Raw genomic sequence first — 72,089 nt, forward strand, 5'->3', positions numbered from 1 at the left:
AAGTTAAATTATGTAAATACCGCTAGCTTAAAAATAATCACCAACTACAAACACCTCCCGCTCCACACTCCTTCACGGCACTTCAACCTCCACCGCTATACATTGCCTCTTCCAACTCGTACAAACTGGACAGTCGCCAAGGCCAAACAATCCCCAAAAGGTACAACTTCTAGCTTTTACACCCAATAGATGCATCTTCTGTCTTTTCTCTCCCTCCTCTATTTAATTATATCAAACACTCACCCAACGCCATCTCCCATTACACTTCCAACTTCTGGAGAAAACGAAGAGGCATCCCCTGTTTCAACTTCTACGACCAACATATTGCCTTTGTTTCTCACACCATCATGTGCACTTTGTTAATCGATTGACCTATATGCGCTGATTTTTCAGTCCAGCATTGTTCCTCCTCCTAGAAAACACACTTAGATATTGGAGTTGTGCATACCGTTAACAGTTGTAAGTTCCAACCACTTCATTTTATGTTCATGTGTATCGACAAATTACATTTGTTTCCACACCTAAATTACAGCCGTTCAAGATACGCAGCCCTTCAAATATCTAAAACTCTTTAAATTAATAGTCGAACTGATGGTAATGTTGCACTTCGCAATCCACCTCACTTCTACTTTTTTCTTATTAGTTTGTTTCCAAAAATTTAACTAGATTGCATCCATTATCTTTCTGAAACAATCCCCACCTGAACTGTTGCCTTGAAAATAGCATGGACAGGGCTCTCATTAAATTCATGTATTCCCCTTGATTCAACAAAAAATTACGGATTGTTATTTTGTGCGATGGAGTTCTGGAAGCACCTAACCATTTTTCATCCCCTATATATCGTTCTACTATCCTTAAGTTTTCATAAATGCTAGCTTTTGCCACTTCTTTACGGACTGTTATTTTGTGCGGTGGAGTTATGGAGGTATTGCTTGCCATGAACATATGACACACTGAAGGTGAAACTTTAACAATCAGAAAGCTATTATTTAGTCATTTGCTATTCTTGTCTTTGATATTTTATTAGATGCATTAACTTGGATAGCATGATTTCTTAACCAATAAGTTATTGTCAATTGCATTCTTTACACCAAATTACTAGAAATGGTTACGTATATATGATTGCAGTTGACTGAAGATCATGTTTATGGTCTCATGATTTAAGCTATCTGAATGTTACTGTCTTGTTCATATATCTGTTGATTTTTGTATGCCTTATAATTTGTAGAATTATACAGCTTCCTTGGAAATAATTTTCTCAATGACAATTCCTCATTGAACTTCAACTTCACCGAAAACTTTTAAGGTTTGCACTACTACCTTAAAAGTGGAAACCAATTAAGTTAAAAGTTAAATAACTTTTTTCCCCTTCTCATTAAATTTAAAAAATGTATTAACAATTAGAAAAACAACATTTTCCAAGTTCTTTGATAGATAAATCATTAGGTAAAAGCAAAAGAACAGAATATGTTACATTAGACCTTTCCTCTTAGTTGGTAATTAATTTGTTGTTTTAGCAAGTTGTATATATATTATATAACTTCTTCCCATAGCTTAAATTTGAGTCCATACTTGGTGACTTAACTATAGATTTACACATTGTTTTTTGTGACAGATTCTTGGCGCCACGTACAGCTATCACACTCAGTTGCTCTACTTCCTAAGTTGTTTCCATTTGTGACAATCTTGAATTGCACGCTGCATTATGAACTTGATCTAGCCTCAAATCCTTATGAACTTGAACCCATACAGGTAGATCCGACTATTCTTGCTCTTTGAACTTATAAATGACCTTTTTCATAATCATATTAAGACATATAAATTAAGCTATATTTTATTGCTTTTATGTTGTAGCTTTCTATGATCCCTCTTCTGCATTGCCATACATGGCGAATCATTTCACATTACTATCTTTAAAAAACGTTTAAAATTGAGACCGACAAATTAGTTTTGTTCTAAAAAACACCTTTTGTCTATGGTGATTATGACAATGAGATTAAAAATAGCAAAAATAATTTTTATACTTCAAACACAAATTCATTTTGGGCTTTTCTATCATCTCCAACTCTGATATGTCATTCACTTTTCGAAAACAAACCGACCACACGAAGTTATCAAATATGTCGTCTTCTGATTCTCCGATCGACAGTCTCAAATTCGATTTAGCAATATTATCATATCCTTGGATGAAACTTTATTAAAATTATGAAAAAGAAGATAAATAGAAAAAATAGAAGAAAAAAAAATGGAGGAGTGATGAGAAGAAGGTAATGTGCTCCTCAATTTCATATCAATGGAGAAAAAGGTACTGTCAAAGAAAAGGAAAAGAATAGACCAAAGAAAAGAAATGAAAAAACGAGAAAGGAAAAAATAATAATAACTTTTTTTATAAAAAAATAATATAATATTACGTGGAAGGGCGCATGAAGATCACTTTTTAATACAAATATGGTTGTTAGTTTTTGAGGGAGTATGTAATGACTCTGAAGGTCATTTTTGGATTTTTTTGTAAAAAGACTATTGTATCCCTCTCGGTAGTTTTTCCGAATCATATTTGATTAATATCTGATGTCGGTTCCGTAGTTTTCTTGAAAAGTTGAAATTTTTTGATGAACTTTGAATTTTAGAGGTTTAGAATGACGCAAAAGTAGCATTTGAGGTCATTCGGAGTTTCCAATATCGGAATGGAATTCTATATATTTCATCAGTTTTGGAACGTTGAAATTGGTCTAAGAGAGTTGATGGAATCGAATTTGGCATCATATCGTGGATTTGAGGGACTGAGTTGGAAATAGTTGAGTTTTTGGCCATAGATTTGACTTTGGTCAATATTTGAGGATCGGATGTTTGAAATTGAATTTCGACGACTCCATTAGATTCGAAGGGTGATTTTAGGCCTAGAGAGAGTTCCTGTGTAATTTTCGAAAGCTCCCAGGGAGTTTTGATCTTTTGAGGCATAATGTTGGTCTAGTTGCGACTTTTTGGTTTCTGGGTCAAGGAGGCCTTGAAATCGAATTCTGATGGTTCTGTTGAGTCCAAAATGTCCAGTATGGTGAGGATGCATATATGATTTGTGTATACGGGATTCCGAACGAATTCCGAGGGTCATTCGGAGACTTAAGTAACATTGTTGTCATCTGGTGCCTAAGAGTCCTTCTTCGCGTTCGCGAAGGCTTGTCCGAGTTCGCGGAGGGATAGTTATCCCTCTTCTGCATTCGCGGAGCTTATGCCGCGTTCGCGGAGGGACGTTTGGTTAACCTCCGCGTTCATGGAGTTAGTGATCCGCGTTCGCGGAGAGCAAATGACCCCTGAACAGTGACAAAGTCGGGGTCTAGCCTATTTTTACCATTTTTGATGATTTTGGAGCTTGGGGAGGCGATTTTCAAAGGATATTTTGTAGGAAAACTTTAGGGTAAGTGATTCTAACCTCTAATCTTGATTACCCATTGATTATTTGATAGTCTTAGCATGAAATTGAGGTTTTTAAATTGGAGAGGTTGGGGTTTTCAAGAACTTGAATTAGTTTAAATATTTTGATGATTGTGAGCTCGTTTTAAGTCCAAATCCACTTTCGTTTTCACTAGTAAACTCCAAATACTTTGAGGATGTTGTTTATGTAAGAATTTCTAAAAAAAATTGCTTGTTCCAAAATTGGATTTTTCGGATATTTCGAGTCAATTTTGGCTCGATTTTCAAAAATATGATATGGATATCGTTGGTTCCGTATTTTGATTGAAAACTTGAATTTGTATAGATTGTGGTGAATTAGAGTGCATTCAGAAGTGAAAAACTCACGTGGAGTGACCAATCGTGTATTAGCTAAGGCAAGTGAACTCTTAAAACCCTGTGAATCTCTTAAAATTTTTGAATATCCCGTTGTATTTGTGTTGGGGCGTAATGGAGATGAGTTTACGAGTTTAATTGTGATATGAACTAATCTAAAATGAAACGATGGGGTTAATAAAAGACTATGTGTGATATTGTTGAGTAATGAAACTTGCATGTCGTAATCTAGCTATCTATGTGTATTTGATGAAATACTTGATAATCTAATTGTGATTATGGTTTGTCTGAATTAATTATTCCTCATTACTTGTGTGAGCGTGCTATTGCATTATTTCTGAAATACTATGATGAGAGGTATATGATTGTGCGACCGAGGTCATTTCCGATTAGAGATGTGGTATTGTCGAGGTCAATTTCGACGAAATTATATTATCGAGGTCATTTCCGATGAGAGATTGATAGGCCGAGGTCGTTTCCGGTGAGATTATATTACCGAGGTCATTTTTGGTCGGAGATTATGAGGCCGATGTCATTTCCGGTTAGAGTTTATCATGTCGAGGTCTTTGCCGGCAATTGCACACATGTATGATCATTGAGTGTGAATATACATATTTTGCATATCTGTGTTGACAGTTTGATGCTTGTTTGTGACTTGTGAGTAGTTGTACGATACATCTCGTGATATTGAGTTGTGATCTATATCTTATTGAATTGTACAGTATGATGTATGCATTAGCTCTATACATTATTAATACCTTGTTTGATAAAAGTTTTCAACCTACTCTATTTGATATGATGTTATGCATAAGAGTAAATACATTAAATTCCTCCTAAACATGACAGCAAAACACGGGCGTTTAAATATCCCCTTAACAACTTTGAAGTGAATTAAATATCACCTTGAGATTATAACACCACTCTCACACGACACATCATAGTAATGTAAGCACCACATCATCTCCATAAGCACCACGTCATTAATTTTTATTTCTTTTTTTATTTATTAACCATTTTTTTCTTAAACATTTTTTAATTAATTAGTTTTTTAAAATTAATTAATTAAAAAATACATTTTCAGGAATCAAAATTTAAAATATGTTTCATTTTCATTAATTTTAGTTTATTAATTTTAAATGTTTTTAATTAGTGGGCAGCCTCCCCCATCCCCCCTTCTCTTTCTTTTTTCTTGTTTTTCACCATTCAATCTTTAGCTTTTTTTTGTTCTTCACCCACCATTCAACAATTTTTTTAAAAAATAACTTTAGAAAAGAAAATTCACTACAATATTCACATGAACTCTCTCCACAAATCTGCCCTTTCGAAGAATGAAATTTTTTGGAAGCCAATATTTTTTTGACTACTCAAATAAAGATGAAGGTTAAAAAGTTGATAGATTCATATTTTTTGCACCACAAAATAATAGAAAATCAAAGTGGGTCACTCAAAATTCAAGAAAGCTTATATTTGTGAAATCAACGCCAATAATATAGAGTGAAATCAACGTCAATAATATTGTATTAGTGTTGAATATTACAAATTATTAAAGGACTAGTAGAATGAAGATAGTTAATAGATGTGGATGAATATGGAGGAAAATGTGCTTCAATGGAGAGAAGAAAATATTTTTTTTGAAAAAAAGGGACCCACAAATTTTATTTATCTCTTATTAAGAAAATTTACATATTTTTTTGAAGTGTTAATATATTAAGAAAAAATATTTAAAATGGTAGTTATATATTGCCTAATAAAAAAAGGTCACGTATATGATTTTCTAAATTCAACTTTTTTTTCTTTTTTCATGCGCTTTTAGGAAAATGATCACATTCTCTCTGCCACGTCATCTCATAGGGGGCATTTAAATCATTTTAAAATTGGTGAGGGGGTATTTAAACGCATGTATATTTAAAGTGTTAAAGTAAGTTTTGTTACCAAGTTTAAAAGGGATTTGATGTATTTACTCTACGCATAACTAATATATGAAAAATCATGACATTAGTAATATAAGAGATTTTAATGCATGCATTAGTATGAATAAATACACAATTGTCCCTTAAAACGTTTTCCACTCTTTTCCATTATAATTGTGAAGGTATTTTTGTAAGTAAATAATTTTTAAAATAAAATATGCAATACATATTATTTTTAATACACCAAACCAACAACACTATATAAAATAATCTCAACATAACTCATACACATATTCAACATTATTCGTATACACTCTACCGAAGAATCCTTTGTTTGTTTTGTGCGAATTCCTTTACTATAATTAGGGGTGTGCATTGGTTGGTTCGATTTTATGTATTATCTGTTCGGTTTATCGATTTTAAATTTTTAAATACACTGAACCAATAAAAAAATCAATAAGATATTTTTTATTGGTTTTTGATTTATCGATTTTTGGTTTTAACGATTTTGTTTCGATTTAACCAATAAGAAGATGTTCATAAAGTAATTATATGACTTCTACAACAATTTGGCGCGACAAGACAATAATGTAACTTTACGGTATGCTCATAAAATAGAAATAATGATAACAAGCATGAATCATTAATCCGATAAAGTATTAATATTAATATTTAATATTTATGTAGGGGTAAAATAGTAAATTATTATTGTCTTAATGGGTTATCAATTTACCAATATTGAAAAAACAATATCAAACCAATAACACAATAATTTTATTAGCTCAATAGCATTTTTTTATTCGAATTAGTGATCGGCTCGATTTTTGGCACCCCTAACTATAAGCTTCATAAGTATATCTTACACACTTGTACTGTTTTCTTTCTATTTTTATTGGTTACTGAATTTGGACTTTATTTATGTTTGCAATGCTTTACTTAATTCATATTCTTGAGTTTTTAAAACAAAGAAATGATTCCCCTAAATGAGTTGTGAGTTGTGACACATTATTTACTGATGTGATAATGTAAATTATATCTTATGCAAGACAAAATGATAAATAAGAATATCTAAAGAAAAATATACTTAAAGACAAGCATAACAATGCATATATCATCATTTATCACTATATAATAATTTCAATATTATTATTTACTTCATATTCAAATATTTTTAACTGCAATATAACTAGTTGGTCTCGAATAATACTGGTAAAATGGATAAACTATTCAAATATTAATTATTCAATTTGTCCATTTAAAAATGGCTTGGATAACTGATTTGTTTAATCCGAATAGAATAGGCATAATACATAAATATGACCCTAAATTTGGCTTCAATTGATAATTATGATCTCTAACTTTACTTATTCACAAATATGCCCTTTAACTATTTAAAACTTAAATAAATAGACACATTCATCCTACATGACAATTTTGTGTCCGTGTATTATGCAACATAGGATACATGTGGCTACTTGTTCAATTTTATGCAAGTTTAAATGTCTACTTGTATACACCTAAAGTTGAGGGTATAAATATAAAATGAGATCGAATTAAATAATATATTTATATATTATACCAATAGAAATATGAACCAATCTACATAATCAGGGGCAGATTTAGAGGATAGTGAAGGGATTTACTCAAACCCCTTGATCAACAAAAAATTACACGGTATTTTTTTAATGCATAAATATAAATTTTGAACCTCTTAATCATAAGATTAGAGGTTAGGATGCATCTACTTATTCGAGTGTATTTCACACAAATTATCATGTAGAATGAATGCGTCTATTTATTCATCTTTATATACGTTTAAATGTCTATTTATACACACTAAAAATTAAAATTTATAAAATACCAATTAAAATTAAATTAAAAAATACGCTTATATATTATGCCTTTTGTTTTAACTTGATTGATTGATCTTTAGAACTAAGAAATAAAGTTAAATTGATTAATATGATTAATGAAATTGTGTCATTTGACGATTTCGAATAAACACAAGTAAGTGGAAGTGGAGGAATCTTTTCTTTTTTTTCCCAATTCTTTCTTGAACCATCCATGGTTAGATTTTATTGTCATTATTTTTATTCTTATTCTTATTTTTATTCTTCTTTCCGTATAAAGATGTTACTTCTCGATTTCTGATGTTTATTTGTCAATTAGTTCGATTAGTCAAACACAAATTATTATTATTCAAAAATATTTTTGTGAAAATCACTTCTAATAAAAAAAACTCTTTTCTAAAATTAAGAAATTACTCCCTTTGTCTTTTTTTAGTTGTCATGTTAAGATTTTGCACAACCCTTAAGAAAACATTAATTAGCAGCATTATTCGGCTAATATACTTTTTATTAATTCTTTAATCTTTATCTATTTACTTGTCTCTTAATTCTAGAATAATTAATGTTAAGGGCAAAATTGAAAAAATAATAATTAATTCTCTCTTGATTATTTAAATTAACAACTATTTTGGAATGATTATTTTTAATATATATGACAACTAATATCGAACAGATGGGGTATAAAAATTTGGTCATACTCTAGATTATATTGATTTTAAGCCTTCTTGTGGATTTAAGTTAAAAGAAAAAAAATAAAATGAGGAAAATAAAGAATCTTCTATCTATTGAATTGCACGTGTGGCTATACTTGATGAAGTTGAGTGGCATTTACTTTAATGAAATCACCAAAAGTTGACTATTATTTGGTTGCTTAGGTTTCCATTTATGTGAATGGACAAACAATAATGACCACTTCTTCCCACTTTCTTTTCAACTCCCGCATTTTATATTACTTGATCCTTATTAGCGTGACATATTTTTTATATATAGTCCTAAACTAATCTTATTAATGATATTTAAGTGAAATTTCGAGGGAGTACATGTTCAAATAATAATACATTTGCATAGAATATTAACAAAGTGAGCTCAAAGCGTTAGGTATATTTAGAACACATAATTAAGTATTTGAGTATAAGTTTTACAAAATAAAGTCTCACACCTGACTCTCAGAATATTTTGCAAGTATCCAAAAAAAAAAAAAATTATGTCTTCCACGATGAAATATAATAAATAAATTGAAATTGAAATAATCAGTCATCCTTTTTATCAATTTTATTCTTGTTTTCGTAAAAGAGATTTAAAAAAATTTAAATTAAAATAAATAATTATTTCGATGAAATCATTAAATTAATATAAGGGAATCAAATCACATGATATATACTTCTTTTTATGTCAGCAGGACACTAGTAGTTCAATATATAGTTAAGAACCACCAAATTCTCTTGACCTAATTAGTAGTACTAAAAGTTTAAAAGGTAAAGAAAATATAAATTTAGAGGTGGCACACAATATCTCTGTCCACTTTCATCTGCTGACCTACACCACTCTTAGTTTTTGATCATGTCAATTAGTGCGGAATCAGAATTTTTATATAAAAAAATTATATTTAAAAAATAAATATATAATTTTTTTTAAAGAGATTCATTACCTATTTCATATACATAAAGATCAATTTATTCTTATACATATAATGCAATTTTTCGTTAAAATATACATAAATAAATAAATAAAAAGTCCTGCTCCCTAACTCCAATCCTGACTGGTTTACTCTAAAATTTAGATATTATAAATTTTGAATTGAAAAATTCAATTTGAATAGTATAATTTATATATATATTTACTTTTTGAGGATATATTATGAATTCTATTTTAAAACATTGAATTCTATTAAATTCGTAACTTCATAATTATATTTGTCACTGTGTAAGCCATTACTTGGGCACACTTGTCCAATTCTTTACCCTCCAAAATGCATCACTAATTTTGCCTTGGTGGACCAATTGGACATGGCCCATGTGGCTATGATATTGGTTATGCATATGATTAAAATTCAATAATTTTAATTTAAAATTTATATTTATTTTAAATATTATTGAATATATATTTATTAATTTGAAATTAATAACTTAAAAATATTAAAATCTAAAAATTATAAGTTTTAAATGTTGAATTCGCCCTTACTTACCTACAATATTATTCTTTTGAATATATTGTACCGTGTAATTTTGAATTCGCCCTTACTTACCTACAATATTATTCTTTTGAATATATTGTACTGTGTAATTTTTCACATCTAAAGTGCACAAATAGTATTGGACAATTTTGAACATGACTTTATTCTGAAAAGCCTATTAGATAATGTATCAGAATAAAAGGTTTGGATAGGTAAGATAGTGAAGTTTTGAATGATTCCATCTTCTTGTGGTTTGTATTGTATTTTTCATTAAAAAAAAGAGAGAGAGAAGTATAAAAGCATCTCCCAGCATCTTTGAATTTGGTATGAATTATTGATTTTGTCTTTAAACTATTAATAGGCTTAAAAATACTTCTTAACTTAACGAATTAATCTTAAATACACCCCTCCTATTTCATACACAAAAATGTGTCATTCACGCGCTACACGTGATTTTTTTTTACTGATATGGCATATATATATAATTAAAAAATAAAAATAAAGGGATTTTGTTATTTCTTTAATTAAAAAGATAAATTAACATAAAGAAACAAAAGAAAGGGTTTTGTTATTCTAAAGTTCAGCAACGAGTCTTTCAGTTTCCACCTCTCTTCCCCAACGAAGCTTTTCTTCAATTTAACCCTTCGATTTTCATGGAAATCAAAGGGTTTTAACCTAGAAAATGTTGGTTAAAGTACTGGTAATCATATGCTTTGTTATTTCTTTTTTTTTTGTTAGGGTTTTGTTCGCATTTTTTACTGATTAAATTTCGATTTGAAATTTTTTATGGCTTTGTTTGCATTCAAATTTTGATCATCTTGTTAAGCATCATCTTCAAGGTTAGTATCTTCTTAGATTTGGATTTGCTAGAGTTTCGATTTGAGTTTGCTAGGGGTTCGCTTTGAGTTTGCTCGAGCATTCAACTATAAGAAATGGAATGACGGAACATTAGTGACTAAATTTAATATATAAAATAAATCCGATAAAAAAAACTAATTCATACCTTATAGTTTTTACAATCCCAAAATCTTCTTTCGGGATTGTCATCCGATCATGCAATTCTTAATGTTGCCGGAAGTCCACATTGACAAAAAAAGTCATGAACATAATAGGAGGAGAAAGAATATTATAGTTATGAAATCAAGCTATTAAAAAAGAGAATGAAAATAAAATTGGATCTTGTTTGGAGGTCTGTGTTAATAGAGGAGAAGTTAAATAGGAAGAAGAAGGGTAGTAGCCGTTGGAAATTAAAAATTGAAGGGAAAAAAATAAGGCTAATGTGCCTTTTTTTTACCCTTTCACTCGCTTAAATAAATTGTAGGCACTTGCTATGCCATGTGACATGAGAGAGGTGTATTTAAGCTTTGTTCATCAAGTTGAGGAGTGTTTTTAAGCTTATCAATAATTCAAGAACGAAATCAATAATTCGCACCAAGTTCTGAAGTGTTTTGGATACTTTCTCTGACACTATTTTCTTTACTATAGTCCCTTTTAAGAGGACTATAATATTTTTATATTTTATATAATGAAAAGGTTACATAGCTAGGGATATAAATGTTAAAATATGTTTAAGATTCTGTAAAAGTTTTAACATTTTACTAGTATACTAAAAAAAAGAAGGGGAGCCTTGGAGTAACTGGTAAAGTTGTTGCCATGTGACCAGGAGGTCATGGGTTCAAGCCTTGGAAACAGCCTCTGGCAGAAATGCAAGGTAAGGCTGCGTACAACAGACCCTTGTGGTCGGGCCCTTCCCCGGACCCTGCGCATAGCGGGAGCTTAAGTGCACCGGGCTGCCCTTTTTTACTAGTATACTCAAAATCTTTCAGTAACATCCTGGTTTGTTTGAATATTTTTGATTGTTATAGGAAAATGATGTTATATTATAGAAAATATATACTTTATTCTAGTGTCGTATTTTTTTTTAATCTGTCTCAAAAAAAATATTTCTTATAAGCAGTAACTTTTCAATTTCAATATTTTACATGATAAGTTTACCACCACAAGTTTTAAAGAATCGGACTATATATATCTTTAATTTAAAATCACATAATTCAAAAGCTTCTATTTATACCTTAACCTCATATTCAGTCAAACTAAGCCACTTAAGTTGGGATGGAAAAAGTAAATAACATAATATGAAAATGGATTTCAAAGAAAACTTGACTGTTATAATAAAATGTTATCATAGACAAGATAGTTGTTATAAAGAAAACATGTAATTTATTCTTATTCCTCTAATTAATCTGTGGATTCTTTTTTCTCAAGATTTTATAGGACTTGTACTATATTCTATTTTTAAAAAGCTAGGTACTTGATGCCTCCACATGAGTTCAAACACTTCAAACATACTATTCTTAAAAATCAAACATGTCAGGGACTTTGATATCTAAAACTTATTCCTTGAATCACTCATCATGTTGAAGAGTGACCAAACATATATATATATAAATCAACTTAAATTAATTAAGTGGTCCTATAGGGATAAATTCCCCCTTCCACTTACCAATTTTCCCATTTGAAGCTTACATTATCTTCAGATATATGCCTTCTCATCTGGTTGTGGTCTCATCCACCTTTTTTCCTTTATGATCCCATCATACTTTTGATAATACAAAGAATTGTTTACACAATTAGTAAGTATATAGATTTCACAAGGTTATAATCAGTATTTATTTTGTTATCTATGTTGGGTTTAAGTGAGGAGTGAATTGGTAGTAAGAATTGGGAAATGTGGCGGAACCAAATTGAAGGAAAAATGAAAAGTCATTTCTTCCTCATTGGTAGAAGAAATGAAATGTTTTTAGGGATGACAATAGGGCGGGGCGGGTTTAGAGCTAGACGGGACGGGACAGGTTTAGAGTTATGCAAGGCGGGGCGGATGCGGGGCTGGTTGAAGTAATTATTATCAAAACTAATGCGGTGCGGAGCGGGTTGCAGATTTATGATATCTAATAGAAATCTGAAGAAAATTAATTTTTTATAATTAGTAAAAATCAAAGATATAAATTTTATATTAAACTTTGACTTTAATTTTAACTTCTTCTTTTAAAAAAAAAAAAAGTAGACAAATCTTAATTAGAGTTAATTAGCGATTAAGAAACAATTAGTTGAAATGTTAACTAAAAATAATTTAATTAGTTGTTGAGATGTTAATTAGCGGAAAATGAAAAAAAAATAGGAATTTTATTTTTCGTATTAAATTCAATTAAAAAGGAAAAAAACATAAAAAAATTATGCGGGGTGAGTCTATATAAGGCGGGGCAGGGCGGGTTGAAAATTAAAAAAATTGTTATGCGTGGCGGTTGAAAAAATTTACGGGTTGAGCTCAACCCGCCCCACCCCATTGCCATCCCTAAATGTTTTGTCCTTATATAAGAAAACACTTCATTTAACTCTTAAATGGTTAAGTAGAGGGTGCCCCTCGCGCCGTTGTCGTCGTAGCTCGCACCGCTTTGGCTTTGACAAATGATTTGATTGATAATTTTTTAGAAAAAATTTATTTATTAATCTCATTAATTGATTTTCTTTTTCTGAGTATTAATTCGGAATTATTGATTAAATAGAGAGGCTTTCTCTCAATTTTCGACATCGAATTTTTCCCTCTTCTGCATCTACTTTCTTACAAACAAAGTTGAATCTTTATGTGATTTTGTTGCTAGCTTTTGAATTCGTTGAAATTATTGAAGTTTGAGGTAACACTACTTCTTTAATAGTTTATCTGTTTTATCTTAGGAGGAAATAATTCATAACTTCGATTACAGTGAAGGGCTAACAATGTAAAATACACATTTTGCCTTGCATGTCACTTTAACATGATAATGTATAAGAAATTATGTAGGGCGAACCGATGTTAAATGCATAGTACGTAAGGGTGTGACTTAGTAATCAGTAAAATGGGTAAGAAATCATGAGCTTTCGAATTTGAATTTTAGCAATGATTCTATTTCTACAAAGATGGTTAATTAATATATTCTCAAAAAAGAAATAGTTGTTATAGAAGGTTGATATTACAATGAGCTTACTGTCTCAAAGATGGTTGTTGTTATAGATGAAAAATTTGATAGTTATAATGAGATGTTGTTATATAAGAATGTTGTTATTGTGAGTTTTGATGGTATAACCTCTTTCATATTAATTTCAGTTTAAAATCATAACTTGACACTTGTGCCTATTATATATGGAATCTCATTGATTAGGTGTTGCACATATTGGGCAAAAGTTTCAACTTATCTTTGTCCATGACAAGAGCATTTAACAGGATAATAATTGTCTAGTATCAACTATTGTATTCAATTATTTTTGGACCACATTATTGGTTGGTTAGTAATCACTTCTTTTTGTTGATTTATTTAGTGGGGTGACTATGGAGAAGCTGACCATGTGCAAATGTGCCACTTGACTATGGATTCTATGAGATATGATAGCTTTTTAGCATTTATTTAGTTTGTGGGGCTCAATGGTTTCTTTGCCTATTTAAAGGTATGTTAATTTTCTTGAGAAACCATTGTAAGTTCAAGTGTTTGAGTTATTTCTTTTTCATCAAACAATACTATGGCAACTTTGGTACCTGAGGTTGAGAATTCGGCATGTATCAATGGGTGCAATAATGATTTGAGCAATTTTGATCACTCCCAAATAGATTGTTCCCTTCTCATGTCATTGCTTGACGACTCGCAAGGCGTAGACGATATTGATCATGATAACGAGAGATTATCGAGTGTGATTAGATCTCTTGAGGCCGAAATTGATGATCACCACCTAACCAACATCGATCAAAATAGTCATCAAGGGAGTACTAACGGTGAAGATTGGCAATCGTGGGAATCTGGTCAAAGTCAAAATTTTCTCGAATCGGATGGTTTTGATTTGAATTGGATGGATATAGAGATGGAGATTGCTCCTTCTAATTCCATTAGTGATGACATGATGAACTCTTGGTACATGGACAATAGTTATGGACAAGACCATGAGGTTCATGATGTGTATGAATATGGCTATGGTACTTTTCCCTTGGAGGAAAATGATCACAATTCATCAGCTTTAACAACACAAGGCTAAAGTTTGTGCCAATTGTAACTTCAATTTTGGCATGTACAAGAAAGATTATTTTTTTTCTTGTGAATTCATTAGCTAGAGGTTAATTGCACTTGAATTTAGATCTATTAGTTACTAGTGAGGGAGGAAATAAATAAAATAACAACTCTTATCCTGCTCCTAAACCATGATCATTTTATACATTGGTATTTGATTGGTGTAGAATTTAAAAATAAAAAATAAAAAAATTGGTGCATACAAAAAGTAACCTTAAAACCAAGTAGTTTTAACAAAATATGTACATAGATCAGTTTGGTTTGAGTTTTTTATTTACCAAATCAAATTAATTGTGATGATTTGCCATAGGCAGTGGGCTAATATTATTAGACCAATCCTAATGTTAAAATATTAGGAGTCGCTCTATACATGGAATATGGATCGAAATAAAATTTGAAATTAACTTTATCACATGTTTAATTTGAGTTAATAGCTAATTCAAAATAACTTTTACATTAAATTGATGAGATTAGCTAATCTCATGAGATGTCATGCGATATCCCAACATTGTACCATAAGAAATAAAAACTACGATAAAGTTAAAGAAATATCTACAAATTGTATCGAATTGGTTTGATCTTGGTTCAACTTTTTCTAATTAAAATCAAATAAAATTGATATTGAGCTTAGAAAATTCTATTAATTTATCTTTAAACTGGTTTGGGGAGGGGGGGGGGGGGGTAAGCAAACCCACAATTTTGCAATTGCAAGAACTATCTTTTTATTTATGTTTTAACAATTTAATTTATTTTTACCAAACTTAGTTCTGTTTTAATGGTCCATCCATCATAATAAGTAATAGCAGGCTATAAGTTTTTCTGGTGCTATTTTTAAAAGGAAAGACCAAACAATTATATTATGAAAATGGAAAGAAGCATCATTAGCATGAATATTTGTATATGTTGTGGCTTCCTCCACCATCTTTTTACTTCCATTTCTACTACTAAAATACAAAATGTCAAACCTTAAAAGTCATTACTGAAGATCTTAGCACAACATTGTAACCATCATTATTACAAGAAAACAATGAAAACTTGTCAAATCTAGTGAAATATATTCATTGTTGACTGAAAAAAGAGAATCAACATGTACAATCAGAAGCCAAAATGAAACTATTACAAGGACATATCAAGCATGGACAAGTAAAAGATATAACAAACATATTCATTTAACACATTGATCCATTCCACATTAAAGGTTTGAAACTTTTGGACTTACTGAATTCATAGCTTTATCATGAACTACTTCCTCACTAGTTTTCATGTTTCCTTTATCATCTACTACCAATTCACTACTCTTCACTGTGTTGCCATTGGAATTCTCAATGCCAGTGCTGGTTATGAAATGGCCGCTAACTGAACGGCCTAGAGGTGAACCAACTGAGAGAGTAATATCATCGGAGGAAGAATCAGATTGCACGGAAAGATCCCTCTCTGATGCTGTTGATTCTAACTCACCTTTAGATTTTCGCGATGCCTTCCGAGATACTGCATGTTTTAGAATATTCTTCGCCTTGTCTCTGACTCGGCTCTTGTTGGCGCTACTACCTTGACCATCTTCTCGAGGAGTTGTTTCCACCGAGTCGTCCATTATAAGATTCACCCCAATCTCCTTTGCGCTCACCGCCTTTAGATTAGCTTGCGGAGATGGAACAGGATCTCCGAGCTTTCCAGACCTGTCCTCACTTTTCTGACTTTTGTGGAAAATGGAGCCAATCTTACGTAAACCCCTGTTGATTAGATTCGACTTCTTAGATGCACTGCCTTCATCGGAATCATCACCCCGAGTAGATCCTCCCTCTCTCAACTTGAAACTTCCTCCCATGGAATCAGCATCAGAACCAAGACATTCTCCATCGATAACCCGACTCTTTCCCTTTCTCGGTTCCCAAACTTGTGGTACTTCACTGCCAGGGTGGTGTACCCACATGCCAGTCTCCTGTTGCCCTTCTATGTTAATTGGTTCATAAGTATCTGCAACTTTTGACGATTGCTTATCCACCTCGGCAGATAAGGAACCTCCTTCGGCTGTAGCTATCTTATCAGAATTGCTGTCCTGTTTGTTGTCCGTTTTTGCCTGCTCATATGACTGCTCTGTACACTGAAATTTAATACACATAAATTTTCAATCATCGATACTTTCGTTAGTAAAATATATGGCCTACTTGTCACTAGGCCTAATTAATTTAATGGCTTCTTACCAATGGTGGAACCAGGATTTTGAATAAGAGGGTTCAAAATCTGAATAAGTAGACACACGAGCTAGTCGAAGGGAATTCGACATTTATTTTATATACATAAAAAATTATTTTAACCATGTATAAATGGTATAATTTTCTGCCGAAGGGGGTTCGGATGAACCCCTCGGCACAAGGTGGCTCCGCCACTGCTTCTTACAGCCTACGTACTTCTTCCAGATGCAATTAACAGTGATCTCATGAGAAATGTTAGCTTCTTACAGCCTAAGTACTTCTTCACACAACTCGCAAGAAAGAAGTATGTACCTTTTCACTGCCTTCAACTACAGTTATGGCAATACGTAATCTCCCCATTTTAACATTACGAAGAGACAACCATATATCATGCCTCTGGCCATCCCTATAATCGCAGACATTCATGGAATAATCTCTGCCAAAAAGAAACATGTTTACTTAATAAAGCGCACACAAAAGCATTTGCATTTATTAGGGCACATTTTGCATAACATTCAAGAGAGAAGATGCCGAAAGGATTTTTCAAAAAGAAAAAAGAAAATAATTATGATAGCCAATAGCTCATGCACCAAAGGAAATTTTTTTATTCTTCCAGCGTCCAGCGAAGATCCTACTTTCATCTTCATATACAAGAGAACTCGAGGTATGAACAGGGATGAGAAACACAAAAGACAGAAAATATCTATCTCGATTTGTTCAAGTCATCATAATACCTCAATAGATAGGAATATGATGTTACAACTAGTACTAGCTTTGCAGGAGATAGCTGAAGCACAAAGATAAGCACGATAAAAGCAGAGCATCAGATCATTGTGGAAGAAGGAACTAAAAGCAAGAGATAACTCGCAAAGAACATTAGAAGCCACCTAATAACAGAAAATTCCCAGCATAACTCGACCATTATGTGGTTGGGGTTAACAACTCACTCCTAGTATATGCTTTTTCCCCTTTTTTTGGATGATAATGATGTCTCGGCCATTGGAGGGGAACCTTGGCGTATGGTGTGGAAACAGCCTCCTCCAAAAGGCAGGGTAAGGCTCTGTACATTAGACCCTTGTGGTCCAGCCCTTCCCCGAACCCCGCACATAGCGGGAGCTTAGTGCACTGAACTGCCCTCCCTTTCTTTTTGATAGCGTCTGAGCCATAGTATATCCTATTTATTAGTCTATGACTCTATGTTCCTGCAGTAAAAGGTAAGAGAGAATAGGACAGACCCCAATGTTTCATCCGGAGAAAAATGGTCTTTGTCACGGACGTCTATGTTGAGCATATCATTAGGAGACTCCCATGTACAGACTGGAATCTTGAACTCCTCTTGCCACTGTGGAGATAATGTCCTCTTCTGAGTCTTAGTCTTGAATCTGTAGGGCCCAAGATGCCCCTTAACATATGGATCAGACAATCCTGAAAATGATCTCTCAGGTATTTAGCATGTCCTAATTAGATAGATTACAGTTAAGATGCTTTTCAACTAACCATTTAAATCTGCTGGCTTCAAGTCTTCTGCTTCAAGGACTTCCAAAATAACATGGGCAATGGGCTCCTTAGCATCGACAGAAAACCAGCTTTCGTCTGAAAAGAAAACAAACAATATGGAATTAAGTTGCAGAAATAAAACTTATTTATCCCAAACAGAAGCCAGCCAACTCTTATTCCCTTACATTTCCATCCAAACAAGCTATGTACAAATCACTAATTAATTACTGTAGTGTAAGCAACGTGAATGATGAGGATTCTTGAAAATTCTCAGCATGAAGATTTGATGTTCCATTTCTGTAAATACTAAATACCTCCACATACAAAATGATTTCAAATATCCCTTCATGTGTTGTGGTTTAGGACATCATTCACACTAATTCGTTATTGATTTGGGCCCGATTATATTTAGCAATGAACAAAGAGAGAGCAAGAGAGACAGGTTAGAGTGACTGTCACCTGGTTGAGGCGAGACAAATTTCTCCATATCAACTACCAGCATGTTGGGCTGCAAAATGTTATGAAGACTTTAGTCTAAAAGCTCTTTTTATTATTTTGGACTTACGGTGACCACAGTACCAGTTGGTGAACTATGCACACTATTTGAGCAAGTGAAAGAAAAAAGTCGAGCGTTGAAATCCGAAAATGTATTAATGTGAAACATTTATCACTATATAAAGAGGAACAAAGTAGAGAAGACAAAGGGAACCGCACCTCAACAAGTGTCTGCTCAAATGCAACAGAAAGAAGATTATCCTGAAAAGAATGGCAAAACAAATTTAGAGAAAGTGCACAACTGCCAAGTCATCTACCCAGATACTGAGAGAGACTAATTTAACTAACCAGCCATCCAGCAACTCCAGGAAGTTCTGTCACGTCAATCCCATGTGTAAAAATTGGCTTTACAGTCATCTGAAAGTAAGGAGGCTCAGCAAAGCACACGCGCATACGACCAAGAAACGGCCACTTTCTTAGGAACTTCACACCAACCAGGACCTACAAGGAAAAAGTTCAGCCCCAAAGATAAATATGACCATCCATCACATCAATGATAAATCATCAGATTGAGAATGAAAATTAAACTTTAGTAAAGATCTATATATTTCGACCTCACAGTGGCTAAACCATGACTGACGGACAATTTTCTGAAATTGCAATAAGAGAATTATCATACAACTCTATGACTAGAATTAGAATGTTATAAATCCATGATTCATTTACTAGCCAACATCAAACAACCTAAAGGATGAACCAGAACATACTCACGTCATGCTAGCGTCTGGAAAAAGCTGTTACCAATGATATAAAGAATCATGGTGGATATAGTGAATCTGTCAGTACCATTTTGAAATTAGCTGTTAATATTAATACATGCCCCGTCACTGCCTGATAATACTATCATGCAATCCCATATTTACGTAAATCAACTCATCAGAGATACTGATATCTAGAGTCCAGAATTTTTCATCATCAAAATGTTTCTTTAGGCCCCTACAAACAATCCTCTTACAAGTCTTCTGACAAAAGACAACATCACCATCTGAGCTCTCTGTACTTGACCGGGAAAGAAAAAACATACGAGGGACAATACACATGTTGCATATTCCTAAAACTTTAAAAATAGCCTTTGAATTAACATTCCAGATAAATGTTGCCAAAGAAAGTAAGATCTGCAAAGCACTTGTATTGCAAGTAAAAAGGCAGTCATGCAAAATCTAAGGTTACATCTAGTTAAGATTTTAAGTGACCAGACACAAATATTTTAGAACTAATGAATCTGATAGTGGAGTTGCAAAATATATACTGATAGGTTACATCTAGTTAAGATTTTAAGTGACCAGACACAAATATTTTAGAACTAATGAATCTGATAATGGAGTTGCAAAATATATACTGATACTCCTGTCTGCCCCCCTCACATCTATCAGTTGGCATTAGTTATTTACCTTCCCCTCAACATGCATTCCCAACAGATGCAACTTTGTCACCATCCCAAAGCCCAACCTCTTCCTCAGCTTCGCGGCAAGAATCGCACTCATGTCATCTGCAGAACGAAAATTCATTCCCAGCTCCAATACCTGCACTCAATATACCTTAGCAAATAAGCACAAATTGGGCAGAACCATACTGGTGGAATAGAACAACTTTCTTAACTCAGAATTACATACAAGGTGATCATCTCCGGTAGAGTCACAAAGAACCCTCATTTCCGTGAACATAGGCGGGCTTCTTCCCAAGTAGAGATGCTGCACTGCAATATCTTTCTGCAGGTTAACAGAAAAGCATCCTAGTAACTTATCTTGCAGACAAATTAATCCTCATACTGAAGTTACAAAATTGCTGATTATGTTACAACAATTAACGACTCAATGTATTTAACAAAGAAGCCAGCAATTAAACCTAAAACATAACTATAATTCAAAGCACAGAGAAGAGGGAAAAAGCAAATCCAAAGCCATTTTACATCTAAATGGTAATTGGTACATAAAAATCCCTACCACAGTCCAAGGTTTGTATTTCTGTATAAACCACGGAATGATAGGGAGAAGAATTTTCTGCGAAACAATATCCTCCATGCATACAGGCCAAATCTTTTCAAGTGCATGGTTTAACCACCTCACTGTTTCAGAATCAGAAAGGACCTGAGAAAAGCCCCAAAAAAGAATTAGAAACAAACAGAAGTATTGACTCAAATACCACATATATGGCAAGTGACTATCATTTTCATCAGTATTTAAATTTAAAAGTAGTAATTTTCTTGGTAGTATAATCTAACACCAACAACAACAACATACCCAAAGTAATAAGGAGGGTAGAATGTACACAAACCTCACCCTACCTTGTGTAGGTAGAGAGGTGGTTTCCAATAGACCCTCGGCTCAAGGAAGGCAAAAACACAACATTTATGGAAATATATGCAGTAACAACAGCAGGATAGTAAGAAAACCGAGGCATAAGAGACAACAAGTAGTAATAGAAAACTAAGAATGAGAAATACAGAAAGAATAAAATAATAAAACTACCAAAAATAATACTAATACTACTAGTAAGAAAAGCAAGACACGGCTACCCGAATCCTCAACCTCCACACCCTCTGGTCATGTCCTCGGTAGGCAAAAGGCTTGTCATGTCCTGCCTGATCACTTATCCACGAGTTTATTTTAGTTACTATGTAAAGTAGTACAGATTCGACCTAGTGAAGGATCCGGCCATAATTTGGCATAAAAGGATCATAGTGCAAAAGAAAATCAACACTCTGGGACCCTTCAACAAAATGTAAAGCAGCTAAAGATTTTCACTAGTAAAGCCAAAAAGTTCATTTCTCTGCAACTTTTTGAATCTTGGAATATTTTTTGTGCTTTTTGCCCACCAATATATTATTACTATATGGGTCTGTTTAAATCGAACAATCAAAGAGAAATATAAAAAGATTTCCAATTAAAAAGGCAAATTATGTCATTAATTAGTTCTGCTAATTACTTACTCGTCGTTGATTAGACTGTCTTTTTTCCTCAAACTGCAGTTTCTTCCTTAATCTAGTTACATACTGCTCATTAACCTTCAAAAAATCCAACAACAAAAGCCTAAATTAACATCATAAGACCACAAAATCTTGAAGAAAAAAAAACAGAATCTTGTAATACATACCAGATAAAGATAGATTAAGGAGATGAAATAAGCCAAAGGGTGACCATAATTGAAGGAATTAAGCAACCATAGTACAATTAACACAATGGCCACATGATGTAGCATTGTAACCTCCGTTATACTTGCCATTTCTTGAAATCTTCCAACCTAAAACAAAACAAAAAAATCCTTTTTTTGTTTCCTATTTACAGTCACTGATCAAAAACAATGACACCCATCATAAAATCTTAAAAGAACTCTTTTTTGTTTCCCTATTTACAGTTACTGATTCAAAATAATGACACCCTGGAAGAAATCTTTAAAATATCGTCAAAGATTGCATTATTGTTTTAAACATTAATTTTGATTTTCCCTTTTTTTTACACGTAAGTAAAGTACTGTAGTAACTGATTTTGAAAGGAATTGAACATGTCAAAAGGGGTCGGGTCAAGTGAATTCTTCAAGAACTTGGATAGTTGCTGGAGATCCGTGTTTTTGAAGTTTTCCTCAGATTTTTGAATTACACGTGTTTGAGACAGACTTATCAGCAGTGGATAGTAAAGGGTCATTCAATGCCAACACATAAGGGGTTGGTGCACCTCGAAGAACTTTTATACACCGTTCGAATTTAATCGAAATTCTAAATATAGATGAAAATAAAAAAAAAAGGGTAATTAGGAGTGGACATGCTACAGCAGTGTGTAATCAAAATTTTGATTCGATAATTTTAAATTTATAAATATATTATAATGAAAATTTTTAATTCTACAATTTTAATATTTAAAATAATGTATAAGTATGCAATTTTCTTCGTTAATCAATTATAGAAAATATATGTTTTTAATCAAAATAAAGTGGTTAAAATTGTAACGTCCAAATAAATAATTTTGTATTAATATCATTTTATATATTATTTTAATATTATAATAATACATATGAATTATATATATAATTATATTTTTCACTATGATATTTTGTATTTCAACATTTTTTTTATAAAGGTTGAATATTAATTCTTTTTTAAAAATACATATCAAATACAAATACTGAAATCACAGTATTAAGAAATGTCAACTTAAGTATGATATTTGATATCTATCATGTCATGTTCATCCCTAGACATACATTACCCTACAATGTAAGGTCTTTCAAAATTTATGCTCCCTCAATTTCAAATTAATCGTTATGTTTTATTTTTCAAAAATTTTATATATATAATTGCTACTTATGCTATTTTTTATATATTTAAATTTTAATTATAATATTTCAATTGACTCCAAAAAAAACGAAGCAGGACAATTAATTTGAAATCGAGAAATAGTATTTGACGGGAAATTGGATGAGTTAAGATAAGATCGTCATTTTGTTAATTTTATCCATTTATAGTTAACCCTGAAATCTGAATTATTAACAAGTTTTGGTTAATAGATTTAATGAATTTTTTTAATCATTTTATTTCATTTATTTTTTGATTTAAAGTTGGGTATCTCAATGATTATAAGGAAAAAGAATTTTGAGGGGTTATTAACTTAATAATATTATTTTAATATATTTTTCCAACTACAGTTAATGTTGATATTATTAACAAACTCTGGTAGTTAGATTTAATAAAATTTGGTCCTGTAAATCTTTTTTTTCAATAGTTTTTATTTCTAACGGCCATAGTTTATTAAATTTTAGATTGAAACTAAAACTATGCGGAATTGTCATTTATATTGTTTGTGTCTGAAAGACGTTACTCGAATTAATATATATATATAAAAGATATGGATAATAAGGCATAGAAACATACATAAATTGTCGTGAAATTGTAAGTTAAAAATATCTATATTACGTGAAGGTATTAACTCTTTCAACTTGTTTGTCATATTATTTATTATTTCACTAACTATTTGATGAAGAAAATAAGTTAAAATGTAACATGTACAACACATACTTATTCTAAACGAAATAAAAAAGGTCTTAACGCTTTTTCTTTTGGAAAAGTTATTTGGGTAATTACTTTTTAATAAATAATTATTGATTTTAGATATATTTTTTTTTATTATCACATATAATAATATTATGATAAATTTGTTATGTATTAAAAGTAAATTATGCATACAATATAAATGTATTATAAGTGTTTTAAAATATACTATGCTTGTTTGGTAAGAAATTGACACAATGTATTATAAGTGTATTAAAATGTATGATAAATGTATTATCTATGAGTAAAACTTGAATTATTTGTGTTTTATAAATTATTCTTGATAATATGTATTAAAATTGAATTATAAATGTATTATAAGTGTCCAGAGAAAAATATGTTATTACTATAAATGACAAATATTTTCTTAATATAGCATATCTATGTAAGTTTCCCTTATTTTCATTTGATTCTTTCAAGTCTGATCCAAATGACTTGATCCTCATCCCCTCTTAAATCCTCCATTCTCTTTCTTTCATTATTTTGACAAAAATTACAATTATAAATGAGGTGACGGATGAATTGACGTTGTTCATTCCAAACGGGGTGCCTTAGTGTATGTTATTGTGGATGATATAGTATTGATTGATGAGATGCGCAATAAAATTACTGCTAGGTTAGGTGTGGAGACAAACTTTGGAGTCCAAAAGGTTTCAGGTTAAGCTGGACAAAAATAGAATATTTGGAGTGCAAATTCAGTAATGCAACATAAGAGGCAAGCATGGAAGTTAGGCTTGACGCACATGTTATTCCCAAAAGAGATAGTTTCAAGTATATCTTAGATCTATAATTATCACAACCCAAGCTAGGCCCTAGGTGTGACACGACGATTAGGATTCTTGAGGAAACCCTAACCAAGCCTCTTAGCATATCATAAGCATACATAAGGTAAAAATAAGCTAAAACTCATAAGAAATCAAGAACATAGCATAGCTAAAAGGAAGCAAGACAACATAAGCTCCATACACATATCCAACATGCCTCTACATGGACTAACATAGGCGGGGACTAGGACATGTTCCTAACACACTCTCAAGGAAAGAAATGACATAACATGGAGTAGTCTCAATACATCATCATAGTCTAGAAATGACAATAAGAGGAAAGGTAGACTTGGCTTGCCATCGAAGCATGAGGACTCACCACACAAAACTCAATGGATCACCAACTAGCCGCACGAATAAGATGGAGCGTCTGTTCCTACATTGTGATATAATATTGACAATGAAGTATGCGTTAGTATGTTTGAATGTACTAAGTATGTAGGCAATGTAATGCATAATAAAACCATGTTGTGCAGATGACCATTTCAAAGAGCATGATAAAAAGATAGTAAAATCATTAGTAGACATGGGAAGAGTCGATGCAAAATAAACCATAAGAATATCATATATAAGTAAAGGATAGGATTAGTCAAGTAAATCATCATAAAGGATCATACATATGTGGGGAGATAACCATAACCGACATTTAAGATAATGCGAGCTATAACATGAAATCCAATGTAACTTCCAAATCAAGGAGAGGGGGGTTATTTGCCAAGGTAGATTCTGTATCATTATTATCATGATCATGTGCTATATGTGGATCCACTAGCTAGGCCATAAAAGCAATCCTACAGTGGCAATGTAGTTAAGGGACCAGAGGTTGCGACTAAGGACCCCTTAGGTCGAGCCTCCACCTCAAAGTCCTCTCGGTGCTAAGTCAACATCCCATGAAATACATATCATTATCATAAAACATAAACTTTTCATAATTCATAAAACTTGTTCATAAGAATATTTCATTATCATGTGATTCATGTAATGTGGGTGTAGTCTTTCATCACTATAAATCTCCTTTCACAAGAGTATTATTAGGGTCTTAACTCACCCTTTTTCATAAAACTTGCCTGAACACTTGAAATTCCATGATCATGACTTATACTTAAAAATAAGATAAAAACATGGATGTATAATCAATTGACCTGGGAATCATGAAATTGGATTAAAAACTTGCATGATCATATAATTCATATCAACCCATATATAATTCATGAAAATAATATCAATTGAAAGTATAATTAAAAATATCCATCATCTATATCATGAACCCTGAAGAATAATATAGGAATTTCATAGAAAACTCTTCAATTTTATGCAATGATCACTAATTCATAATGAAATAGATTCTAATCATAATTTAAATCATAATTTATGTAATTAAAATTGAGATCATCAAACTCATAAAAATAGATTCTTGAATTGATTGAAAAAGATAAGAATTTGTTGGGCTTTATGGGTGAAAGGTACCCTTGGATAAATGCACACAGACCATAAATGAGAATCTAGAAGAAACTTGAAGAAAAATGAACTATGGGGATTCGGACTTGCCGCGCACCTTACTGTTTTGCGCAATTTCTTTAATAATCTATCTTTCGATATACGGGTCCTAAAATCCTTTGATACCATTTTCTCGCAGGTTTTGACCCCATGATCGATATTTCGAACTCAGATTTTCCAAAAAGGTTAAGGATAATGCATTACATGAGCGGCCTAATTCCAAGGCATTCTTAAGGCACTTGTGAGCATTTTGAGGGATGTTACAGTATTTCATATACTTGTTAAATTGCTTCATGATATACATACGTGTATATGAGTAGGAAAACATGCTAGATTATATGTGAAATGCTTACTTTCTGACTTATTGTGTGATGAATCTATTTTTGGTGATTTAACGTGGTCTATTATTGATAGCTTGTGGTTGGTTTGCATTCTTGGATAGGATGTCACCTTCCAACATGTAATTGGATTGGGTGTCACATTTCAATACGTATTTAGATCGGGTGTCACATTCTGATATATTCTTGGATTGAGTGTCACATTCCGACACAAATCTAACTGGATTTGGTCCGTTGAAAGGGCCAAGTATGTGTGCATGGATGGTCCCATGAGAGGATCTGATGATATCTATGTTTTTCATGAATATTAATGTTAAAGGTAAATGAACCATGGATTAAGAACCTGTAAGGGAACCCTTGAGTCGAGGGGTGTTATTTATAAAAAATTATAAGCAGGTATAAATGTATTGGTGGGTAAGAGAAGGGGTCGTATTAGGACTTGATGTGGCATAGGTGTTATAAACGTATTCTATTTTTATAGGCTTAGAAGTTGAGGTTCTTGTAGTTAACTAAAAATCGGGTGGAGTTAAAAAGTGTGATCGTGGGAGGACTATTCTCCGGTTGTAAGATATTTAGACTAAGACCACTGATGGTTGGGTGAAATCATTGAGTGGTTAAGATTGTTAGGTGGGGACCATTAGGCTGAAGCAGCAGAAGTATGGTGGATCCATAACCCACAAGCCTTAAGTTGTATCTAGAGTGGGTAGTGGAACTTCGAAGTGTAGAGTGATGAATACCTTTAGGGTGAGAGTAAAGGGTGTACTTATTTGGTTAAGATGGACAAATTTATAAAGTTTAATTATTATGATATCTCTTATTTTTCTATTTATATATTATGCGATTGCTATCAAATTGAACGATGATGCCTACCAGTATGTGTTGTTTGTACAAATGCCACTTAGTATAATCTGGTTGCAGGGTTAGTGGAGTTTCCTAGGTGAAGGCGAAGATGATCTTCCGACAGCTCCTACTTTTCCTTTTCTGTGGTTGGAGTTGTGTCTTTCATTTGTATTATATCTTGTTCCTGTAGAGCTCTTGTACCTAGTTTAGACTAGTATCTAGGGGTTTTATGTGTCATTTTTTGTACAAATGTATTATTATAGATTTCTATAAACATTTGATTTATTTACTCAAGTTTTGATTTAACTTCTGCAATGCTTTTTACATAAAGGGTTAAGGGTTCTCCTACTTAAGTTATAGAGTGGGTGCCTACACGGCTCGATGGGTTAGGTCGTGATAATTTGATATCAAATCTCAGGTTACCTGTCTCTCTATATAAAAGCAAGTATGGAATAAAATCGTGTAGATTGGTGTGTTGACGTCCACATCTAATCTTCAGGAAGATATGAAGCATTTTAGAAAGTAGTTCCATTACTTCTCTCTTATTTGTGCGGTCTGTCGCTTGTGGTATGGGTTGAGTCTAATTGATATTTGTGGATTCCAATTGGTATCTCAACGAAGTAAACTGGATGTCGTTGTCACGGATAAATGAACACAAGTAAGGAAATTGAAACCAAGAAGGTTCCAATTAGTATCTTACCTTAGAGGTGGTGAGATTGCATAGATGATCAACTAATGGTAATCCATGAAGCGGACTTAATTGATAGATTTTAAACTTGTTTGAGTTATGTAGCTGAATATGTGATTATGTGCATAGTGACTCTTGACTTAATGTGTGAAACACCTTGGCTTACGTGTTCAAATTATGTGGTATATGTTTGATAGTAATTTTGTGAGCTTGAAGTCAGAAAGGATTCACAATTGAATGATGTGCATTGAACTTGTGTAAGACTCAAGACAATTAAAGAATGAATGTTGATGTGTTAAATGATATACTCATATGAGGGAATGCGGCTTGTAAATGGTGCATAGACTTACCATTGATAATAATTTGTAAGGGAAATTTACAAGTGGGGACTGAGGAGAAACTCTGATTTTGGGGCAGTCGGAATTTAGTTGAAAACCAGGTGAAAAAAGAGCTAGTATTGTACATTAGCATAAGAGTGGTTATAAAGATTTTCTTGACATAATTCATAACTGGGCTAAAATAGTGTGTTGTTAAATTGTGTCTATCTGTTATGATAGGGTTTAGTTGTTAATTTGAGTTAATAAGATCTCAACATTACAAGTTGTGTTAATTCGTGCCTTATTCATCTTGTTGTCATTGGTCTAATAGGGGTAATGGATGGACCTTGGTGATGTGTCTAGTCGTTGTACTAAAGTGATGGGAAGTGGCAATCTCCTATATGTAGTGCTGGATTCGACTCTGGGGCAGTTCATATTAAAATTCTCATAGAAAAGGAGCCAAATGAGTTAAGTTTAACTCTGGGAGTTATAAAGGGGATATGGAGCAGGAAAATGCTCAACGGAAAGTTGTTGAGGCTACTGTCTCGGCAATTTCCTCACCAGCGGGAATATTCCGCTAGAGCGGGAGTTATCCCGCCAAAGCAGGATTCCGCGAGGCAGAAACCTCAAAAAGAGGTCTCTTATTTTCCCATGCTTTTGCAATGTACTCCTAAGCATTTTGGCTATCTCTAATGTCAATATAGTGACCAACAAAGACTGAATAGCATTAAAAAACAATGGTATTTATATGTACAACGATGTGAAAAGATTAAAAAAGCATCTGATGTTTACAAAAATAGAGGAAAATAGTAAAGAAAGAAGTAAATTGTTTCTTTCATGTCCAAACAGGGCAAATCAATCAAATAACAAAGTTTAACGAGAAGGATAGGGAGTGTCTTCATCCGAATCCAGCCTCTCAGGAGGGTACTCTCCAGCCCAGGCCTCGTTCAGGAAGTTGAACTCGCGGAAGTCCCCGTGCTCCTAGTTGGAAAGCTTCTTCGGGGAGTAACACAAGAGAAGATGACCCTAATCGTCTTCCACATCCTTATCATGAGGCAGTCTCTCTCCAAACATGCCCTTATTGCTTTCTTAAGTCTTTCATACACCCAATTAATTACATTCCTCGGCATGTTTGGTAGACCAAGTAATTACTTGGTAAGAGAGAAATTGAGTGTAATTGAAAGGGAGTAATTACATTCTTCAATTCCCAAGGGAGAATAACGAATTGGTGTAATTACACCATGTAATTACATGAAACTTTTTAAAATTCTTCTTTTATTTATATTTATATTTTTTTCATTTTAATTTATATTTTTTATTATTTATATTCCATTTCCTTCTCATTCTCAACCTTTACTTTTTCACATGATTCCATGCAAATTTTCATATTATTTATTTATTTATTATTCTATTTTTTATTTGCATAATTTTGTTATTATTCTAATTTTTAAATTAAAGTAGAATTCATTACTAAATAAGATTATAAACTTACATTTTCTTTTCTTTTAAATCATATTTATGTACGTTGTGTCGAAATTTGATATAAGAGTATTATATTAAATTTTGTGTTTTGAATTTAGAATTTATGTCATATTTTCAACTTCATTTGTTTTAGTAGTATTGACTTGATATTTCACATTGAAAACCATTTATTTTTTAGTTAATCTTGATAGATTATTTGTTTTTGTCAAATGTTTTAATAATTTTATGGCATTATATTTATAATATTAATATTTTTGTCAAACATACATTTCATGATATTTATAAAAATCTTATACTTTTAGTTTTTATGATTAAATTAATTACAATATACTAATTTAAAAAATATAAATAAATTATTTTTATAATATTAGTTAAGAATATATGCTAATTAATTAATATATATCTTAAATATTTAATTTAATATCATTTATAAAGGTCCTTATTTGTCAAATATAAATTTTAAATTTTAAATGATTAATTTTTATTTTTAAAATTTAATATAACCTTATGATTGCACTTGTGCAACTGAACAGTACACTTATAATTACAATGTAATTACATTCTAACAAATAAACTGATCATTATAATTATTAAACTGTATAATTATATCCTAATAATTACATTAATTTCAATTACCAGATAGCTTTTCAAACAGACCCTAAATATCTTTTTATGCATAAGCATACCAAAAAATCCCTTGTACTAAACTATGCAATTCGACACGACAAAACTAAGAATAAGGGCAGCCCGGTGCACTAAGGCTCCCGCTATGCGCAGGGTCCAGGGAAGGGCCTGACCACAAGGGTCTATTGTACGCAGTCTTACCTTGCATTTCTGCCAGAGGCTGTTTCCAAGGCTTGAACCCGTGACCTCCTGATCACATGACAGCAACTTTACCAGTTACTCCAAGACTCCCCTTCATGACAAAACTAAGAATATAAATATTAAATATTTTTTAAATAGATAAATGGGATAGTCTCTTTCAGAGAATGACAAAACAAGAAAAGGAGGTCTAAACTTTTTATTTATTTGAGTTGAAAAGGAAAGTGGTTATAATTCAAAAAGAAGAAAAAGTCAAGTAGTTATAAATATCTCAACGTGGAGGCAACTTAAAGGTAATGTTTAGTACTCCTATTTAAAACCAAATCCTCAAATCAAATCGAATCGATCAATTAAGTTAAACCAATAAAATAATTAATTTATAATTTAGTTTAATTAATTTGATATTGAAAAAAATAAATTAATCATTATTAATTTGATTTATTATTAATAAAAAAAATCGAATTGACATAATACATATATAATTATTTTTACACAAAAAAATATTAACTATAATATGCTTTGTAAGTATTTTTAAATTAGTTTATAACTTTCAATATTTACATATATTATTTCATATTTAGGCTTGTAATATGACTAAAAAAATTGACATGTATTGTGTCTTTTCGTGTGGTTTTGATATGTTTTCTTAAGACAATGTCTTGAAAATGACATTTACGTCTTATGTTTTTCGATTTTATTTATTCAAGTATCTTTGAGATGTCATTAAGCAATATAATCACACGATCAAAGAAACAACATTCAATTGAGAACTTCAAGCGCGAAATTAAATTACACGATCAAAAGAACAATCTCTTTAATTTAATTTATTTTTCAGTCACGATATAATTGGAAGAAAAAAAACAAGAAAACTGATCAAAATAAAAAAAATTAATTAATTATATTTTAATTTAGTAAATGATGAACTAATATAAGAAATAATGTTTGACAAAGATAAGAAGGAGTAGCAAATTTTAAAAGCTTTATTAAAAAAAAGTTCTACTAGTCACAGCCTAAATTAAATATCTTTTCACATCTCATAATATAAACCATGTAGTATTAAAAAACTAATATAATGATGCTAAGTTTCCGCTGTTTTACATCACCTCCTTCTATTTTTTTGCCAAAACCCCATAGTTTTCTTCCTTTTAAATCTTTCATATTACCAATTAATAACTCTAGTCGTTCAGAAATGGATTCATATACGACGTCGTCTTCAGCAGAAAGTAAACTCCTTTTTCGTCAGTTATTCGACAAGGAATCATCTACTTATACTTACCTTCTTGCTGATTCTCTGCATCCTCATAAACCAGCACTGGTAAATTTATTTCTGTATAATCTTGTTTAATGTGTATTTTGATGTATGATATTTTGTTAACGTGATTATGTAAATGTAAAATAGATGTGTTTGCAATAAATGGAAAATAAATCAACCATAAATAAAATTTTAAGAAACATGAATATGTTATTGATAAATAGTGCGGGTACAATTTTGGTTCCCTTGATTCTTTCTCTTTGGATTTTCTCATTGATTCGAGAGCCGTGAACTAGGATGATTTATGTTTGATCTCCATCATGATTCGAGGGTGTTCCTGGCATATTTCTCGAACTAACTTCATGAAAGGATTTGTAGATCTTCTTAAAGTATTTGATTATCCAGAAGAGTTCGACATATTTTTATCTCTTTATGAATATTTCATGAATGTATAAAATTTTTGAGATGCTTCTCAAGGGAATATAATTAAGGTTTAGGATAGAGTAGCTTTTGAGAAACCCATACTTAAATAGAACTCATCTCGTAGAGTCTTATAAAATTTTGGTGTCTACAAAATGATCATGTTATCCCGTGAAATTAATCCAGATGCATGTAAGTGAGAGATTGGCTCATGGATGATCATGTTACTAAGAATAAGAGATTGACTCACAAAATCTTAGTAGCTCGGTTGATTGATTAACTGAAGTTTCACTTTGTTGATGAGGGAGGTTTTGATTTCCTACCTTGTAATCCCCTCCCCCATTTCCCCTTCTCCTGCCCTGTTGTAAATAAAGAAAAAAGGAAATATTCAAAAATAAATAAAGAAGTAAAGAGAGGTTGGCTCAATGCCGAGCTAGATCGTCTCCAACTTATAGGTTGTGGGTTCGAGTTACATTGGGGTAAGTGGAAGAAATAAAAATGAGGAATACCCTCCAGGGAGGTGGATAAAACTTGAGGTTATTAGTAGCTAGAGCTCAAGAAGTGCTTATGAAGGAAGAAAAATTTAATTAACTAAAATTGTTACCAGCTGACTATTTCAGGCTTAGCCAACTGTTTTTACTTTGATATATTTGGGATCACCTTACATATAGATTAATCTAGTTTAATCACCACTAATAATCAGTTGAAAAGATAAAGAAGAAGATTGATTAGGTAATTTGGAGCTAATCAATTGGCAGTTCAAATATTTTTATCGGCGGTGATAAGGGGCTAAAAGATACACTACTTTGATTCCTGTTTCAGAAATAGATAATTTGGTATCCCATTATATAAAGGCAGGCACAGATTATAGATGTGAATGTCAAGTATATATATTGTTGCCGTAAACACATGAAAATCTAAATTCTGTTAATTTTGATTAACATTACCTTAGCCTTTTGAGCTGAAGGAACAGAAACTCATTGGTTTATTTCTCAGTTCAATTTATGGTAGCATGGCTCTCATTTCTGTGTGTTTCCCTGCGTAAAATTTAGTCATGGAATTAACTGATGTAAGTAATCCAACTGCAGTTGATTGACCCCGTGGACAGAACAGTGGATCGTGATCTTGCACTAATCAAAGAATTGGGATTGAAGCTTATATATGCTATAAACACACATGTTCATGCTGATCACGTCACTGGCTCTGGCTTGATTAAGGTTGGACTTATTTTCTTTGAACATAATACTTGATTACTTCATTTGCGGATTTGACTACATTTTTTCAAAACTGTCCTCTTCTGTTTCCTGGTGCTTCATTATTATCTTCATTGCTGCAGACTAAGTTCCCTCATGTGAAATCAGTCATTTCTAAAGCAAGCAATGCAAAAGCTGATCTTTTTGTTGAACCTGGTGATAAGATCTACTTTGGAAGTATCTTTCTGGAGGTACGCGGACATATATATTAGGGTGCATATAAAAGATATTTAAGTTCAAATATTTCTAAAAGTTATTGTTGGGGTCAAAATTCATAATAATGAACTTGGTTCTATAAGTTCCATTTTAAAAGTATTTTTTAGTACAGTTCTATGAAATAACCATGTCATACATGTCTGCTTGACTTGCAAACACATGACAATTATTAACAGTTTGTTGTGCAGTTGGTCATCAATCATCATGGCAGCCATGTGATTTTGTTTGAGATGAGAATGAAACTGTTTTGATTCATTTAATGTACTGGGCCTAGTGAGCAACAAATTTGGCAAAGGAAAAATGGAGCTGAACGAAAGCACTTAATTGGATATTTCGTTTGCTGCAGAAAGCATTAGTGCCTGCCCCATGGCCATGGTAGTCGTTATAAAAAATGAAATATATAGTCACCTTAAAATTAGTACTTGTGTAACGAAAAACTCAGGTTAAATTATTGGTACAAAACATTGAGGGAAAAGTGTTATAATCTTATTAATTGATACCGTTTTATTCTCAAATAAGTATTATGATTGGAACAGTGAAATGTTGTTGTGGTAGATTCATTTAGACCATCATAATCATCCCTCGGTAGTACAAAAACAATAAAGTGGGATCAAAGGAGAACAAGAAAAACAGCTACCAATTCTCTTAGTTGGCCGTTATAATTCATGAATATTTGGTTGTAGTGCTGAAATTTACCTTCCATCTTCGAGCTATATTCTAATAAACTTTATTACAGGTTCGTGCAACTCCTGGTCATACAGTAGGCTGTGTTACCTATGTTACAGGAGATGGAGTCAATCAGCCTCAGCCAAGGATGGCATTTACTGGTGATGCTCTATTGATAAGGGGATGTGGAAGGACAGACTTTCAGGTACATCCTCCTGATGTAGTGCGTGATTTTAGTTGAATTATGCTGGACCGTTTGACCAAAAGAAATCGTGAGTTTGTGCTCAAGCTCATGTAAATGGTCCTTAAACCATTATGATTTTAATCAATTTAGTTCTTACAAAAGCTTAACGATGCTCTATGTTTGAGAATATTCTTGAGGGATGGGGTTAGTACTCTGTTGGGACAAGTAAAGGGTGGTTTAGACCGAAAAAACTACTGAAAAATGTCGTTGTTAACATCATATTTGGATTTACAATACCATTGCTGAGAATTTGAGGAACAGATATCGTCCAATTTGCATGATTAAATCAAGGTATAATTACGTTAGGCAATTCATAATATCCTGATCTTTAGTTGTTAGTAGTTTGAGGTGGAGTTCAGGAAATGAAATAAAGTTTTCTGTCTATTAGTATCAAATTTTAATTATTTTTCTTACTTTTCTGCAGGGTGGAAGTTCAGACAAATTATATGATTCTGTTCATTCGCAGGCAAGGATATAATATCTGTTTCCTTCTATGAATTTAATTACCCGAATTCTAAAAGGAAGAACAATATAATTCTGAATGTTCCGTTCTTTTCTTATCCTTACTGTTGTTGATTCATCATCACTTTGTGTGAACAGATTTTCACATTGCCCAAAGACACATTAGTATATCCTGCTCATGACTACAAGGGGTTCACCGTAAGGATATACCTATTATCCTTTTTTCAGGTTATGAAGTGGCGGTTCTCAACTTGTTTACACTAGTGCATTTCATTTGCAGGTCAGCACAGTGGGGGAGGAGTTGCTTTACAATCCTCGCCTGACAAAAGATAAGGTACTTCTCTACTAGTAGTCTTTACTGTAGTTTTAATTTCACGTGAAGCTCATCCTTTTGTGGTTAAAGTGTGAGGGAACATGCTCAATTCACATTCCTCTGTGGTCGGAAAACTTGACAAGATCTGTCTTTAGCTACCGAAGTGGACAAAAATGCGAGTTTAGTTGTTCAATTAGTCATCTAGCTGCTTTCCGTTTGCATCATAGAGTTGACTATAGTTACATAAAAATTCTAACTATACGCGTTTGTTGTTAATTTCTCTTCTTTTTTCTAAGAAAACCTCGTTCAATTCTTGTTTCTCATGTTGCTAAAAAAACTAACAATTTTGCAGGAAACTTTCAAGAATATCATGCAAAGTGAGTAAGCCATTCAATTTTTTTCCCTTTTTCCCTCTCAATAGCTTTTTTTATCAATCTTTAGTTGCTGATTAAGGCACTTCTTTCCTACAGATTTGAATTTGTCATATCCAAAAATGATCGACATAGCAGTTCCATCTAACATGGTTTGTGGATTGCAAGAGACGAAATCTGATCTCTGATTTGATCCTTTTAATGGTACCAGAAGCTGTAAATTGAGAGCAGGGATATACACATTTGAAAGTGAAAACTGAGTTTATATATGTTTGTGGAAATATTGAATATTAAATATTTGGTTATCCAATGAGTTTATAAGAGCTTTCCTGTGATAATATGAATCTTGACTGGTTTTATGAAACTTCATAATATGAAAACAGTGATTCTTTTATTTGATCCTCTTCTTCATAGTTGGTTGCTCCAATGTAAGAATCAAACAGGTAATACTAGAGATTTAAGAAAAAACAAATGTAAGAATGAGACTAGTACTACTACTACAACAACCTACCTAATATGATCCTGCAACGTGTTTCGAATTCTAATGTAAGCTACAGAAATACCTCTTACTTCCAGACATTTTCATAGAAACTCTTCTTAGACTTTGTCGTATGCTTTTTCAAGGTCAACCAACACCACATGTAAGTCCCTCTTCATTTCACCAAAGTCACTAAATTATTTCTTGCAATGAAAAGCCTTTTTGAACTTTACCGAAGTATCACAAAAGTCATTAAACTAACTTTACCAAAATATCACCAAATCAATTTTGTTAAATAAAAAAATTACTCAATTTCGCTTAAATATCCCATTAGAAAAAATAAATGAAATTAAGTGATTTTTCTATTGCAGAAACTATTTAAGGACTTTTTATACTACTTATTCATATCTATTCCTTATTAAAAATAGTTGTTGGTGTTGCTACCTCCAACATGAGGGTCACTTTTCTACATTGTCAATACTTATCCAAAATTAATTATTTTTCTAAATTTGAAATGCAGTTGCACATAGTCACGTGGAAGCTCATAATTAGTCAATCATAACAACATAGACAACGAATAACAGTTCATCAAATATAAATAATATCGATCCAAAATTCACAAGTCAAAACTTATTCCAAAAACTACAACTTCAACAATTAACTTTTTGGATTCAATGAGTGAAGAAGGCAAGGAGAGTCATCATCACCACCACCATCTCCCCCACCATCACCACCACCACCACCACGGAGAAGACCAATCGCCACCGCCGCCACCTCCCCCTGAATATGGAACTTTTCAAGCATCTTCTCAACCGGTGATGGGATTTCCTCAGCCGGTTCCTCCGCCTGGCGCTACCGGGACACCTTCTCCTGAATACTATGCTCATGGTTATCAGGCTGTGCCAGGTTCTTCTTCCACTCTCTCTCTGCTCCTACACTAATCAGGCTTCATCCGACCCCATAAAATTATACTATTTATACCTAGTTAAAAAAAAAATTATATATAGAGAAAGAGAGTAGATGTCGAACCCTTTTGGTTAGTTTATTAGTTACTTTTTCAGATTTTGAACCTCCTAATTGAAAATGTTGTTCAATGTTTTGCAATCACAAGCTCAAGAAAAGTACTTATCCCGTTTGGTTATATATTTTGAAGTTGTATTTGGATATGCATTTTATTAGGAAAATATTTTGAACTTTTTGTGAGTGAAAATGAAATTTCTCCCAACTGAATTTTTTTTGAAGAAGAAATGTTTTCAAAATCTAATCCTAGATAAATTTTCACAATTTCTGTGAGTCTTTGATTTGGGGGCACCCTTATAGGTAAGAGTTTGGTGGAGCTTCAATAGCTTTGGCTCAAACTCTGTATTATGTTTTTAAAAAGATCAGTTAATAATCTATTCAGAACCCAATAAGCAAAAAAGGATTGTGATCCAGAACTCATAAATTAAAAATCTTGGCTGTGTCTTTGATGTTATTTTCATGTTTTAGGGCAGAATTGACTTTGATAGGGACAATTATGTTGAACTAACTTGAAATGAAGCCATAAGAAGCTTTGTGGTAGGTTGTAAAAATAGTCAAATGATGATTTTTCTTAGAAGAATAATTATAAAAATAAATCCTATTCCATAGGCGGATACATGATTTAAATTTGATGGTTCAATCTTTAGGTTCTTACCAGTGAACTCATTACCCTATTGAAATTATAGGTTAAGAATTTTATATTTGTTGATTTTTTGATATATGTATTCATGATCCATGTCGAAAATTTTGGGTTTAATTGATTTTATACTAGACACACCTATGCCTATCCTGACTACATATATAAGTTTGGGATTGAAGCACCGTTGATTGATTGATTGATTAGCTACAATTCATTCACCCTTTGTTAGAAATGTTAAACTTGATATATCCTATTAAGAGGAAATAGTCTTGTAGGATTATACTTTTCTATATTTTTAAGGCACTATGATGAGGCTATCGATGAGTTCTAACATTTGGAGCATCAATTTATTAGAAGTTCGGAACTATTGTCAGTTTGTTACTTTAAATTTTCTGCCACTTTTCCTGATGTTTTAGGTTATATTGCTCCTGATCCTGAGGGAAGACCCGAGAGACAGCATCGCCTTCCTTGCTGTGGCATTGGTGTTGGATGGTTCATGTATGTTTCTTTTTTCTTTTCCCCTTAATTAATCAGAAGATGTTCATATTGCTTTGTCCATTTTAGTAACATATGTTTCTTGCATATTAGTAGTTATCTTCTGTACCAGTTCCGATCTGTCCATACGACTAATACTACTTTATAGTCTTGCTCAAATGTATATTAGAGGCTAAGTGATGATCTTTCTTTGTTATCCCTCTGCTTTGTATTCTATTCTCTTGATTTGCTTGTCATTTCCTGTCTTGGTTAGTACAAGGTAAATGTGCCTTGCAAATATAGTGATGACAGATTCAATCTCCAAATACATACCATCAAAGACCAAGGAAATCAATGAAAAGTAATAAAACACTCTTGAATGTTTCCTTGAATGGGTGTTGGAAATCGTGTCCTTGATCTTTCATATTCTCCTCCAAGAGAGCTCGTTTTGGGAGAAACTAGTAACTTGAAAAGAATCATTGAAAAGAAAAAGTGGATTGATTGAAACATACTCCCTCCGTCCCAATTTAAGTGTCTTAGTTTGTCTGGGCACGAAGTTTAAGAAATAAAGGGATACTTTTGAATCTTATGATCTTAAATTAAAGATGTGTAGAGTCCTTTTAATCTTGTGGTCTTAAATTTTCTACGTAGAATGTATGAATTGGAAAACTTACTTAATATAGAAAGAGAGACTAATGGCATTTAGTGACTTGAAGCTTCAAATATGCTGGTGATATTCTTTTCCCTCCAGGATTTCTACTTTCCTATGTTTTCATTGTTAGTTGGAATTGCGGTGACCCTGTCTTGTTTCGCACTAAGGCATAGTTGTTTTTGTTGCTGTTGTTGGGAAGGCCTAAAACCAAATGCTGCAGCATCCTTGTGCTTCATTGTCTAAAAAGGAGCTTTTTGACAAACGTTTTTCTCTACGAAGGAGAAGAAATAAAGTTACTAAAGCGTGTATATACATATATATTGTTCCAGTAGAGATAAAGAACAGGCCAAGGGATCTGTGATAGAACAATGGATAATACAAGAACTTTCTGTTGAACATGTTAGTTGATTAAGAAACTATAATATCCTGTAATTTGACCTTATGTATTTCGAGGTGTCTCACATTCGATGATACTTAGCTGTCTGTTTCATTTTTTTGAAGGTTCATTATCGGTTTCCTTCTTGCTGGCATCCCTTGGTATCTAGCTGCATTTGTCCTGCTTTGTGCACAAATTGATCCTCGAGAGAAACCAGGATACATCGCGTCCACCATTGCTGTAAGTCATCTGTTTTCTTAGGCAGCAAATCTATTAACTGATGATACATTTTTGGCTACAAAGTCAAGGTTTTGCAACTTAATCAGAGTTTGAAAAACAAAACCATAGCCAATTCGCATATAGCTACTTAATCTCTCATGTGATGTAATAATACTATCGTGTGTTGCATTTTTCAGGCTGTTCTTGCTACTTTTGTCCTCGTATTTGGTCTGTCGAAGACTTGACTGGAGAGTGGTTGATCAATCTGTGTGTATTCATATACGAATGCAATCTGGCTTTGCTTGATTTGCATTCTTTTCAGTAAAAATTGCATATCTTTGATTCCTTCTTGTATTTTGTGATCTGCTTGTGAATAAGAGTATATGCATTTGTAATTAAGCTGAATTTACATTATATTGCACCAGAATTCTCCGGTAACTTGCATTAACAATGGGTTAGAACTTTCCCGTGTTCGGGCAAGGGTTATATGCTGCTGGAAAGTAACATGTATCTAATAGAATAATCAATGTGAGTGCAAGTTATCACTATTTTGACTTAAATCAAATGTGTTTGTTTTAATTTGTACAAATGTGCACAGCACAACTGTGCTCTTTTAAATGGAACACATTTGATACTTTTGGCTTTTCCCAGAAATATTAGATAACCTTCACTATTTGAATCTAAGGTCTGTGGAATTAACATTTTGAGATACAGAGAGCTTTTTCTTTTGTAGTTTCTTTCCTCCAATATTTTCTATAGGTTCACTTGTAAGTTGTAAAATCTAAAATATCAGAACAATTGCTATTTTTTAAGAGATAATGATAAAAAATGCAATACTATCATTTTTTTAAGTTTCAAATCTGAAATATCAATTTTTTGTATTTTATATCTTAATTATCACTAATTATTTATCAAAACACATCGTGAAACTAACTAGAACAAGTGTTTGAAATATGATCACCAAAAAGTGTGACAACTTAATATGCCTATAAGATTTCGTCCACATGAAGCTGACTTATTAATTTTGAGACGTGTTTTGATAAATAGTTGGTGATACTTCACGTCGAAAATCCAAACACCTAATAAATTAAGTAGAAAAACTCGCGAAAAAGTGTTACTTTAGGTGTTTTTTTTTATTTATCATTATCATATTTTTTTAATTATAGAAATTGATTATGTGTGCATTTTAATGTAGGGTAGTGATTAGTGTTCTCCATTTTAGGCCTCAATTATTTGATTATTTGCACTATAAAAAAAGATTAAAATCAGGATAGGATGATATGACTTAGAGATATAATTCAAATCTTCTCTAGCCTTGTGATTGGCTAATCAACAAAACACAAAATATTTCCAACCACAATTTCCACTTGTGCAATATTAGCCACCCACGTAGGATTCTCACTTTCTCTATACAAATAAGAATCAGTTCCCTCTTTAGAACCATCCAGATTTGCCAAGCACAAAATATATTTAAAAAATCAACTGTGAAAGGTTGAAGAAAATGGCATCAATGGCAGCAACAGTAAGTTCCACCACAGTTGTTAGAGCAACACCATTTTTGGGACAAACCAAGAATGCTAACCCTCTTAGAGATTTTGTTCCTATGGGCAATGCTAGATTCACCATGGTATATACATATACATCCCCTTTCCTTTTCCATGTTTTAGTTTTTTTTATCTATGTTCGTCTTGTATTTGTGAGTTGCGGAAATAGCCTCCTGTAGAAATACAGGGTAAGGCATGTAGCGGAAGCTTAGTGCACACATCTTACAAATGCGGGTTATTTGTAAGATGATTATGGGTAACATTTTATGTACTGAAGGACAAACATGGTAAAAATGATAACTAACATGTTGTAACAAGTTAGAATTCACTTATATGGTATCAAAAATCAATTTATTTTTGAAAATAAACACCTAGGATAGGGTTAGAGTATAAGTGTAGCTTATGGGTTGAGAACTAATTGATTTTGGTCCAAACCTTGTAATAATGCAAAAATTCACTTGATATGTATAAATAATTTATCTAGAACCCGATTAACTACATTTTTTATAATCTAAAACCTATAAACTCAAAAATCTAGCTTCGCTTCTGTCGGAGTGTGCGTTTGGGGGTGGGGTGGGGTGGGGTTAAAGATCCAGAAAGGAGAACACCTAGATTTTGCTAGCTTTATTAGCATACTAAAAGAAGTTAATATTACAGAGCAAACTAGAAACAACAAAAGAAAAAGAGAAAATAGCCTAAAACCCCCCAACCTATATCCGAAATCCCAACTATACATTCCTCCTGGATTTTATGTGACTTGTTTCCTTCCTGGCATTTGTCAGAGTAATGATTTGTGGTACGGACCAGATCGTGTCAAGTACTTGGGACCCTTTTCTGCTCAAACTCCGTCATACCTCAACGGAGAATTCCCTGGTGATTATGGATGGGACACTGCTGGTTTATCTGCTGATCCCGAAGCCTTTGCCAAGAACAGAGCTCTTGAGGTACAGTGATTTGTCCATCTGTTCACTTCTTTAAATGTTGACACACTTATAAAAAAAAATAAAGTCCTGCTTATAGCAAAATCCATAGCGTCTAAATTCTAAATCCACCACTAAGCTTATTGTTTGTTGATTAAGGTTATCCATGGGAGATGGGCAATGCTTGGTGCACTAGGTTGCATTTTCCCAGAAGTTCTTGAAAAATGGGTGAAAGTGGACTTCAAAGAACCAGTATGGTTCAAAGCAGGAGCACAAATCTTCAGTGACGGCGGACTTGACTACTTAGGCAACCCTAACCTTGTCCATGCTCAGAGTATTCTAGCTGTGCTAGGTTTCCAAGTGGTACTTATGGGACTTGTTGAAGGTTTTAGAATTAATGGACTTCCTGGAGTTGGAGAAGGCAACGATTTATACCCCGGTGGACAATATTTTGACCCACTCGGCCTAGCTGATGACCCTGCCACATTTGCTGAACTCAAGGTGAAGGAGATCAAGAACGGAAGACTGGCAATGTTCTCCATGTTTGGATTCTTCGTTCAAGCTATTGTTACCGGCAAAGGTCCTCTTGAAAACCTATTGGATCACCTTGATAACCCTGTTGCTAACAATGCTTGGGTTTATGCCACTAAGTTTGTTCCTGGATCTTAAAATGATATATGTTTCAATTCTTCCAAAAGTACTCTACTTTTGTGTAACTGAACCCTTCAGAAATGCAAATATGTTGTAGATGAAATCATTTTGAGTTTAGTTGTTATTCTCTTATGAAAGTAATATTTCTCACAATCAACTTGTTTATACAAATTTTATTCCTATTTCGTAGAGATAGAAATGTAGAACCAACCATCGACTTAAATAAAACATTTCAAAACAGTAAGAAAAAGAAAAAGAGACCGCAAAAATGAAAAGAGTAACAACATCGAACTATTTAGAATAGATTAATTGAATAGAAATCTACTACTGGAAAAAGAAAAATTGGATATCAATTCAATTTCATTGTTTTGGCACTCATCCAAAGCTATGTTATATTCAATTTTTCCGTTCTTTACATAACCAAACACTAACTGAAAATCACAAGCCCACAACAGAAAAATCGATGCAAGACTAATACATCTCTAAGAGCTGGTGAATTTGGTAACCGCCTTAGTACCCTCAGAGACGGCGTGCTTAGCCAATTCACCGGGAAGGACCAATCGGACAGCAGTTTGAATCTCCCGAGAAGTGATGGTGGGCTTTTTGTTGTACCTAGCAAGCCTAGAAGATTCCTGAGCAAGCTTCTCAAAGATATCATTGATGAAGCTGTTCATGATACCCATAGCCTTGCTTGAGATTCCTATATCTGGATGAACCTGCTTCAGCACCTTGAAAATGTAGATCTTGTAAGTCTCGATCGACTTCTTCGACCTCTTCTTCTTCTTGTCTCCGGCAGCGTCCTTAGGAAGCTTCTTGCCGGCCTTTGATTTCTCGGCGGCGGCAGGAGCCTTCTCAGCCGCTGGCTTCTTCTCTGCGGGTTTCTTCTCTGCCTTTGGTGCCATCAGTAAGAAAATTTGGGGGCTTTTTGAGTTTGAATTGTGTGAAGTAAAAGGGATGAAGAGATATATTATATAGGAGTTTGGGGCTAGATGTTCATTGGTTACTTTTGGATGACGCGGATCGTGAATTTGAGCCGTTTGATGTTATAGTAAATCAACGGTGTAGAAGGAAGGATGAATTAAATTGTAGTAGATCTCCTTCCTATTCCTTAAGGGTATTTTTGTATTTCAAAATATTTCTTATTTTATTATAATTATTTTTATCGTTATTTGAATAAAAATTAATGAAGAATTTATTATGATCTTATATATATGACATATATTATTCGTTAAAACTTAGAGTATATGAAATTATTCTATTTTAATTGATAAAATGAGATTACGAAAAATAAAATAATTTCCTACATTTTTATTACTTAAAGTGGTTTAAAAAGAAAGAAAATAAGAATAGAGTTCCTTAAAAATAATATTTTTATAAGTAACAAGATCTGTTTTTTTTTTAAAAAAATAAAAAATATATATATACATATATATATATAAAAAAAAGGCATTTTTGACCCATTTTATAATAATAGGGGCATTTTTGACCCATTAAATAACAATAAGGGCATTTCTGGATCAAAGTATTGATGGTAAGGACATTTTCAGACCAAACTATAAATGGAGGGCATTTTTATTCATTTCAAATAGTTTAAGGGTATTTTTGACCCTTTTCCCTTTTTAATTTTATCAACATAAAAAAGGTCAATCGAATAATAATTTTATATGTAATAAATGTATTATATATTAAAGAGAAAAATATCTAATATACCCCTTTACTTTTTCATTTAAAATTGATTTACTCCTCATTATAAAAGTGGATTATATATATCTCTATTGTTACATAAATGACTCATATATATCTTTTTCCTCTAACAGAAGTGCAAAAATCAATTTCAAATTTTAGTTTTTTAAAATGTTGTATTAAAAGAAACACTCATGTAGGGGTATATTTGATCTTTTCCATATGTATTTTTTGGTTTTTTTTTTTATCCAACAGCTAATTTATATTTATTGTTTTGATGGTAAAATTTATATTTTTACTAACTTCTTCTAAAATTTGTTATATATGTACCAATTCTAACACTCATGTATGGGTATATTTGATCTTTTCCACACGTATTTTTTTGGTTTTTTTGATTCAACAACTAATTTAAATTTATTATTTTGATGGTTAAATTTATTTTTTTACTAACTTCTTCTAAAATTTATCATATATGCCCCAATTCTTTTTACAAATACAAAAAAAACTATAATATATTCTGGAAAAAATAGTTTTAAAATTTTTTCTTACATTTTTTTCTCTTTTTCCATTAACACTTTTTTTAAAAAGATCTCATATTTTTACAATAAAGAATAAAAAAAAATAAGAATAAAAATAAGAAACTCAAATATTGATAATCAAAGAAGTCAGAAAAAATCATGTTTGAAAAGTTACATGAATTTGTTTTTTAAACTTACAAAACAAGAAAATAAATTTAAAATTAATGTTTCACTTCCTTGGATAAAGGGGTGTATATGAGCCATTTTTGTAACGTTAGGGGTATATGTGAGTCATTTTTATAATGGTTGGAGTTAACGAGAGGTGTATCAGCTCTAAATGACAAAGTTATGAGATATATCATGTCATTTTCCCTATATTAAGGGCCCGTTTGGTCACAAATATTCTTGAAAAAAAAATGAGAAAAAATTGTAAAGTAGTGTTTGTTGATACAACTTGACAAATATACTTGGCAACATCCCAAGTTCTTAAATACTAAAAAAACTAGTATTTGGGTCAAGTTTAGTATTTGAAAAGTTTTAAATATTTAAAAATATACTTGATATTTGAGTCAATATTAATCTATACTTTGTATGTTTGTAGAAGTGCACGTCATGTGTTATTGTTACGTTTACTCTATATAGCTAAAATGGTGTGGTAAAATTGATAGGAATATTTCATTTTAGAGAAGAAATTTTTCGATAAATACAAAACCAGATACCAACACTTTGTTTAAATGGTTGTTACCGTTGTACTGTATTGTATTATTAGTTTAAATACAATATTTGTTTTGATTGTTAGTTAAATTTTATCATAACGTACTATTTATATTTATCGTTAGGTAACAACGAAAAGTCCTATTTTATATAACGACTGATTCGGTGTGATCGCGTCGTTACCTTAATATTTTCTTCTCATTTTATTTTTATTTATTATTTAATAATTATATTTTAGACATTACCCTATATGTCTATAGTAGCTCAATTATGTATTCTACTTTTCTCGTAGGTTTATCATTCAAATTATTGATGTTTGACATTATGTAATGACACAGAACGATACAATCTATCAAAATATTATATTCGTTAAAACATTACAATATGATAATATAAGACAATATAATACAATACAATATATTATTAGATAATACATAACAACCATCCAAACGGAGCGTAAGTACTTGTTTTAGTAGGATTTTTGAGTTTTCAAATAGTTGCAACACTTTTTTAACGAAATATTTACAATCCTGGCAATATAGACATGTAAATTTATTGAATTTGGTCCATATAAAATTTGAACTAAATTCTAAATTATTTGGTCAAATAATTTATTTGAACTTTACAAATTAAGTAGTTCATTTTATTTTTCAAAATCAAGATTTATTTTATTTGGAGGCCTAAATTCATGTCACGTGTCAAGTGATTGGATATTTCAGTCAAATTCAAGATCAGCAAAATCGTGCCATATGTTCAAATGATGTGATAATCTATGTCAAATTCAAGAATCAATCAAAAGTCATCTTGTGTCCAAAATAACATATTTTGACCAATCGAAATTAATTTTATCACCCAATATTTATGATAAATAGAACCAATCAGAATGTTGTAAGAGAGTTCATTGACACTTGGACTGCCTACATCTACAACTATAAATAGAGGGATTACATAATTTTTTAAGGACATGAGAACTTATAATCATCGACTACATAGTTCAAAGTATTGTCTAACATTTTTAATAATCGAAATACATCTCTAAAATGTATGAATTATCGTGCAATTTGAGAAATATGCTACTTAAGGTCTTTAAATCACAAAAAAAAAATAGCGGAGAAGAATCAAAAACACCATATAATTGCACCAACAAGATTCATTAATAAAATTATATTTTCTTTATTTTTGATTACTGTTAATTTTCATTACTCAAAAATTTACTACGAACAATCAAGACATACAACTCGCATACGTTTTTTTTTTGTTATATACAATCTGATCAAAATATATGATTTGTATACAATTATGTTATTGTATTTTGCATGCCATCTATATACATCTTATTTATATGTATTATATCCAGGCTCTAATGATACATTAGTCATAAAAATAACATACGACTTATTTATATATTGGAGTCTTACAAAATAATATCCTTTTTCTTCTTCTTCTTCTTTTTCTTCAAGTTTCAATATAGAATTTTCATTTTAACCACAATTCTAATGTTCACCAAATTTCCTCAAAAATTGATACACAGACTTCAAAGAATTCGATGCAACAAATAACAATCACAACACACAATTTTCGAAGTCAAAGCTTTGAAACTTTTTAGTGATTGTTCATGGAACGATAAATCACTTAAGTATACTCAAATCCATCACTAATATTTATTCACAACATAAATATGCTTGGTATGAAAAAGAGAGGAGCTTAGTTCTTTACTTTTTTTTAAAAAAAATAAGGGATAATACACAAGTAGCCCGCTCAATTATATAATCGAAATCGCTAGGACACATCTTAACTTTACATGAGTCCTATTACCTTCCTGAATTATTTGGTTTTGATTTTGGTTTTGGTTTTACTAAAAATGAAGTGCAAAAATAACCAAACCGAATCAAGAAATTATATATATATTATTCATAAATAAAATATAAATATTTTATTAAATTTTAATTAACTTAAATCTTTAACTTTACCATTTTCTCAAGCCCAACACTTCAATTTTGGTATATAATTTTCTAGTACCCCTCCCTCAGATAGTTCTTCAATTGTTGAGCTTGAAGTTATTTTTTTTGCTATAAAGATTTGATCTTTGGTGTATAATAACTTTAGTTTTGCTTAACTAAATCATTTTTTTCGTGTAATAACAACTCTAGTATTGCTTAATTGAATCGACAATACTAGCTTTTCTGTGGAATATTCATATACTAGGTGTTTGTGTCTATCGAGATGCGCTTCAACAAATTTATTATTTTCAAACTAAAAAAATCAAAAAAAATTGAACCAAACCGACAATAACAAAAAAAAATATAGAGGAAGACGACTGAATATTTTAGATACTAATTTGTGGACAAAATAAACAGTAAAAATAGATGAAAGTTGGGGAGAGAATCAAAAGTGCATCAATATTTGAGAAAAATTTACAAATAGCTAATAATTTTTTTTAATTAAGCTCCTTAACTACAGTTTGCTTAATTATGTTTTATAGCTTTGATATAAGTATTTTCATTTGTATATTTTTTGTGCATTTAATACATTATACAATTCAGCTTTTAATTTTTTTGAGAAAAAAGGGCGGTAATTTCAATTGTGAAAAAACAACAACGTAAATGACGGAATTGTATCTCATTAGAGTTTCATATCAAATACACAAATTACTCAATCTACAGACATTCACAATTTACTTATCAATTATTATACATATAATAACAAATTAATAGTCAATTCATACACATACAAATTGTATACAAATAATATTCGGAAACATATACAAATTTTTCCTATACATTTCATGTAAACATACTATCTAAATCCTATGATCTAATATATTCAAATCAAATGTATCAACAAATTATATAAAAACAAGACAATTACAGTCAAATTATGAATTTATACAGTTATGAATTTTTCATAACTTATACAAATCAAATATACTAACAAATCGTATACAAACATGGTAAGCATATACAAATTCTGGATTTATATAATTTTTTTTTTCCATAAGTTATAAAAATCAAACATATAAATCAGAATAATTATATAAATTGTGGATTTTTACAATTAGAAATTTTTCATAACTTATACAAATCAAATGTATTAGCAAATCATACATACAAAAAATAATAATTAATGAATATAAATGAATCTAATGTATATGTACCACTGATGGACAAAAAATACCTTGAGATCTAACAAATATATACAAATTATTGCATCTTCATTGAGTCATTTAGATGCTTTGTTCTAATTTCTTGTTGATTAACTCTAGATCTAGCAAGAGATCCTGCAATTTCTTGGAAATCTTGAGTTAAACCCAAAAAAAGAGATGAGAAATTGTCCAATATTTGTTCATTCATATTTGGAAAATTGTCTTAAAATAATTCTCTTGGAAGGAGTTTGTTCATCCATGGTTTGTATGTGTATATGGAGATAACTGAAAAACAAGAAAAAATCAACGAGATTTACAAATACAAAAAAAGAGATTGAAAACAGTCTGAAAAAAAAAGAAAATAAGAAAATAAGAAAAAAGGAAAAAATTTGAAATCTAATTATTCTTGAGTGAATTAAAGAGAAAAATCAATAAAAAGATTGTGATCAGAGAGAAAATCCATTTATATAATTGTGGGTAGGGTTGTTTATGGTTGTGGTTAAAAAATCAATCCGAACCGCAATCCGATTAAAAAAAATTGATATTTGATTTTATTTGGTTTTAGATTTTGAAAATCGATACTATTTGGTTTTGGTTTTACTAAAAATGAACTGCAAAAATAATCAAATCGAACCGAGAAATTATATATATATTATTCATAAATAAAATATAAATATTTTATTAAATTTTAATTAACTTAAATCTTTAACTTTACCATTTTCTCAAGTCCAACACTTCAATTTTAGTATATAGTGTTCTAGTACCCTTCCCTTGGGTAGTTCTTTAATTGTTGAGCTTAGAGTTATTTTTTTGCTATAAAGATTTGATCTTTTGATCTTTGATGTATAATAACTTTAGTTTTGCTTAATTAAATCACTTTTTTCGTGTAATAACAACTCTAGTATTGCTTAATTGAATCGACAATACTAATTTTTCTGTGGAATGTTCATATATTAGGTGTTTATGTTTATCGAGATGCGCTTCAACAAATTTATTATTTTCAAACTGAAAAAATTAAAAAAAATTGAACCAAACCGACAATAACCAAACCAACGGTTATGTTCTTGGTTTGATTTTAGAAATTTAAAATTGATTAAATTGGTTTAATTTTGATTTTAACAATAACCGATTCAAATCGAATCACGAACACCTCTAAATGAAATCTATGGTAATATTACAAATCCAAAAATTCTTCATATTAAATAGAATTAAAGGTTAGTGTCGAGGTATAATTAGTTATAACTATAGTTATAATAAATAATTAAATAATATATATTTCCTTATTTGCTTAATTATCCCATATTACAAACCTTAGAGATTAATAGTGCTGTATCTGGAAAAAGAAGAATGGCTTTGAGAATTTAGTGTCTATTTTCAGCTTATAAGTTACTTTAGATAAACTAAATTAAATAAATTCAATTATTTATTTATATTTATTTTAAATATAAAATAATTTTAAATTGGTCAACTAAATAAAAATAGCTTATAAGGAATTTATAAGATAATCCGAAGGCGCTATCATTAACCGAAAGATATGGGTCTATTTTGGGTTTTTCTCCGCTTCTCTTCTTTCCACCGACTGTTTTTGTATTTGTGAAAAGTATCGAAGAGATCGTGGCGGAAGAAGAAGATTGAACAGAAAATGAAAATTGTGGGTTTCCCAACTTATATATATATATATATATGGTACGCCCTTTGCTTCGTCTGCTATCCTCATTCTTCACATGTTTGATCCCTAAATAGAAAACAAGTCTTTTATTATTGTTAATTTTGCTGGCAAAAGACCTGATATCGTAGACCTTTTGATTTCAAGAACACCTTTTTTTTTCTTCAACTTTATGGAAATTCCAAAATGACACATTATTGTTTCTTTCTTGAGTTGGTTATTTCTACCAGCATCTGTGTGTTTTCAGTGAAATTTGATTAGTGGGGAGATGGAACGGGTGTAAAAATTATCTTATTTTAGTAAAATAGTAAATGAAAATCCCTTCAAATATAGGGAAGTAGAAGATAAAGGAAAAGAATTTATCAAATGCAGTGTTCGTGTCTAAATAAAAAAGATGTCATCTTGTTTATAAGTCTCCCTTTAATCTAAACAAGGAACTTTTTTGTTGAAAGCTTATGGAATTTGCATATTGGAAATATCAGAAGTAAAATAACTTAGATGCCTGTACGATGTGTTTGGAGGCCAGAGCTTTTCACCTAACTTATATTAGAGTGATTAAGGACATGTATGATATGCTAAGACCCGGGTCTGGATTGTGGGAGGTGGCTCTTAGTGTCTTTTTGTCTTAGCTTATCTAAAACAGCTTATAAACTGAAAGCAGCTTATCCCAATTTATTTTTTTTGGCTTATAAGATGCTTTCAACTTATAAACTGTTTTAGATAAGCTAAGCCAAATAGGTCAAATTATTTTTTTGGGGTTATTCTAAGCACAAAATGGTTTTAAGTTGGGCAGCCAAAAGTTGTTTTCAGCAACTTATAAGCCAATCCAAACGGGCTCTTAGTCTGTCTTTATTTGCATAGGCCATGGACATACTTATGTGTCACATTCAAGGAGAGATGTGTTGGTGCATGTTATTTGCACATGACATAGTTCTGATCGATCATACAAAAAAGGGACTTAACACAATACTGGAGGTTTAGAGACATACGTTAGAGTCAAAAGGTTTTAAGTTGAGCATGACCAAAATTGATTACTTGGAGTGCAAGTTGAATGACGTGTTTTATGAAGTGGATGTGGACGTGAGGCTTGACACACATGTCATCCCTAAGAGAGGAAGTTCCAAGTACCTGGGTCAGTGATCCAAGGTAATGGAGAGATTGAAGAGGATGTCACTCATCGCTTTGGGTAGGATGGATGAAATAGAGGCTAGCATCAGTGTTTTGTGTGATAAAAATGTACCACCTAAACATAAAAATTAGTTTTACCAAGTGGTGGTTAGACTAAGTGTGCTATATGAGGCAAAGTGTTGGCCGATAAAAAATTCTCATGTTCAGAAGATGCGAGTGGGGAAGATGAGGATGTTAGAGTAGATGTGTGGGGTACCAAGAGAGATAAGATTAGGGATGAAGATATTCATGACAAGTTAGGAGTGTATCCCATGCAAGATAAGATGTGGAAAGTGAGCTGAAGAGGTTCTGGCATGTGAAGAAAAGAGGTGCAGATGTCATGGTTAGATGTCATGGTTAGAAGGTGTGAGAGATTGGTCGTAGTAGGCTTGAGGAGGGATAGCGGTAGGCCTAAGAAGTATTGGAGTGAGGTGATTAGGCAATATATGAAGCATCTTTAGCTCATCGAGGACATGACCCTTAATAGAAGGGTGTGAAGGTCGAGAATTAGGCTTGAAGGTTAGATAGTAGGCAAGCATTTTCCTTCACTTTCTAGGAGTATTAGTATTATTCGTTTCTTTCCCTTGTTCTTAGATTTCTATCACTACCTGTTGTTTCAATATCTTATTATCTTGATTCTATTTGTTGCTATTGCCTCTTTTTCATTTATTTTTCAACCGATGGTTTTTCAAAAACAACCACTCTACCTTCTCAAAGGTAGGGGTAAGGTATGCGTACACTCTATCCTCACCAAACTTCACTTGTAGGAACACACTGGGTTTGTTGTTGCCTATACATTGTGAAAAGTAGATGATGTAGAATCTAGATCATGTTTGATTGCTAAGAAGTTTCCTATATTCATAATTGTCCAATTATGTGAACATTTGAAGTTTTCCTTTAATAAAGTAGGGTGCAATTTATTGTGCGTTTTGTAAAGAAAAAGCTTGCACATGTTATGAACTGTAAGAATCGATCAGGCTGTCTACTTCTGATTATGGTGCAATTAAATGTGCATATCATAAGGGGCATTTGGTTTCATGTCCCAACTAACTCATAGTAACTTGGCTCGATAGATGTTGAAATTGTGTTTCAGTGGCGGAGTAGATGAGAAACAAGGTTGAGATGTTTCATACATATAAATAGGAGGTGCGTGCATAAGAAGGTACGATGGGTTGACCATCACAGTAGTTAGGTGAGGTAGAGGTAGGCCAAAGAAGATTTGGGAGAGATGATTGACTTGACCCTAGATAGGAAGGTATGAAAGTCAAGGATTAGGGTAGAGGGTTAGTAGCTAGCCGAGTGATGTCCCACTATAGGTCGAAGGGGCAGGGGGTTAGCCTCCTCTCCACTTCTCCGTATTAATTGTATAAATACTATTATTTAGTATTCACTTAAGTTCTTATTCTTTGATGTGTTTTAATAGTTGTTGCTCATTTGCTCTATATTATTTGGTATTCACCTCTAATCCAACCGATGTGGGACTCCAACACCGAGAAAATGAAGAAAAGTCTATTTTTGATATTCAAAACTTAAATTTATGATCTTTTGGAAGAACTTCTTAATGGGTATCTAATTAATGTTTTTTTTTTGACAATAAAATTACTTAAAAAATGGCGTCGCCCGACAAGCTAATTAATGATTTTACAAACTCAAACTCTTAAGTGATAATTTATTATCTTAAAGTCAACAATAATAATCTTATCAGTCAAACCCTAAATATCCGTACAGTTTGTCTTGTAACATAGGCACTCTTATTTCTATTATTTGTGCTCATTAGTAGCTGAATCATTATGCTGTTTATTACATGTTTGGTTATATGAATTGGGATGTGTGACTATGTATGGTTCATTTAATTTATCATAGTTTTTAAATTAGTGAATCAAAAATCAACAACAAAAAGTGAAGTTAATAACATCTACAACAAAAGTTACCAGTTTCAAAAAAAAATAATTGATAACATCTACAGTAATACTAGTGAATTTAAAACATATGAAATGAATCAGAAGACATTGTTGCTTAGCTAGAGCGCCATACTTATTTATTACTAATCTTCTATTTCTTCATTATCGACTAAGTTGTTATTTCTAGTGTTAACATTCATTGAAGATTAGTGATCAATGGTATTGGATTCATTAGCTTGAACTAAAATAATATATAGGCTTCAAAAAATCATGAACATTTGTATGCAAAACATTTAATCATCTATAAAGCATATCTAGGTTATGATTTTCCATGTAATGCGATATGGATACCAAAGGTGCTGATGAAAGTGTGTGTTTTCAGTTGGCTAGCTTCTTGAGGGTTGATTTGACAGTGGAAAATTTTTGAGAGCGAAAGGTTGTATGCACCAGTTGGTGTTATATGTGTAGGAGGTGAGCGGGGGCATGGATCATCTTCTTATACATTCCCAGTTGACTATGAGGTTATGGTGGGATATGTTTAGGTAGTTTGACACTTCATGGGTAATGCCAAATACTGTGTATGAGTTGATATTCGGCTGGAAGATTAGGAGGAGAAGGCGAAAGGCTTGGAACATGGTTCCACTAGCGTTAATGTGGGTTGTTTGGAGAGAAATAAGAGTGCTTTTGAAGGAGTAGAATCGCGTTTCTCTCAGTTGAAGAGTAGTCTATGTTAACTTGTTTTCTTTTGGTGCACACCAAAAGTTCCTTCTTGTATAGATGATTGGGTGAAGTTTGTAGAGAATCATATTGTTTTGTAGATTATTTAGCTTTTGGTATAGCCCCTGTATACTACTACTTATGGCCATGTTTATGAATGAAATACTCTTACTTGATTAAAAAAAGGTTATGGTTAAAGCGTAAAACAAAGCTGGGTTCCTGTTTACTTAACCAAAAAATATAATTCCACAAGCCCAATAAAAATCTTCGACAAGTCGCAGAGAGATGCACATAAGTTTTATGGGTTTCTAGTTCTGATTCATTTTCTCTCTCTTTGTTCCTGTTCTCTTTATCTTTCCTTTTTATTATTCCCCTTTCTGTTCTTTCCTCTTGCTTTGGTCCAACACTTTCCCATTTTAGAGCAAACTAAGTGATTTGTTGCCTGTAGGTATCGAGGCAGCTGGTGTCATCTATATTCTGTTCGGTTCTGCTTTTTTGGTGCATGCCAGCCACTTAAACCAAACCCAGTTACCTTTATCCTCCTTTTTTGTAGTCCTTCTAAATTATAAGCATTAAATTACGCTTCGCCAGTAAAGATCTATCTCTACATTTTACGAGAAGTTGATTCTCTTTTACTCTGCAACCAGCTATGTACTTCAACTCATTAGAAGTGTATCTTGTGAGTACCCATGTCTGACAAGACAGATGCATGATTTCTACCAAAATTATGAGTGCATCAGTATTTTTGTTGGCGTAGAATACTTTTCTTTTCTCTCTCTCACCTTCCATGGCGGACCAACACCTCCTTCACCATCTCTGCCCCATTTCAGATATACAACAACTCACAAAACACACCCAAAACACCATTAAATTCCACCCGCTGCCACCTTAACCATCGGACAATTTCAAAGGAGAAAATGATAAAAAAAGTTGAAGGTAGTCGATGCCAGGAAAAGAAACACTCTGGTCTAAACTCTCTCACCACAAAATGTTCTGGCCTACAGTCAGTTGTTGTCCCAGATAAATGTTGCTTGTGCATTTTAATAACTGCTAAAAATAACAAAAGAAAAAAGAATTAAGAAAGATAGGGTTATTGTTACTTCCTTCTTTTTTGAATTTTAGAATAGAATCTTAAATAAATAGTCACCCTGAGGGACAAGCTTATGACAAGGGGAGGTTTTCTTCAATAATCAATATACTGCTGGAGTCTCGGCATTTTCTGTGTGAACAATAGAGGAAGATGGGGAAGGAGGAGCACCAGTGGTGGGGGAGGGCGGAGAGGGGGTGGGGAGAGCTACCGAGATTGGGATGAAGAAATTGGAAAAAGGAGGGTGAGCCAAGGGGCAAGGGGAAGAAGCAGTAGGGGGTGGGGGAGGGACTCTATGCCCTTCTCTTCTTCGTATTATCTATATGTCCACCTCTAAAATATGCTGCTACTGATCTACTCGCATGGATTTTTTTGTTTTTGGTTTTATCATTTGGTCATAGTAAAAATTGTATTTTTGTTTTTGGTTGATGGGAATTGTTTTTTTTTTTTGGACTTAGGAATGAAGCTTAACTGGTAACTGGTAAAGTTGCTGCTATGTGACCAGGAGGTCACGGGTTCAAGCCTTGGAAACAGCCTCTGGCAGAAATGCAAGGCAAGGCTGCGTACAATAGACCCTTGTGGTCAGGCCCTTCCCCGGACCCCGCGCATAGCGGGAGCTTTAGTGCATCGGGCTACCCCTAGGAATGAAGCTTAAGAAGATTAAACTGAAAGCACAGGACTTTGGTAGCGGTTTGTCTCATATTTGATTGAGAAGTTCATAACTAATCAAGAAATAGATTCTCAGTAATTACCAAAATTTGATTATCTCTAACTAAAATGGAATGACTAGCACATTTAATTTTGAAGCATTTCATCTGAATAGAAAGGCTAGCTCAAGTGAAAAGAACTCTCCACCTCCAACCTTGAGGTTGGGGGATTGAGTCACCAAGAGAACAAGGTGGAGAGGGCCAGTATTGACTCCTAGGGAGAGAGGGGTCTGGGGTTGGTAGATTTAGGTTACCATATAAAAATAATTGAAAGATTCTGAACATTCAGATTAATTGATCTAATCAAATACAGAACCACAACTGGAGGAACACTCAAATTGATTATAGTCGCAATAATAATCATAACACTTGAAATTAGACCAAACAACAGACAGCTATGATAAAAAAAAATTGGGAAGGACTGAGAAAGCAGATATTCCATCTCTCCTATAAGTATGCCTAAACTTCATAACATTTGTTCGTTATTATTTCTGGCTCCAAGAAAAGCTGTGACACGCCGATGCATAACATGATGCTTCCGGAGTTCACGTATTTGAGGATCATTTTCTTCTACGTCTTCGTCGTCAGCATCTGTCGACTCCTCAGATGTTAAATCAACTGGAGGCAGTAACTCCCCTTTATCTAGCAAAACAAGGCTTTCCTCGTAATTGTCATAATAAAAAGAGTACATAGTGCCAGCAAGATCGATGCTTTCCTTTGTTTGCGTCTCAGGATTGTACACAGCTAGCAACCCCGTTATGTCTGTCAACAATATTTTGCTACAATCAGTAACGGCTAGTACCATGCCCAAATGCCCCTGGCCAAGTGCAACATTATATTCTTTGCTCCATGAATCTGTGTCTCCATACCTTTTCATTACCCAAATGGAGCAACTGCTGCTCCAAATACGTGTATCATACTGATACACAACAAGTAATTCCTCAAGCTGTGCAACATTCAGATTCATAGGTGGTTCATTAACCAAAATTTCTGGTAATGATAATTCTTGAAAAATCTCCTCATTGAGATTGAACGCCATAATCAAGTTCTCCACCCTTCTCTCCCCATTTCTCTTGTATGCGGTCCAGTGGACTTTCCCACAAACTACAACCTGTGTCCAGAAGTACTCTACGACACCAATATCTGGAATAAAACCATCAAAATCCTTCCAGATTCCTGAACTTAGTGCATATATCTCAACCCTGGGTGGAAGCAAGTATTGACCATCACCACGAGCATAGGCCATCCTCACAACCTTGTAATCTCTTGTTTTAGCAGCAAACCCAAACCCAAAGACAAACACATACGTCCTTGAGTTGTCACAGCAAAGAGGAGTCATTGGGAGGGTGAGGCATCTGTTTATACTAGGGTTCCAAAGTACCACACGACTTTTATATTCAAATAAATCATCTAACACACAGAGAACACCGTTGCATATACCAATGATCCTACAATAGATATAATCTGGCGCTCTGCCATTAAAAGGGGATCTTAATGGCATTTCAGTGCCAACATCTGATACATCAGCGAGTCGAATTTTTTCCTTCTTGAGAGCTGTGCTGAAATTCCTCTTGAATAAATGTTTATAGGGTTTTAGGAGGACGGACTGTTGGGTATGTAGCCATATGAAGTCGGGGCTTGAAATGAGTGAGTTCCAAAATTTGGATAAACACCTTAATTGGAGGAGAGATTTGGGTGGGAGCCTTGAGAAGATTTGGACCATCATCTCTGTTGGGAGATATTCCGACATTTTTCTTTGGGTATGAAGTTGTAGATTTTGTTTTACTCACTTTCTATTGTTTAAGAAGAAAGGTTGGGTGAGGGAGGGAGAGCTCTGGAAAGAGAGACTGCTTGCTGGGTGTGGGCGGGTTTTTGAAGTATCGATTGTGAAGAGAGCTTCAAAAGCAAGTTGCGATGATAAGAAGTCAGAGGAAGCACTATTTATACAGGGTAAATAGAGAAAAGTCAAAATTTTGTACCAAAAACAACAAATGGATTCTAATCTAGAAAGGTAAATTGTTTAATAACTTGCTTGATCTAATCTAGAAAGGTAAATTGTTTAATAACTTGCTTAAGATCTCTCCTCACATTTAGCAAACAAAATCACTAGAAATTTATTTGAGCTTAACAATCAGAAAAGTTAGGGGAAAAGGGCAAATATACCCCTTAACTTTGCAATTTAGAGCGGTTATACCCTTCGTTAAAAAAGTGTTGCGTATATACCCTCGTCACCTAACAAATGATGCATATTTTGCCTTTTCGTTAACGGACTATTATAAAAATATCTGAAAACTTTTTGTTTAAATCCAAAATGAGCATGGCTTAAAAAAAGATAATTTCAAAAATGACTATCATTTTAGAGATCTATAACTCTAGTTTGGATATTTACAGTTCATAGCTAAGAGGAAAAAAAATCTCTCTCGCCTCTCTCCTCTCTCTCTCTCCCTCTTTGTATTTTGTATTTTCACCTCTTTATCCCTCTCTTTGTATTTTGTATTTTCACCACTCGTCCTCTTTTATTTTATATTTATACCTCTTTTTGTATTTTGTATTTTCGTCATTCTCTCTGTATTTGTATATTTTTTGTGGTATCATGCGAATGTATTTGTTGTATTCATATGTGCATTTAGGTTGTATCCTCTCTCTCCCCCTCTCTAACCTCTCCTTATATTCTGTATGTCCACCTCTCTCTTTATTTCTATATTTTTGAGGTGTCATGCGTCTGTATTTGTTGTATTGATACGTGCTTTTAGGTTAATCACCTTGTGTTTTGTCTCTACTAGAATTTGAACTTTTGACCTCATGGTGCTCAACCCACACCATTGACCACTAAGTCACACATCCTTACGTGCAAAAAAAAAAAGAAATGAAGTTAATTTGAACTGTTTTTTTAAGTTGGAAAAAACTTTTGCTTGCTTACCTTGTAATTGAGGAATTATTTTTTGTTGTAATTTAGCGTGGTAAAGTTGTTGGCTCTCCTGCTTCAACTACCCCCCACATATAATAATTATATGTTAGGAGGCGGGCGGGGGCGTGGATCATCTTCTTATACATTGGCGGTTGACTATGAGGCTATGGTGAGATATGTTTAGGTAGTTTGACACTTCATGGGTAATGCCAAATACTGTGTATGAGTTGATATTCGGCTGGAAGATTAGGAGGAGAAGGCGAAGGGCTTGGAACATGGTTCCACTAGCGTTAATGTGGGTTGTTTGGAGAGAAATAAGAGTGCTTTTGAAGGAGTAGGATCGAGTTTCTCTCAGTTGAATAGTAGTCTACGTTAACTTGTTTTCTTTTGGTGCACACCAAAAGTTCCTTCTTGTATAGATGATTGGGTGAAGTTTGTAGAGAATCATATTGTTTTGTAGGTTATTTAGCTTTTGGCATAACCCCTGTATATGACTACTTATGGCCGTTTTTATGAATGAAATACTCTTACTTGATTAAAAAAAGGTTATGGTTAAAGCGTAAAACAAAGATAGGTTCCTGTTTACTTAACCAAAAAATATAATTCCACAAGCCTAATAAAAATCTTCGACAAGTCGCAGAGAGATGCACATAAGTTTTATGGTTTCTAGTTCTGATTCATTTTCTCTCTTTGTTCCTGTTCTCTTTATCTATCCTTTTTATTATGGGAAAAGAACACTTATACCCTAAAACGGAAAAGTATTTACCCTTAGATGCCCCATTACTTTCATACCCCTCTTTAATTTTAAAATGACATTTATTTTAAAATTCACGCCCTGACGTCAACGCCCACCCTATATGATAGGATATCAATATACCGACGGAGTATCACAGAGGAATAAACTCAACCCTATATGATACAGATACTGTATTAATATACCAACGGAGTATCACAAAGAATATATTTTATACTAATTTAGAGTTTAATAAATAAGATTGTGATTTTAATAATTTTCTCTTAATTGTTCCATTTTTATTTTGTTAAAAAAGGAGCCCAATCTTATATAATACCTATAGGGTATCAATATACCGATAGAATATCACAAAGAATTAAGCTCGTCCTATATGATACTGATATGGTATCAATATACCGATGGAGTATCACAGAGGATTAATTAATGGCAGTGATGCTGACGTCATCATGACGTCATGCGCGAAATAAGAAATGAGAAAGTGGGGTAAGAGGGTAAATAGTTTGAGTCATGGTCCATTAAGGGTAAATAGTTTGGGTTGAGTCTAATTTGGGTAATAGTTTCACAATTGAGTCTATTTTGTGTAGTTTTCCCTATTATTATTCCCCTTTCCGTTCTTTCCTCTTTGGCCCAACATTTTCCCATTGTAGAGCAAACTAAGTGATTTGTTGCCTGTAGGTATCGAGGCAGCTGGTGCCATCTATGTTCTGTTCAGTTCTGCTTTTTTGGTGCATGCCAGCCACTTAAGCCAAACCCACTTACCTTTATCCTCCTTTTTTGTAGTCCTAAATTATAAACATAAATTACGCTTCGCCAGTAAACATATATCTCTACATTTTACAAGAAGTTGATGCTCTTTTACTCTGTGACCAGCTATGTACTTATACTCAGTAGAAGTGTATCTTGTGAATACCCATGTCTGACAAGACAGATGCATGTTTTCTACCAAAATTATGAGTGCATCAGTATTTTTTTTGGCTGAGAACACTTTTCTTTTCTCTCTCTCACCTTCCATGGCTGACACTCACCTCCTTCACCATCTCTGCACCATTTCAGATATACAACAACTCACAAAACACACCCACAAACACCATTAAATTCCACCCTCTGCCACCTTAACCATCGGACAGTTTCAATGGAGAAAATGATAAAAAAAATTGAAGTTAGTCGATGCCAGGAAAAGAAACATTCTGGTCTTAACTCTTTCTCACCACAAAATGTTCTGGCCTACAGTCAGTTGTTGTCCCAGATAAATGTTGCTTGTGTATTTTAATAACTGCTAAAAATAACTAAAGAAAAGAGAATTAAGAAAGATGGGTTATTGTTACTTCTTCTTTCTTGAATTTTAGAATAGAATCTTGAATAAATAGTTACCCTGAGGGTAAAACTTAAGACAAGGGAAAGTTCTCTTCAATAATCAATATACTGCTGGAGTCTCAGCATTTTCTGTGTGAACAATAGAAGAAGATGGGAAAGGAGGAGCACCAGTGGTGGGGGAGGGAGGATAGGGATGGGGAGAGCTGCAAAGATGGGGATGAAGAAGATGGAAAAAGGGGGTGAGCCAAGGGGTAAGGGGAAGAAGCAGTAGGGGGTGGGGGAGGGACTATATGCTCTTCTCTTCTTCGTGTTATTTATATGCCCACCGCTAAAATGTGCTAACTACTGATCTACTTGCATGGATTTTTTTGTTCTTGGTTTTATCATTTGGTCATAGTAAAAAATGTATTTTTGTTTTTGGTTGATGGGAATTGTTTTTTTTTTTTGGACTTAGGAATGAAGCTTAAGAAAATTCAACTGAAAGCACAGGACTTTGGTAGCAGTTTATCTCATAATTGATTGAGAAGTTCATAACTAATCAAGAAATAGATTCCCAGTAATTACCAAAATTTGATTATCTTAAGAAAAATTCAATGACTAGAACATTTAATTTTGAAGCATTTCATCTGACAAGAAAGGCTAGCTCAAGTGGAAAGAACTCTCCACCTCCAACCTTGAGGTTGGGGGATTGAGTCACCAAGGGAACAAGGTGGAGAGGACCAGTATTGACTCCTAGGGAGAGAGGGGTCTGGGGTTGGTAGATTTAGGTTACCATATAAAAAAATAATTAGAAGATTCTGAACATTCAGATTAGTTGATCTAGTCAAATACAGAACCACAACTGGAGGAACACTCAAATTGAATAAAGTCGCTATAATAATCATAACACTTGAAATTAGACCAAACAAAAGATAGCTATGATAAAAAAAATTGGGAAGGACTGAGAAAGCAGATATTCCATCTCTCCTATAAGTATGCCTAAACTTCATAACATTTGTTCGTTATTATTTCTGGCTCCAAGAAAAGCTGTGACACGCTGATGCATAACATGATGCTTCAGGAGTTCACATATTTGAGGATCATTTTCTTCTTCGTCTTCGTCTTCGTCATCTTCATCGTCATCGTCATCTGTCGACTCCTCAGATGATAAATCAACTGGAGGCAATAACTCCCCTTTATCTAGCAAAACAAGGCTTTCCTCGTAATTGTCATAATAAAAAGAGTACATAGTGCCAGCAAGATCGATGCTTTCCTTTGTTTGCGTCTCAGGATTGTACACTGCTAGCAACCCCGTTATGTCTGTCAACAATATTTTGCTACAATCAGTAACGGCTAGTACCATGCCCAAATGCCCCTGGCCAAGTGCAACATTATATTCTTTGCTCCATGAATCTGTGTCTCCATACCTTTTCATTACCCAAATGGAGCAACTGCTGCTCCAAATACGTGTATCATACTGATACACAACAAGTAATTCCTCAAGCTGTGCAACATTCAGATTCATAGGTGGTTCATTAACCAAAATTTCTGGTAATGATAATTCTTGAAAAATCTCCTCATTGAGATTGAACGCCATAATCAAGTTCTCCACCCTTCTCTCCCCATTTCTCTTGTATGCGGTCCAGTGGACTTTCCCACAAACTACAACCTGTGTCCAGAAGTACTCTACGACACCAATATCTGGAATAAAACCATCAAAATCCTTCCAGATTCCTGAACTTAGTGCATATATCTCAACCCTGGGTGGAAGCAAGTATTGACCATCACCACGAGCATAGGCCATCCTCACAACCTTGTAATCTCTTGTTTTAGCAGCAAACCCAAACCCAAAGACAAACACATACGTCCTTGAGTTGTCACAGCAAAGAGGAGTCATTGGGAGGGTGAGGCATCTGTTTATACTAGGGTTCCACAGTACCACACGACTTTTATATTCAAATAAATCATCTAACACACAGAGAACACCGTTGCATATACCAATGATCCTACAATAGATATAATCTGGCGCTCTGCCATTAAAAGGGGATCTTAATGGTATTTCAGTGCCAACATCTGATACATCAGCGAGTCGAATTTTTTCCTTCTTGAGAGCTGTGCTGAAATTCCTCTTGAAGAAATGTGTATAGGGTTTTAGGAGGACGGACTGTTGTGTATGTAGCCATATGAAGTCGGGGCTTGAAATGAGTGAGTTCCAAAATTTGGATAAACACCTTAATTGGAGGAGAGATTTGGGTGGGAGCCTTGAGAAGATTTGGACCATCATCTCTGTTGGGAGATATTCCGACATTTTTCTTTGGGTATGAAGTTGTAGATTTTGTTTTACTCACTTTCTATTGTTCAAGAAGAAAGGTTGGGTGAGGGAGGGAGAGCTCTGGAAAGAGAGACTGCTTGCTGGGTGTGGGCGGGTTTTTGAAGTATCGATTGTGAAGAGAGCTTCAAAAGCAAGTTGCGATGATAAGAAGTCAGAGGAAGCACTATTTATACAGGGTAAATAGAGAAAAGTCAAAATTTTGTACCAAAAACAACAAATGGATTCTAATCTAGAAAGGGAAATTGTTTAATAACTTGCTTGATCTAATCTAGAAAGGTAAATTGTTTAATAACTTGCTTGATCTAATCTAGAAAGGTAAATTGTTTAATAACTTGCTTAAGATCTCTCCTCACATTTAGCAAACAAAATCACTAGAAATTTATTTGAGCTTAACAATCAGAAAAGTTAGGGGAAAAGGGCAAATATACCCCTTAACTTTGCAATTTAGAGCTGTTATACCCTTCGTTAAAAAAGTGGTGCGTATATACCCTCGTCTCCTAACAAATGATGCATATTTTGCCTTTTCGTTAATGGACTATTAAAAAAATTTCGAAATGAACGTGGCTTTAAAAAAGATAATTTCAAAAATGACTGTCATATTAGGATCTATAGCTTTAGTTTGGGTATTTACCGTTCATAGCTACTGTTTGGATTGTTAAGCGGAAAAAAAGCTGTCTCGCCTCTCTCCTCTCTCTCTCCTCTCTCTCTTTTTCTCCCTCTCTCTCCCTCTCTTTGTATTTTGTATTTTCACCACTCTCCTTTTTTATTTTATATTTTTACCTCTTTTTGTATTTTGTATTTTCGTCATTCTCTCTCTGTATTTATATATTTTTTGAGGTATCATGCGAATGTATTTGTTGTATTCATATGTGCATTTAGATTGTATCCTCTCTCTCCCCCACTCTAACCTCTCCTTATATTCTGTATGTCCACCTCTCTCTGTATTTCTATATTTTTGAGGTGTCATGAGACTGTATTTGTTGTATTGATACGTGTTGTTAGGTTAATCACCTAGTGTTTTGTCTCTGCTAGAATTTGAACTTGTGACCTGATGGTGCTCAACCCACGTCATTGACCACTAATTCGCATCCTTAGGAGCAAAAAAAAAAAAGAAATGAAGTTAATTTGAACTGTTTTTTTAAGTTGAAAAAAACTTTTCTTTGCTTACCTCTCAATTGAGGAATAATTTTTTGTTGTAATTTAGCGTGGTAAAGTTGTTGGCTCTCCTGCTTCAACCACCCCCACATATAATAATTATTCCTCAATCCAAAAAAGTCAGGATCGGCTATATGAAACCTCAGTTACCACATCTCTCCATTTAAATTGTCTCAGGCCAACATTTATTTTTTGATCCAGAAATCTTTTTTTATTAATACTAACAAGGCCAATTTGACCATATACAAGTGCTATACCAAAAGATGAGAAACCTACAAAATATGATTCTCTCCAAAAGACACCCAATCTTTTATACGAATTGAAACTATATGGGTGCACCAAAAGAAAATAAGGGGTTAGAGACTACTTCTCAGTTGAGCAAAACTCATCTCCACCCCTTCAAAAGCTCTCCTATTTTTCAATTCCAAATGACCCACGGTAAAGCAACGAGAGTAACATTTCAAGCCTTGTGCCTTCTTCTCCTAGTTCCACTCTTCCAACTGAACATCAACTCCTTTACGGATCTTGGCATTACCCAAGAAATTCCAAACCATCTAAAGATATCCCCCCATAACCTCGTAGCTAATTTGCAATGTAATAAGATATGGTCCACATCCTCATCCATCTCCTTACAAAAGAAACACCAGCTCAAGCAGACAACGTTCTCAGGCCAACATTGTCAAAATGAAAAGTACGGCAAGTTCATTTTATATTCTTGGTCAAATGGTTGGGTGTTTGCGAAATGGTGTTGGATGTGTTCTTTAAGATGGAAAATGGGGAAGAATAGATGATATAGCTATGGAGAAAAATATGAAGATTTCGAGATCTTGTGATGAAGATGCTTTTTTTGGTGATGGTAGAGATGATAGGAAAATGGTGTATGGATGTTATTGAGGAGGAGAATGACATGAGATAGTGAAGATGTTTGTAAGAGGGAAGAGTGTGGGCTGAATTAGGATTTAAAAAGATAGTTTCATGAAGAAAATAATGTTGTCGAGTGATTTTTCTAACGTGGTTAACACATTGACGCCATTGAGGGACATGCTCGGTCAGAAGCATTTAAGACATTGTCTAATCAAGTTGAGTTCTGAGTAAGCTCCGTGAAGCCTGGGGTTCGGGAATATAATCCCTTGCAACTATATGTGTCTACTTGGCTTTCAACTTTTTTTTTTTGGAGAATGGTATCACATGTTATATAAGTAGCACAAAGGCTATGCCAGGTCCATATATACAGATTTCAAAAGAGCATAGCTATATTCTTTCACCTATTACTAGGATCCTATAACATCTATCAGAGAATCTATATTTTTTACCTTGAGCACTATTGCATTCTTCTCTTCAGATTGTCTTGTCTTAGACAAGCATCCCTGGCAACCAACCAGACAAAGCGGGCTACTTTTTTCCAAACCCCATGTTTTTCAGCATTGTGAGAAGGAACACCCAATTCACATGATCATAAGCTTTGTCTATATCAAGTTTGTATAGAATTCCAGGTGTCTTCATCTTTAGTCTAGAATCAACACGTTCATTGGTGTTGTATCCATTATCTGTCTCCCCTTTATGAAATTATCTGATGTCTATCAACTAGCTTGGAGATCACTATTCTTTTTAATCTCTCAGTCAAAACTTTAGAGAGAATTTTGTACACTGACCCAATTAGGCTACAACAACAACATACCCAGTGAAATTCCATAAGTGGGGTCTTGGGAGGGTAGGATGTACGCAGACCTTACTACTACCTCATGGAGATAGAGAGGTTGTTTCCGAAAGACCCTCGGCTCAAAAGTCACAGTCCCAAGTAAAAGAGAAAAACAATATATATAGCATAATGACACATAAAACGAAAAGCGATGCAAATTTTATAGGACAAGAACAATAATAAGAACAATAATGATAGCAAAGTAACGTGATAATGTGATAATCAAAGGCAATAACAACACAACTATAAAGGCACGCCTAGACGTACGACCACCCTAAACTGACACACGGTCAGACACCATTCTATCCCTACTAGCCTTCTACCCTAATCCGCGACCTCCACTCCTTTCTATCTAAGGTCATGTCCTCGAGGATATGGAGTAGCGTTATATCTTGTCTAATCACCTCTCTCCACTACTTTTTCGGTCTACCCCTAACCCCTCCGCATAACCCCCAAATCCAATCGCTCGCACCTCCTAACTGGGGTGTCGACACCCTTCCTCTGCACATGCCAAACCATTTCAGTCTCGCTTCTCTCATCTTGTCTGCCACAAATGTCACTCCACCTTCTCTCGAATAACCTCATTCCTGATCGTATCACTCCTAGTGTGTCCACACATTCATATCTCAGCATCCTCATCTCCGCCACGGACCCAATTAGGTCAATAGGTCTAAAATCTCTCAACTCTCTAGGCTCAGTCTTCTTTGGTATAAGGCTATGTATGATGCATTAGAGCTCTTCTAAAAGTATTCGTGCGTGTGAAAATTCCTCAAAGTTTGCATAACATCTTCCTTTACAATGTCCCAACAAGAATGGACGAATCCCATAGTGTATCCATCCTGTCCAGGTGCCTTATCTGGAGAACAAAGTTTAGCCTCTGTCCAGACCTCTTCCTCTTCAAAGGACCTCTGCAGCCACCGCTTCTCACTCACGCTGATACAAGGACAATCGGCAAAATCAAACTCAGGTCTACATTCCTCTGTTTTAGTGTATAATTTTTGGTAGAAAAATAAATCCTCCCCCCCCCCCCCCCCCCCCCCTTTTTTTATAGTCATTGGGTTCTCCACTGTCACTCCATTTACCTCTAATTTGTCAATCGTGTTATTTCTCTTATGTGCATTTGCCATTCTCTGAAAAAACTTTTAAGGTTTTTGTCCCCCTACTTGAGCCATAGAATTCTGGATCTCTGTCTCCAAGCTATTTCCTCATTTTTGACTATATCTTCCAGCTTCATGAACATGCTGGCTTTCTGTAATAGCTCATCTTCTGATAGATTCCTGGTTTCCCGAGCAGCTTCCATCTCTGCCATCGAATTTAGATTCCTGGTTTTCTCACTTCTAAATTACCATGATTTCCAGCACTCCACTCTTTCAATTTACCTATTAACATTCTCAGCTTACACACCAAAATATAATCAGCTCTTCCCTGCACTTCAAAAGAGAGACACCTTCTTTCACCATGTCACTGAATCCTTCCACCCCTTGCCACCAGTTATCGAATTTGAAATAGACTTTATGTGTCTCCCAGTCACGAAATTCTAGCATTAGAGGACTATGATCGGAAGAAACTCTGGGTAACACTGTTTGCATAATTTTCCTGGATTCCTCATTCCATTCAGCTGAAAACAAGCACCTGTCTATCCTTGAAAAAGCTTGCTGGTTGTCACTCTTTGCCCAAGTAAATCTTTTTCCGATAAGTGGAGGATCCACCAGTTCCATGTCATCAATGAAACCAAATATAGTGCATTTTTATTGGTTTGGTAGTTGTCGGTTTGTCTCATTTTTTTATTGTTAAGAAATCTAATGGATTTGACTCCAGGTTGTGTGAGGCCTTAGGATCAATCTCAATAAATGTGAGATTACATCGGTTGGAATAGTGGATAACATTGAGGAGATGGCGTAGGTGCTGAATCGCAAGGTTTGGACTCTACCTACTACATTTCTGGGATTACCATCAGGTGCCTCTAGCAAAGATCTTGCGGTGTGGAATCTGGTGATTGAGAGAGTGGAGAAGCAGCTAACAGGATTGCAAAAGAGATACTTCTCGAAAGGGGGTAAGCAAGTACTGATCAAAAGCACTCTTTCCTGCATATTTCATTTCACTCTTGCAGGCCCCAACAAAGTGAATAAAAAGTTTGAAAGTATTCAGCGCAACTTCTTATGGGACACATCAGAAGGATTTGGAAAGTATCATCTAGTGAATTGGAGCTGTCACTTCTTCAAAGGAATGGGGAGGACTTGGAGTGAAAGATTTCAAGGTGTTTAATAAAGCTTTGCTAGGGTAGTGGATATGGAGATTTTGGGTGGAGGTGAATTCATTTTTGAGGGTGGGGTGGGTGGTAGCGGAAAAGTATGGTATCATGTAAGGTGGATGGAGGATCCGAGACATTACAACTCCGTATGGGTGTGCATTATGAAGTATTATGAAGGAGTGGGAAGACTTTAATGGACATATTTCTTTTAAAGTTGGAGATGGAAGCAAGATTAATTTTTGGGTACATAAGTGGTGCAGGGAGAGTGACTTGAGGGAAGTCTCTAACATAGATCAAATTTCTTGCCAAAGAGAGATGAGGGCACAACACATTCGTAGGTCATATGAGAGGGCAATTCATTGGAGGCAGCATGAATCTCCATGTGGATTTGTCTGTTAGTTTATGTGAGGATTGGGTTTGAGCCGTTTAATGCTGGTTTCGGAGTTTTTTGCCTTGAAGAAACTTATGCTGGATACTTGGTGTGTACTCTAGGCTTGTATTTGGACAATGGCACACTCCACCCAAAAGCTTCTCACATGCTGGATCAGAGATGGTCTCATGAAAAGTCCCTCAAATTCTGGAATATTACACCCCAAGCTATCTGGTGGACAATTGGTCAGAAAGGAACAATGGAATTTTGAATGTTACGGGAGAAACATTCTTTGTCTTGAGTTTAAGGTTTTTTAATTTGCTAGTTTTTGTACAGCGTATAGATGCCATGTTAGACATGATCATCTTGGAATTGCACTAACTTGTAATTATTTTTCTGTTACACTAGCTTAGTGCTTATCCATCTTTAATAATATACCTTATGGTGTATCAAAAACTTGGTGTTTACTAACTTGTGTTATTCAAGAACTCAGCTGCTAAACTATTAGACAAACCGGAACAGGAAAGTTTGCAGAAACAGAATGGATTGAATCAGATGGAATCATGTTATGGAAATTACAGGAGTAATTTTTACTATTAAAAGTTGTCATATGCTCTTGCAAAGGCTGGAAGTATTGACTCCTGACCGCGAAAAATGGATATGGATGATTAAAGCTCCAACCAAAGTAATTTGTGTCAGGGATACAAATAACATTAAGCCAAAATTGTTACCACACAGTGATTAGTTTTTGCAGGGATAGTGAGAATATATAAATGAGGAAGAAAACTATTCGTAAAAGGTGAACATACACTTGGTCAAAATTTGAAATTTATCACATAGTTTAAGGATTTTAATACCATTTCTTCACAATATATTTGTTCTGCATATCTCTCTCTATATATATATAACTTTTGGCATATGCTATAATTAATTTAAAAAATTATTTTGAATAAAGCCTACCTCATACGAATAATTGTTTCATATTCAAACCATTATTAAATTCCAACTCATATTTTCATAGATGTTTATAAAGGGAATCAATGAGCATACGTGGACAAGGACAAGTATTTTAATTATTTACTTTCCACATCATAATCAGAACAAAGGCAACAAATATTAATAACACCATCATTAATAAATATTAAACATGATCATTATATTCTTTCATATTCACACAATCATCATTAATCAAGTGATTTATTTTTGCTTCAGGGTGCGCGGAGAAATTTGTTACATTTGTGTGTGATGTCAACATGATTTTCAGCGATAAAATCATATTCAGAATTTTTCTTCTTCTTTCTTAGTGATGCTTAATAAAGCCCAATCAAGTGGTTGGGAGTACGACAAATACGTGCATAATGATTTCTTCCATCACATCCAAAATTAGTTTGTTCTAACTGCTTCAAGTTTTTTCATCTTTTTCTTTTTTCTTTTGATAGTAACTTTCCTTTGGTGAAAGATTAACAGAAGAAAATGAATTTGCTCTTGGCCATAATTATGACCACGTCCACGAATAGGACAAAGACCTCTTCCACGCCTAGCGTAATGGATGTACACTCATTCATTTCAGGAAATAGTGTAGATCCAATAGATTGATTTTCGTGATTTTTATTTAAAAAAACATTATTTTGTTCAATCACAAGAGGATGAGAAATTAGTTCTCTCAATATTGCTGTTGTAGGAGTACATTCGAGGCATAAGAGATGGAGAACGTTTTTTTCATCATATCATCACTAACTGTATCTCCACAAAGTTTCAATTTAGAAGTAATTTTACACATGGCAGAATTGTACTCATGAATAAAGTCTTGTAGACTTAAATGCATCCAATCATATCGTGACTTTGAATGTATGACCATCTTCAAGTGGTCATATCTCTCTTTCAGATTATTCCATGGAACGATGGAAACTTGATGGTGAGATATTCAATTTTTAAAATTTCATCAATATGATGATGCAAGAATATCATTACTTTAGCAAAGTCTTGTTTTGATGTTTTATTTTCACTTTTAATGGTGTCTCCAAAACCAATTGTATCCAAATAGATTTCAACATATAGTACCCACGAAAGGTAGTTCTTGCCCAAACTATGAAGGGCAACAAACTCAAATTTAATAAGATTAGCCATAATAAAGAGAAGCTAAAAAATAATAAAACCTTAGCCTTCAAACTTTAAGACGGTAGATTTTTGTGCTAATAATGTGTAATAAATAAAAGTGACATATTATCAACCAAGTAAAATGGTTGTCCACTTAAAATGGTGGATAGTCCATTTACTTTTTAAGTGGGTAAATTGCCCACTAATATTTTCCTCCACTTGTAAATATGGCTATAAATATAGCCTTAAACTTCAATGTAAAAACACACAAACACATAAAAGAAAGAATTACTATTACTCTCTCTATATTACTACTCTCTCTATTAATACTTTCTATATACATATTCTCTTGTTCTTTTTCCTTTATAAAATTGTCAAGTTAGTTAATTTATAACACGTTATCAGCACGAAGCTCTAATTTTTCAGAAAATTAACTTCTATATCAGGTATATCTACTAAAGAAATTTAATTTTTAAGTTATCTTTGTTACTTTCAAATTAATTTTCATCATGTCAAACTTGTCAAAATTAGAATTTGTGGCACTTGATATTTCTGGTAAAAATTATTTGTCATGGGTACTTGATGCTGAAATTCACCTTACCGCTAAAGGTCTTGGTGATGCTATAATTGAAGGAAATACAGCATCAAGTCAGGATAAAGCAAAGGCTATGATTTTCCTTCGTCATCATCTAGATGAAAGCCTAAAAATAGAATACTTGACAGTGAAAGATCCACTTGAATTGTGGAAAGACTTAAAAGGGAGGTATGACCACCTCAGGGCAACGGTATTGCCAAGGGCTCGTTATGAGTGGATGCACTTACGGTTTCAAGATTTTAAAACCGTAATTGAGTATAATTCTG

The 72,089-nt window shown here is 33.2% G+C and overlaps 6 protein-coding genes across 7 annotated transcripts; 3 read left to right on the forward strand and 3 right to left on the reverse strand.

Annotated features, from left to right (window-relative positions):
- Positions 1-15,791: 15,791 nt before the first annotated feature.
- LOC129870526 (C2 domain-containing protein At1g53590-like) lies at positions 15,792-22,547 on the reverse strand. Of its 2 annotated transcripts, XM_055945337.1 has the most exons (12): positions 22,141-22,547; positions 21,977-22,051; positions 20,991-21,134; positions 20,661-20,756; positions 20,439-20,570; positions 19,336-19,488; positions 19,207-19,248; positions 18,952-19,000; positions 18,493-18,588; positions 18,231-18,420; positions 17,308-17,431; positions 15,792-16,904 (listed from the first exon to the last, which is right to left on the reverse strand). In XM_055945337.1, the coding sequence occupies exons 1-12, from the start codon at positions 22,267-22,269 to the stop codon at positions 15,996-15,998; spliced, it is 2,139 nt and encodes a 712-aa protein (XP_055801312.1). In that variant the 5' UTR covers positions 22,270-22,547; the 3' UTR covers positions 15,792-15,995. The 2 variants fall into 2 exon arrangements, with proteins under 2 accessions (XP_055801312.1, XP_055801313.1); XM_055945338.1 differs by lacking the exons at positions 21,977-22,051; positions 22,141-22,547 and adding an exon at positions 21,563-21,803.
- Positions 22,548-31,975: 9,428 nt separating this feature from the next.
- On the forward strand, positions 31,976-36,487 carry LOC129870583 (persulfide dioxygenase ETHE1 homolog, mitochondrial-like). The gene is made up of 9 exons (XM_055945399.1): positions 31,976-32,211; positions 33,657-33,785; positions 33,905-34,012; positions 34,774-34,908; positions 35,372-35,413; positions 35,548-35,607; positions 35,690-35,743; positions 36,075-36,099; positions 36,193-36,487. Exons 1-9 carry the CDS (start codon positions 32,086-32,088, stop codon positions 36,279-36,281), a joined length of 768 nt encoding a protein of 255 aa, XP_055801374.1. The 5' UTR covers positions 31,976-32,085; the 3' UTR covers positions 36,282-36,487.
- Positions 36,488-37,128: 641 nt separating this feature from the next.
- Positions 37,129-40,438, forward strand: LOC129871553 (60S ribosomal protein L18a-like protein). Its single transcript, XM_055946495.1, has 4 exons — positions 37,129-37,477; positions 38,648-38,729; positions 39,859-39,973; positions 40,150-40,438. The coding sequence occupies exons 1-4, from the start codon at positions 37,246-37,248 to the stop codon at positions 40,195-40,197; spliced, it is 477 nt and encodes a 158-aa protein (XP_055802470.1). The 5' UTR covers positions 37,129-37,245; the 3' UTR covers positions 40,198-40,438.
- A 928-nt stretch (positions 40,439-41,366) lies between these two features.
- On the forward strand, positions 41,367-43,220 carry LOC129871551 (chlorophyll a-b binding protein 13, chloroplastic). Its single transcript, XM_055946494.1, has 3 exons — positions 41,367-41,579; positions 42,279-42,440; positions 42,576-43,220. Exons 1-3 carry the CDS (start codon positions 41,454-41,456, stop codon positions 43,083-43,085), a joined length of 798 nt encoding a protein of 265 aa, XP_055802469.1. The 5' UTR covers positions 41,367-41,453; the 3' UTR covers positions 43,086-43,220.
- Positions 43,221-43,353: 133 nt separating this feature from the next.
- LOC129871554 (probable histone H2B.1) lies at positions 43,354-44,019 on the reverse strand. Its single transcript, XM_055946496.1, has one exon. It carries the CDS (start codon positions 43,967-43,969, stop codon positions 43,550-43,552), a length of 420 nt encoding a protein of 139 aa, XP_055802471.1. The 5' UTR covers positions 43,970-44,019; the 3' UTR covers positions 43,354-43,549.
- A 12,308-nt stretch (positions 44,020-56,327) lies between these two features.
- LOC129904910 (F-box protein CPR1-like) lies at positions 56,328-60,236 on the reverse strand. The gene has a single exon (XM_055980324.1). It carries the CDS (start codon positions 58,117-58,119, stop codon positions 56,836-56,838), a length of 1,284 nt encoding a protein of 427 aa, XP_055836299.1. The 5' UTR covers positions 58,120-60,236; the 3' UTR covers positions 56,328-56,835.
- Positions 60,237-72,089: the final 11,853 nt, after the last annotated feature.

The sequence above is a fragment of the Solanum dulcamara genome, chromosome 10, assembly GCF_947179165.1.
Source record: "Solanum dulcamara chromosome 10, daSolDulc1.2, whole genome shotgun sequence".
In the NCBI taxonomy this organism is placed as follows: Eukaryota; Viridiplantae; Streptophyta; class Magnoliopsida; order Solanales; family Solanaceae; genus Solanum; species Solanum dulcamara.

Coding starts and splice junctions, on each gene's coding strand:
- LOC129871554 (XM_055946496.1), bottom strand. CDS start 43,969: ATGGCACCAAAGGCAGAGAAGAAACCCGCAGAGAAGAAGCCAGCGGCT.
- LOC129870526 (XM_055945337.1), bottom strand. CDS start 22,269: ATGGCAAGTATAACGGAGGTTACAATGCTACATCATGTGGCCATTGTG. Junction 20,757..20,990: donor AATACAAACCTTGGACTGTG/GTAGGGATTTTT, acceptor GTTAACCTGCAG/AAAGATATTGCAGTGCAGCA. Junction 19,249..19,335: donor CTGGAGTTGCTGGATGGCTG/GTTAGTTAAATT, acceptor CATTCTTTTCAG/GATAATCTTCTTTCTGTTGC.
- LOC129904910 (XM_055980324.1), bottom strand. CDS start 58,119: ATGTCGGAATATCTCCCAACAGAGATGATGGTCCAAATCTTCTCAAGG.
- LOC129871551 (XM_055946494.1), top strand. CDS start 41,454: ATGGCATCAATGGCAGCAACAGTAAGTTCCACCACAGTTGTTAGAGCA. Junction 41,580..42,278: donor GCAATGCTAGATTCACCATG/GTATATACATAT, acceptor GGCATTTGTCAG/AGTAATGATTTGTGGTACGG. Junction 42,441..42,575: donor CCAAGAACAGAGCTCTTGAG/GTACAGTGATTT, acceptor TTGTTGATTAAG/GTTATCCATGGGAGATGGGC.
- LOC129870583 (XM_055945399.1), top strand. CDS start 32,086: ATGGATTCATATACGACGTCGTCTTCAGCAGAAAGTAAACTCCTTTTT. Junction 34,013..34,773: donor TTGGAAGTATCTTTCTGGAG/GTACGCGGACAT, acceptor ACTTTATTACAG/GTTCGTGCAACTCCTGGTCA. Junction 34,909..35,371: donor GTGGAAGGACAGACTTTCAG/GTACATCCTCCT, acceptor ACTTTTCTGCAG/GGTGGAAGTTCAGACAAATT.
- LOC129871553 (XM_055946495.1), top strand. CDS start 37,246: ATGAGTGAAGAAGGCAAGGAGAGTCATCATCACCACCACCATCTCCCC. Junction 37,478..38,647: donor TGGTTATCAGGCTGTGCCAG/GTTCTTCTTCCA, acceptor CTGATGTTTTAG/GTTATATTGCTCCTGATCCT. Junction 38,730..39,858: donor ATTGGTGTTGGATGGTTCAT/GTATGTTTCTTT, acceptor ATTTTTTTGAAG/GTTCATTATCGGTTTCCTTC.